Source organism: Durio zibethinus, chromosome 5 (assembly GCF_047325235.1).
Source record: "Durio zibethinus cultivar Kanyao isolate XHJ-2024 chromosome 5, ASM4732523v1, whole genome shotgun sequence".
Lineage (NCBI taxonomy): Eukaryota > Viridiplantae > Streptophyta > Magnoliopsida > Malvales > Malvaceae > Durio > Durio zibethinus.
Genome location: NC_143166.1, coordinates 24270697 through 24342785, shown reverse-complemented (window position 1 = coordinate 24342785; position 72089 = coordinate 24270697). Strand labels below are relative to the sequence as shown.

The following is a 72089-nucleotide window of genomic DNA, read 5'->3' as shown; positions in this document are numbered from 1 at the left end:
CAAATCAATGTCGACCACTTTGGAGGCCTTAATGTATGAAGATATGGAACTTTTTGCTCCGTTTTTTAGGGTTCTTGTCAATGTCAGAGGGGTACTTGCATTATCAGAGGGAGTAGACTTTATGTTCTTTTGCTGCTCATATTGTTAGTCACTTGCCAGTCATGTTTTATTCATGTTGGTTCGTAAAAGGTAACAGCAAAGGCTTGGAGATGAAAGGTTAAAAAAAAATCCTTTAGCGGTAGAGTAGAAAAATGAAAAGATGTATAGGGGTGAAAAGTCAAAAGAAAATGAATTTTAAGTGTGCATTTTAGTAAAGAAAATTAAGAAGGAAAATAAAAAATTACCATTTTTCATAGTTATTAACAAAAACAAATAACTTCAAATTGCACCATTAAAAAAAGTGATTTTAGTCCTCCATCTCTTGATCTAATGACTAAGGAGACTTTATGAGTACCAAAAAAAAAAAAAAGTTAATGTCCTGATTTGAGTCAAGATCTTCTCTTCTTTTATAACCCTCCCTTAAACAAAAAAAAAGAAAAAGGGTTTAAACAATTACAATTTGCAATGATTGAAAATATCATTGCAAAAAAAAAAAAAAAATCATTACATTAGCAACGATCTTTTATAGTTGTTATATATTTGAATATTTTTATATTTTATACGACGATAATTTTTATTATTGTTAATTTTTATAAAATTGATAAAGATAAAAAAAGCGTTAGAAATCCTATTAAATTTGCAATGACTTTTTATTCTCGTTGCCTTTAATTAACATTTTAGATATTTTATATAATGATAAGAAAGTTGTTATCATATTTTTGCAATATTCATAATGATAAAAAACAATCATTGTGAAATCTTATCATATTTACAATGACTTATAGTAGTCATTGTTTAATTAAATGTTTCTTAATATCTTACACAATGATCAAAATAGTTATTACAAAATTGATATAATATTTATAATGACAAAAAAAGCCATTGCAAAATCTTATTAGATTTGTAACGACTTTTTATAGTGGTCTAATTAAATGTTTTTTAATTTTTTTATGCAACGATCAAAATAATTGTTACAAAATCTATTCAATATTTATAATTATAAAAAAGATCATTACGAAATCTTTATCATCTTTGTAACAATTTTTGTAATCGTTGTTTAATTAATATTTTTAAATTTTTTTATACAACAATCAAATTGGTTCACTACAGAGGTTTAAATTTTTAGTGACGTTTTTTTTAACGTTTAGTGGTTTTATAAATGCCACAAAAAAATTTGTGATGTTTGCGAAAAATGCCACGTAAAGTACCGGCTATATATGCATCACAGTAAATAGCGACGTTTTCAAAAAAATACCTTAATATTAGCGACGTTTATATCTAAAATGTCATCATTTTAGCGGCGTTTCTATCTTTGAAACGCCGCTAAATTAGTGATGTTTTTATGAGAAAAAATATCATTACTTTGATGATATTTGTAACTGAAAATACCACTATTTTAGAGGTGTTTTGAATCTAAAAACACCTTTATATTAGCGGTGTTTGTATCTTTTAGTCGCTGCTAATTCAGTGATGTTTTAATGAGAAAAATGCTGTTGCTTTAGTGGCGTTTGTATAAAAAATATCACTTAACTAGTGGTGTTTGCTGGTAAGAGCGCTGTTACTTATAGTGGAGTTTTATGCTACAAATGCCACTAAATTATTCATTTAGCGAAATTGTCGAACGCAAACGCCACCATTATATAAAAATGTATTATTTTTAATTTTTTTTTAATAAATTTTATTTTTATTAAAGAGCTTAAATTCAGAAACTGAAATTTATATTAACTTTATTCACGTTTAAATATACATCTAATTAATATAAAGTTTAACAATTAGTATAATAACATTCAAATATTTTTAATACATTAACAAAATAAAAAATTAAAATGGATGAAATGGATGATTGCATATATTTTGCTGGCTGCCAATTGATGAAGAAAAATTTTTACCTTGGTCACTATTATGCTCAAGAACCTACTGAATAACACCATACAATTTTTAACACTTCATTGTAAGTTTTTTATATATTTAAAAATTTAAATATTTACTAAATATAATACCTGAGTTGGTGGAGCACCAAAATCATTTCCTGAAAATTATTGTTGCACAAAATTCATAAGATGATCGAATCAATCATGCAACTGCTGAAATTTAGCACGCTCTTACTCTATTCTAGCATGTTCTTCTTCAATTTTGGCACAGTCATGTTCTGTTTTTGCTTTCATTTACTGAAAACGTTGTTGCATAGTTTGCAACTCCCCTATCAATATTGAAATATCTTGCGAAGACTGACTTGATGAGAATGTAAATTGTGGAGAGCTATATCCATAGTAAGCAGATGGTGTTGGATCCAATCCAAGGCCTCGGACCCGTTCATGCCTTTCTTTTCCAGCAACTTCCATGAATATCTAATTTTTTTATTTCTTGCATGTTGAGAGAACTACTTCAATCTTAGCAGCTATTTTTTCTTTCACTTTCTCCTGTGAATTTGTCATATACAACTATCAAGTTTAATGATTAATTGATTATATGTTGTAGACACCCCAATCTGTCTGGGGGTCTACAAGATCAACTCTGACAATTAAAAAATTAAAAAAAATAATAAAAATGAAAAAGGGTGTTTGAGTTTGCATAAAACTGGGTTAGTAGAGTTTGGATTGGATTCAAAAATTGAATCCCAATCACAAGAAAGAATTGGGATTGATCAGAAACTCCTCTGATCAATCCCTATAAATAAACATCGGAAGACACACGGAAGGATACACAGAGAGAAAAGAGAAGCAAAAAAATAGTGTTTAGCAATCTTAGGAATTTTAGAAATTTTTTTCAAAATTTTGGCTCTGTTTTTCTAGAAATTTTTTGGAAACTTTTAGAATCCGATGAATTTTTCGGTGAGAATTCAAGTTTTCTAGCTACTGTTTGACGAAAAACCCGGTTTTCGATGACAAAACCCAAAAACTGACGATATTTTTGGTGACATTCGACGAAAAATGGTGATCAAAAATCGTCCAGAGAGAGAGGCAAAAGAGTAGAAAGAGGAAAAGAAAAAGCGGTCTGAAGAAAAAATTGATTTTTTTAGCTTTTATACTAGTCCAAAAACGACGTCATTTTGAACCAAGAACCCAGGATCTGCGTGTTTCCATTTGGGTGACCCGACCCACAACGCAACCCACTTTTGACCCGCGCCTCAGCAAATCTTTCTAGCCAATCCAAGCTGTTGTCTGTGCCTGAAGTCGAGTCGCATTGAATTCCCAACCGAGCCATTTTGATTTTTTTTTTGGTATTTTTTATTTTATTTATGCGTTTTTTTATTTTTAAGAGTATTTTTGCATGAATAAATTTAAAAAAGAATAAACTATAATATAAAATAAAATTTTCAAAAAAATATATTTTGAGAAAAAGTTGAAAGTATCAATTTTCTTTAAAAATAAAATTTTTAAAATAAAAATTTCCAAAAGCATTTTGAGAAAATTTTGAAAGTATCAATTTTTTTTTAAGTTAAAATTTCATAAAAAAGCATTCTGAGGAAAAGTTGGAAGTACCAATTTTCCTTAAAAATAAAAACTATCAAGAAAAACATTTTTTTAGGAAAAGTTGAAAGTATCAATTTTTCTTAAAATAAAAACCTCTAAATGCTTTAAAGAAAAGTTGAAAGTATAAATTTTCCCTATATAAAAGCAATGATTTGTTTTTTATATAAAGCAAAAAGAAAAATATTTATATCAAAAGTCGAATCATTATTTTTTTCTTTCTTTCTTTAAAAAATTTTTAAATGTTAAATAATCTGATGATGGAGCATGTATAAGGGAAACAGTAGTTTTCTTGCATACTTTAAGGTGAGGGAATTTTCTTAATTTTCTATCAAAAGTATTGGAGTTAATTAAGGATAATTTTCAATAATTAATTACTGGGTAATTTTTAAGGTTTATTGGATAACACGAAATCGAGCTGTACCATATTCCGATAGGCGTTGTGAGGGTGCTATAATCTTTCTCACACGTAACCATACTTTCGGACCTAGTTCTGGTTTCACAGACATTGAATTTACCTTTTAGAGATACCTAAGTCGAACTTAGGAATCCTCTTTAAAAGTGACAGATTCATTTAGGTGGCCAATCGCACCTAAACAAAAAAAGATTAGTGGTGACTCCTTAAGTCAATGTCTAGCAATAGATCCCCAGATCTAGACGTTATGACAGTTTGGTGACTCTTTTTAATTCGAGAGTCAGGCCAGCAAATAAATTTGTGTTATCTAAAAGCTTAATAAAATTGAATTTTTTTTTGTAAAGACTTTTATGCATTCATTTTGTTTATTCGTTTGATAATTATGTCATTCATATGCATGTGCATGACATTAGTTCTATACTTGAACTCTATCCCTTTAGGAGAGAGTAAAGTACCTATGCTTTAATGCCTCTACAGTGGTTAGCGAAATACTCCCACTCAAATTGAATCTTTTTTGCTTATAACCTGTAATGGGTAAGGATTGAGGTGCCTTACTAGTCTGTGATGGACAATGATGTAAGGAGCAATTTGAGAACCTTTAGACTTTAGCCTTGAACCACATACAGTGAACCTTAGAAGTGTCTAACCCTAAAATAGAGCCCTTCCTACCTAATGATAGATATACCTCGAAACTAGAACACAAAAAGGAACAAGTTGTGATTATCTAACCATTTTGATTGTTTGACTTTGTGCATTTGCATTATCATATCATGAATCATTTTTATTATTATATGTAACATTGTGCATCTGCATAATTTTCATATTAGATTTCATCTATGAAAATATACATTTCATTCATGCATCAACATATCATACATAAAGCATAGCATAGCATTTCTCATCCTAATTGTGGTGCTTAAGGTTCAAGTATAGCTCCACCAAGCAACCTCACTCACCAATACAATACAAGGGCTTGAGCCAGACAGATGGAATAAGAAAATTTCAATTTTCTTAAGAAGATAGAGAAAACCCAAGAAAAGCTTGAAGGGGAATTAAACAGAATTCTAGAGGCCTTGAATAAGTTAAATAAAGGGACGACAGTAAAGAAGAATGCTAGTCAACAAGATCATTTCTTACAAGAAAAGGATGACCCATTGTACCCTTTTAGTTTTGGGCCACATCAAGCCCAACCTGCATAAGGTCTATCACACAGTAGTTTACCTATCCTGTAAGGTACACATACCCTAGAATGCCATCAACTTCAAATCCCAAACAGTTTCAGAGTTATGTAAATCCTATCTTTACAGAAAAGATAGTAGAACCAGTTTAGATCCCTGATTTAGATGATCCAAAAGAGAATGAAAAGGTAAAATCAAAAGAGGGTAAGTCACTGAGGGATTCGAAAGCTGACCAAAAGATTAGTATGCTGGAAGAGAGGCTGCGAGTGGTAGAAAGAGTTAGTTTTTATGGTTCAGTGGATGCAGTTGGGCTCTGTTTAGTCTCGGATATTATTATTCCTCTAAAGTTTAAAGTGCCAGAGTTTGAAAAATATGATGGTACAAAATATCCAAAGACCTATATTACCATGTACTGTCAAAAAATGATTGTCCATACTAATAATGAGAAGCTATCAATACATGTGTTTCAAGATAGCCTTACAGGCTCTGCTACTAGATGGTATGTCTAGTTGGATAGGATTCACATTCATTCTTGGAGTGATATGGCCCATGCCTTTATTAGTCAGTATTGGTATATTATAAACTTAACCCCTGATCGCCTTTCTTTACAGAATATAGAGAAGAAAGTAGCTGAATCATTCAAAGAATATGTCAAGAGATAAAGAGATATAGCCTCTCAAGCGTAGCCTCTATTAATTGAGAAAGAGACTATAGTATTGTTCGTCAGTAATTTGAAATCTCTCTATTATGAAAAAATAATAAGGAATGCCATGAAGAATTTTATCGACATGATAATCTCAGGCGAAATCATTGAGAATGCTATTAAAAATGGCAAGTTGAATGGAGGAGAAACTAAAAAAGTGTCAGAAAAGAAAGATCAAGCTCAAGCTATGAGCTTTGATAGACAGTTCAGAGAATATCAACCCTATCCACCACAAGGTTATGCCCCATTCTATCTTGTTGTAAATAATATTTTACCTCACCATTACCAACTATATTCACAACTAGCTTACTTACCAACTTATCAATCAGCCTTTCAAGTACCTGCATATGATTCTAGTCATATCACTATAATAGTTTCAAAGCTTAACAACCAAACGAGTGGTTCAAGAAGATCTTATGATAACTAATAAAGGGCACATATTAACCCTATCCTCATGACTTATATTGAGTTATTCCCAGAACTGGTCAAGAACAATTTGGTATCTCCAGTTATGTTAGAACCATTAAAGCCACCTTATCCAAAATGGTATGATGCTAATGCGACGTGCAATTATCATAATGGGAATGTGGGTTATTCTATTGAAACTTGCCCTACTTTTAAACATAAAGTGCAAAGTTTGATCCAGAAGAGCTTAGTGAGTTTCGATGAATTAGGGGGGCAAGATGTCAATAAAAGTCCATCTGATTGTTCAAGGGCATGATTTTATAGAAGGATGTCAAAGCTGGTTGAAAGCTACGTGTCATTTTAAGATTTCTTTTAAAGTAATGTTAGGATTTCTTTTATGCAATATGATTTCATTTGTTATCATTTTAATAAAAGGCAAGGATAATGCATTTCATTACATTTTCTCTTTCATTCAATCACTGTTCCATTCTTTGTCACCTTTCATAACTTTTTATTCCCATTTTTGAACTCCAAGCGATGAATGTTTAGATAATAGCGCTAACAATAATTTTGAGATTTAATTTTGAGAACTCATTCATATTGATTTAAGGTGATTATTTAAAAAAAATTACTGATAGATATGAGATGGATATATCTTAAAGATGCAATCTTTTATGAAAATCCATGAGCTTGTTTTTGTTTAATAGATGATCTTCAAAGAAAGCATTCACATTTGAGATGAAAAATGGCCATCTTTCTTTTACCATTTAAAAAACTATTCATTGCTACCCCTTTAAGCCTATTATGATTTCTTTTTCTAAAGAACCTTGACCAAGGATCACCCTTTACACTGGGAGGCATCTTTTTGAAAAAAAAAAGGTAAAAAAAAGAATCGTAAAAGGTCTTAAATATAGAAAGAAAAGAAAAAAAAAAAAGCAAAAAGAGAAAAAATGAATGCCACAAATAAGTAGGGCAAAGTAACGAGAATCTTTTTGTGAGGAATGAGATGGAAAAAAAAAGTAGTGAAATGATGTAAAGTGGGGCAAAATGCCAAGCTGCATCAAGTGATGATCCTTTAGTTTTAAACACTTTAAACACATATTTTGAGCCTATTTTATCTATTTCTTTCATGACCTCTTACCATGGCTTACGTTACAACCTTTAAAAATCCATTTGGATCAAATGTAAGTGCTCTAATTGAACAATCATATGTTGGGTTAAGGCATGCTGGTGATGGAATAATGGAATCAGGCTATATTGCTCTAGAGATTAATGTGTGAAAGATATCAACAATGGGTCAAAGATGAGAGAAAAAAAAAAGAGAAAAAATAAAATAAAAAAGGAAAATGGGGATAAAAAAAGAGAAAAAATAGAAGAAGAAAGAAAAAGAAAAAGAAAGATGAAAAATGAAAGAAAAGAAAAAGAGAAAAAAAATGAAAGAAGAAAAAGAAATACTCAAATTGAAAACCCGAAAGGGTGATTTGGGTAGAGAAATCTCTAAGTTGAGAGTTGGATAAATAGGTCACATGGATGAAAGGTCAAAAACATCTGAAGATCTCTCAAAGCTAGGGTAAAGTTTAATAAGCTCAAAATGATTTCGATAGTAAATGGAATGAGTTTTTGAAAAAGAATCCTGGATTAATGTTCAGACTTGTTTGATTATTCATTGTTTGGATCTACCCCTCATCCCAATGACATGCATCCAACTTGTTTCTTTTCTCCATTTGTTTTTATACCAAACTCATCTTCACTTATTGCTTTTCTCTCAATTCATTCAATGATCTTTTATTCTCGCATCTCCAGAATGAATAAAAAAAATGTATGATTGCATTATCTTTGTCATGAATTGAGATGGTGATGAATGAATGATAATGTGCATAAAAGATTCTTGCATTCCTTTGAAAAAAATCCATGATGATAAGGAAAAAATGATGAAGAGATGGTGAAAACTTAAGAAAATGACACATAGGATGGCCAAATGTGGATCAAGGGATGAAATTTATTTTGTTAGTGCTGACGAGCCTATGAATTGAGTCATGAAAAAATATAGATCAAAAGCCTATTAGCTATGATTAAATGAGGGAAATAAGATGGATTGATGGACAGAAACTTGTTATGAAATTGCTAATGCTAGAAACCTCTGAATTGTGATTAAATGATGAAGGAGAAAAATTGTTTTGGAATGGTTAGTGCTGAAAGGCTTGTGAATTGCGAGCAAATATCAATTGACAAACTTGTTCTAAAGTGCTAAAGAGCTATAAAAGGAAAATGAGAAATGATGGAGTCTTGAAAACCATATTACCATAATTAATTAGAGTTTCATGACATTTATCTACATTACATGCATTATGTTTGCATCATCATTTGAACAGTACATGCACATGATTCGATGAATATTTAAAGTTTTGTTTAGACATGTATCATCCAGCAAACATGGAAATTATGATTTAGGATATGACATCTACATTATTATGTGAATCCAGATTATTGCACTTACATCCTTGATCATGATATATAAAATTTTGAGTCATCTAAAGATGAAATTATGAATCTTTTAATAAGAATCCTGATTTTTTAAAATGAGAATCTTTAAGAAATCTTCAAATGAGAATCTTTGAGTTTCAAATGAGAATATTTAAATCTTAAATAAGAATCTTTAAGACATCTTTAAATGAGAATCTTTGAGTATTAAATAAGAATCTTTAGGACATTTTCAAATGAGAATCTTTAAGTTTCAAATGAGAATCTTTGAGTCTTAAATGAAAATCTTTAAGACATTTTCAAATGAGAATCTTTGAGTCTTAAATGAAAATCTTTAAGACATTTTCAAATGAGAATCTTTGAGTCTTAAGTGAGAATCTTTAAGACATTTTCAAATGAGAATATTTGAGTTTCAAATGAAAATCTTTAAGTTTCAAATGAGAATTTTTGAGTCTTAAATGAGAATATTTAAGACATTTTCAAATGAGAATCTTTAAGTTTCAAATGAAAATCTTTACGACATTTTCAAATGAGAATCTTTAAGACATTTTTTAGTTTCAAATGAGAATATTTGAATTTCAAATGAGAATCTTTAAGGTGTGAAACCCAAAATTTATCGAATGTGAATTTTTGAATTCAAATGAAAACCTTTGAATTCCAAATGAGAATCTCTGAGATGTAAAACCCTAAAGTTTGTTGGGTATGAATCTTCGAACTAATGAAAAGTTTTGAACTTTTGGATGTAAATCTCTAAAATTCAAACGAAAAGCTTTGAACTCAACTTTTGGATGTGAATTTTTAAATTTTTTAGTGAGAACCTTTGAACTTAGATGTGAAACTCTAAGATTTCTTGGATGTGAATCTCCAAAATTCAAACAAAAAGCTTTGAACTCAACTTTTAGATGCGAATTTCTAAATTTTTTAGTGAGAACCTTTGAACTTAGATGTTAAATTCTAAGATTTCTTGAATGTGAACCTTTTGAATTCAAAGGAAAAGCTTTAAACTTTTAGATGTGAATCTCTAAAGTTCAAATGAGAATGTTTAAATGTTGAATGCGAGTCTTGCAAGTTGCAAATGAGAATTTTGAAATCTTATAGATCTGGATTCTTGCACATCTGAAATTTTATGAATCAAATTTTTGAGAAACTGAAATTTTGAGAATCAAATTTCAGTGAATCCTTGCGAAGCTAAAAAATTCTTGCAAATCTGAACCTTTGACTTTTGAACTCAAATTGTGAATCTTGGAGTTCCCATTACAAATTCCATCAAACATGATCTATAACTCCTCTAGATATGATTATCAAGGAGCTTTGTTTATTTTTTTCAAAAGTTGTTGAGCTTCTATTTAAAGGAGCTTTATTTATATTTCCAAAGTTGTGGTGCCTTTGTTTAAAGAAGCATTTTACTTTTCCAAAGTTGTGGTGCCTCTGTTTAGAGGAGTATTTTATTTTTTTCAAAGTCATTGAGCCTATATTTAGAGGAGCTTTGTTATTTTTTTTTAAAAAAAAATATGTCAAATTGATTAGGTTGTCTACGTCTTTGCACAATTCCTGTTTCACAAAAAATGTGCAAAGAAGGGCAGCTGTAGACACCTCAATCTGTCTGGGGTCTACAAGATAAACTCTAATAATTAAAAAATTAAAAAAAATAATAAAAATGAAAAAACATAAAAAGGTGTTTGAGTTTGCATAAAACTGGGCTGGTAGAGTTTTGATTGGATTCAAAGATTGAATACCAATCACAAGAAGGAATTAGGGTTGATCAAAAAATTTTTTGATCAATCCCTATAAATAAAAGCTGAAAGATACACAGAAGGACACATGAAGAGAAAAGAGAAGTAAAAAAATAGTGTTTAGCAATCTTAGGAATTTTAGAAAATTTTTTTCAAATTTTTGGCTTTGTTTTTCTAAAAATTTTTAAAAAATTTCCAGAATCTATGAATTTTCCAGTGAAAATTCAAGTTTTTCGGTGACTATCCGACGAAAAACCTAGTTTTTAGTGACCTAGAAATCAACGATATTTCTGGCGACGTTCGACAAAAAATGGTCACCAAAAATCACCTAGAAAGAGAGGTAGAATAGTAAAAAAAGGAAGAGAAGAAGCGGTTTGAAGAAAAAGCTGATTTTTTAGCTTTTATACTAGTCCAAAAATGACGTCGTTTTGAGTCAAGAACCCAAGATCCGTGCATTTCCATTTGGGTGACCCGACCCGCAGTGCAACTCATTTTTGACCCGAGTTTGACTCGTGCCTTAGCCAATCTTTCCCATCGAGCCGAGCTACCAAGCCACATCATCCAAGTCGTTGTTTGTGCCTAAAGCCGAGTTGCGTCGAATTCCCAGCCGAGCCGTTTTGATTTTTTTTTGGGATTTTTTATTTTATTTATTTTATTCCTGTGTTGTTTATTTTTAAGAGTATTTTTGTATGAATAAATTTAAAATAAAATAAAATAAAATATAAAATAAAATTTTTTAAAAAATATATTTTGAGAAAAAGTTGAAAGTATAAATTTTTCTTAAAAATAAAAATTTCCAAAAGCATTTTGAGAAAAATTTGAAAGTATCAATTTTCCTTGAAATTAAAATTTCAGAGAAAAGCATTTTGATGAAAAGTTAGAAGTACCAATTTTCCTTAAAAATAAAAATTATCAAGAAAAATATTTTTTTAGGAAAAGTTGAAAGTATTAATTTTCCTTAAAATCAAAACCTCTAAATGCTTTAAAGAAAAGTTGAAAGTATCAATTTTCCTTGTATAAAAGCAATGAGTTTTTTTTATATATATAAAACAAAAAGAAAAAGATTTATATCAAAAGTCAAATCATTATTTTTTTTCTTTCTTTCGTTAGAAAATTTTTAAATGTTAAATAATCCGACGTTGGAGCCTCTGCAAGAGAAACATTAGTTTTCTTGCATACTCTTGAGGTGAGGAAATTTTCTTAATTTTTTGCCAAAAGTATTGGAGTTAATTAAGGATAATTTTCAAGAATTAATTACTTGATAATTTTTAAGGCTTATTGGATAACACAAAATCGAGCTGATACCATCTTTCAATAAGCGTTATAAGGGTGCTATTGTAATGGGTCGAGACTTAAGCTCTGACCCTGCGCGGCTCCGGGACTCGGACATTCACCCTTCCGGCATCCCAAATCAGCCTTCCTGTCATGGTTCACACATTTGTGAGATATTGTCCGCTCTGGCCCCCCTAGCCTCACAGTTTTGTCCTACAAAGGGCGCATCACAAGAAAGAGGTGGTGTGAACCCTTTTATACCCCAGTGACCCTCATATTATGTTCAATGTGAGATTCATGACTCTTTCTTAGGTCTGTGACATTCTCCCTCACCCTACCTCGTGACGCTCTCATCACGGAGGCTGGCCACCCTGCCTACCTCCCTAGAGGTGCTCGACGTGGATCGAACGGTATAGGGCTGGCTCTGATACCACTTGTCACGGGTCGTGACTTAAGCTCCAAACCCACGTGGCTTTGGGACCTGAGCATCCACTTATCCGATGTCCCAGATTAGCCTAACCGCCACAGTTCACACCCTTGTGAGGTATTATCCGCTCTGGCCCCCCTAGCCTCACGGTTTTATCCTACAAAAGGCGTCTCACAAGAAAAAGGTGGTGTGAATCCTTTTATACTTCAGTGACCCTCCTATTATGTTCGATGTGGGATTCAGGACTCTTTCTTAGGTCCGTGACACTATAACCTTTCTCAGATGTAATCGTACTTTTGAACCTATTTATGGTTTCGTAGACATTGAATTTACCTTTTAGAGATACATAAGTCGAACTTAGGAATCCTCTTTAAAAGGGACAGATTCAGTTAGGTGACCAATCCCACCTAAACAAAAAAAGATTGGTGGCGACTCCTTAAGTCAATATCTAGTGATAAATCCTCAAATCTAGACGTTATGATATATGTTAAAAAGAGTAAATATCTACTTTCTGTTAAAATAGATGATACAAATTACCATAATTTTTTGTATTTCAATATTCATGTAAGATTCATCTTTTTTTATGTGTGTTATGTGAAAAAGTTCCACACGTCCAATTGTACCGCCCATCCTATCTCATTCTCTTATACAAAAAAATATGTTATTTGATATGATACATATCAACCGTAACTTGTTCATGCAAGTCAAGCCTATCAATCAAGTATTAAAATTTTGAATAATTTTAATCTCATGTATTTATATTTTGGCCCTATAACAACACAATAGTTTTAAACATACACAAATAATAAAATCATTTTAGGCTTTCACACATATAGATCATGGAAACTAAATTTAATTATTTTTTCTCGTTTTAATATCAAGGATTGAAGCCATTCAATATGTTGAAAGCCATCAAAAAGTTTAATTTGTATATTTGCCTTTTATATGCAAAAATATTCCCAAACAAACATAAACGATAGTTTTTTCTACAATATCAACTGTAGAAACCAAGTTGAATCAATCTGACAAGTTTAATATCAAGTATTAAAGCTATCCAAACTGTTAAAATACAATAATAACAACAAATATGTATTAAAGGCGTAAATGTACGTAAATAATAACTTTTGATACATATCATCTTAGTCAATTAAGTTCAAAACTTTTGATAAGTTTAATATCATGTATTGAAACTATCAAAACTATTAAAATAGAACAATAACTGTTAATTTGCATATTTACCTTTTAATAGTAGAAAAAGTTCATTCATTAGAATACGGTTATTATCATAAACTTATGATTTTTTTTTACTTTCTTGCAAAACTTTTTGATCCACTCGTGTGGCTATATTTATGTTGCTTTCTGCTACCAATCCCAATCTGTTCTCTTTTCTATCATAAAAAATAATTGCGTATATGATAGAAATACAAATATTACCAACTTAAACCATAAAACACTTTCATCATTTCTACTATACAAAGTTATAAACTAGTACCTCCCCTATTCTTGAGAACCAAAATTTAACTAGTTGTTCATATTACCACATAATCACATTACAGGATAGATTTTCCATCATCGCCTCTACATTAGTATTTTGATTGAAATGCTTATTCTTCAAACTATGCTTATAATCTTTCCATTTATTTCCCAATGACTTAAGTACAAATAAAGTTGGTATTTCAAGTATAAATCTTAATTGTAATATTACAATAAGAAAAGTTAGAATAAGTAAACAACATGTAAAATAAAAAAAAAAATTATATCTAATTAATTATACTAATACCTCAATAAAGTTTAATGCATTGGCCTTAACTTCTTAGAACTTTATGCCATGTTTCATAATGAATAGGCAATTTCATTCCATTACAAGGTAGCATGCCTAGAAATCCAGCCAATATTTGAACCTCTTTACCAATTGGTTGCCTATCAGAGTTTGCAAACACTACAATACGCTGGTTAAGAGTTAGTGCAAACAATTCCTTTGCAGTTGTTTGACCTCTGGTCCTCGTTGACCATTGTTATCAACTGCAACAAATATAAAATATATTTGTAAATTTGCAATACTTTTATCATTATACTCAAATTCTAAAATTGGAATATATCATACCTGCATTCAAATTTAAAGCATAATCAATTGACGGGGTACTATATAAACTTGGACCTCTCGTATTGCCAGATCTAATATCAGTTGAAAGGTGAGAAGTGACAGAGTTAGATCCGACAGTACATTCATTTCTCTTTAAAGGATTCAGTCCATAGCCAACATCTACGGGTGCCGCAAATAGTTCTGAACTAATATCTCTAATATGTTTTCCTTTCAACCTCTTCTTTCGCAATGTAGCTTACCTACATCATAAAAGCGAATATAAAAAAAATATTAGTTTAGAACATATATAAAGACATCAACAATTTAAGAAATCAAAACCTACGATAGATAAAAAGCATATCGATTTAATTAAATCAAAAGATAATGTATGATTTAGAATACAATAATTATACAATAGCGAATGTCACATTATTTACATACTATCATTACTACATTATGTCTTAAACACTAGAATTACAAATTATGGATGCACCATTTCATGGTTCGTAAATATCTTCAATAACATCTTGGCAAACCCATTGAGTGTAGGTACTAGAGATATTTTCATCTAAGTTTTGTTTAGCAAAAGGATAACATTCAGTTTCATGTTCAACATCATTTTTGGTATCTAACCCTATATCAAATAAGTCTCTAGGTGTGTTTCAAAGAACAACAAACCAACCCAATTCTTTGGGATCTTCAAAGTAAATGACTTGTTTGACTTGAGATTAAAATACATAAGGTTCATCGATGAGTTGTTGTCCAGTGTGAATTAATCGAGAAAAATTCATAAGTGTTAATCCATATTGATCTTTCTTAATACCTCTCGCACTATTCACATCAGCCTAATCACACCGAAATAAGATAACTTTTCACTTGCCATAATAATCAAACTCAATGATGTCATTAATCATGCCATAATAGTGAACATTTCCCTCTAAAGGATTTGTATCCCTAGCACTAGCATAGCTAGTAGTTGATGAAGTCACAACAACTCTTGAATTTTGTGTACTTCTAAATCTCTCACAGGATTTAATGTAAATTCTAAATCCATTGATGATAAAACCTTTGTATCGTTTCACAATCCGGTTCGAACTATGTGAAAGACACTTCACCTCTTCACTAATAAGCCTTCCACTCTAAACCTATAAAAGTGGAATAAATATATATATGTTATTAATGTTATTTATACTATAAGCATTCTATGTAGATTCTCATAATGGGAAGTATGGCATTACTTACAGTTGCTCCTAACCATTCATGAAAGTTTTCAGCAAACAACTTATCAAGCTCTGAGGGTTTAATCGTCGATAATGTGCAGGATCTCCCAAATTATTTCTATACTCACTATAAAGCATCATGATAAAGTATTAACAATAAAAAAAAAGATAATAAATTATGCTTAATGTAATGAATAATTTCCTTGCTATAAAACTTACGTGTGAAACGATTCAATTGAGTCATGATGAAAAAGAACATATCGATGTACTTGTGCCCAATATTTATCATCTAACTCCATCAATTCAGCTTTGCCTATAGGTTGTCCAAAACTTTGAAAAAGATAATTATAGGTAGAGTCTGTATACTGCATAGCAACATTTCTCGATGGTTTATTAAATCTCGTTTCAACATCTTTCAAATAATGAGAACAAAATGTCATACACTCTTCTGCTAAATATCATTCAGCAATAAAACCTTCCGGATAGCATTTGTTATGACAATAAGACTTTAATCTCCTCAAAAACCTATAGCATAAAACATTAGTCATATGTTATTTTAAGTTTAGTGGCTTGATCATCAATAAAAATGTAATCAATCTATTAACAAATAATACCTTTCAATAGGATACATCCATCGATAAAAATCAGCCCACTCATTTTTGCTTCATATGGAAGGTGGATAACCAAATGCATCATAATAGTGAAGAAGTTTGGAAAAAGATCTTCTCTAAATGGCATAAAGTAATCGCAGCTCGATCTTGAAGTTTGTCAAGCTTTTCCATATTCATACATTTTTTACATAGAGATTTAAATATGTTACTTAATTCGATTACCAAAAAAGTGACTTGCTTTGACATTGATGAACTTAAAGCAATTGAAAGTAAGTCTTGCATCAAAATGTGATAACATGTGACTTCAATGAAGAAAGTTTTCACTCCTTCAGATTCACACATCTTGATATATTTGACGCATAGCCATCCGAAACTTTGATATTTTTTAAAACCTTACAAAACACATCTCTTTTAGCTTTAGAAATCCCAAAACAAGCAGTAGACAATTGATATTTGCCATTAGGAAGCAACGTTGGATGAAGGTCTAGGCAAATCCCCATATCAACCAGGTCAAGCCGACTTTTTAAGTCATCATTGGATCTTCTATTCATATTGAGAATTGTCTCGATAAAATTTTTGTAAACATTCTTCTTTATGTGCATCAAATCAAGGTTATGGCATAATAAATTATATTCCCAATAAGGCAACTCAAAAAATATACTTTTTTTCTATAACTCAGACTCATTTGGGTCATCTGGTTCATCATCCTCTTCATCACTTTGAATATCAAGATCACCAACTTCTGTATGACTATCACCAACTTGCATAATACGAGGGCAAACACCTTTAAAGATGTCTCTCACTCTTTTCCTTGATGGAGTCATTTTTTCATAAGTGAAATTGATATCTTTTAACTTTGACAAGATATTAGACACACTAATGGGTAAAGGTGATCTCCTCAACTCTTCAGTTCCATCAAAGAGATATTTTTAAAATATAAATCCATGATTATCATCTAACCATCGATGATGTCCCATATAATAGAACTTCCTACCACTAGGTAACCACGTCGAACATGTCTGTGTAGCACAATATGGATGAGCATAATGACCTTTTGTATTCTAACCAGATAAATTCGCATAAGCAAGAAAATCGTTGATAGTCTATAATAAAGCAGCACATATATTAAAGTTTTTTTCTTTTGAAACATCATAGGTCTTAACTCCTTCTCATAATTGCTTTAACCCTTTAATAAGAGGTTATAAGTAGATGTCTATATCATTACCCAGACTTTTTTCCTTGAAAATCATCATAGAAAATATAAATGACTGTTGTTTCATAGCAATCCATGTTGGTAAATTGTAAGGAATTAATTCAACTAGCTAAGTACTATAAGAAGTACTCATCATTTTGAATGGGTTGAATCTATCAGATGCTAGTCCAAATATAACATTTTGAGGATCAGATGCAAAGTATGGAAACCTAAAATGAAATGATTCACATGCCAAAGAATCTGTTGGATGTCGTAATGATCCATCATCCATCTGCTTCTCATGATACCACCTTATTGAATCTATAGTTTTAGAAGACATGAAGAGTCGTTAAAGTCTTGGTATTAATGAAAAATAATGTAAAACCTTAACAGGCTTCTTTTTGACACATACCTCATCATCATCATCATTAAACCTTTCGTCGAGGTTTTTGTCCACCCAATGAGGAATACCACACAAATGATAAGATTTTTTATTTTTTTTATCCCCCCAATACAACATGCAATCATTGAGACCTAAATCCTTGATCATCTTCTTTGATTCCTTACAAGATTCAGAGATTTTTACAAAAAGAAATATTTCTTTCATAAATTGTAATAATAAAGTCAGAGAGTTTTTCATCCATCCACATAAGCATTTCAATGAAAAAGATGAACACAGAAAGACAACCTTGAATGCTTCGATCCCTCAAAAAGTTCTTCATTCATCTCCTTAAGCAACCAATAAAACTTTGATACTTTTTCTCTAGGTTGTTGGTCACATACACCTATCCCAGGTTCACCAAATTCATGCATTTCAACATTGGACTGATTAAATCCTTCATTTTGGGGAGAAAGATTACGAAAATGTTGGTTATAAATGTTAAAAGCATCTCACAACATGCCTTTAATGTCATCTACTATAAAAGGATCATGTTGCTGTTTGGAAGCCTTTGAAGTTGAATAAACTCTAGTGGAAGACCTTGAGGGTACAAACTCTCCATGAAAATACCAATTAACATATCCCGATAGAAATCCAATACAAATTAAATGTTCAAAAACAACTTGACGCATTTACCACTCAATATTAGCACACTTCACACATGGGCATAATATCATATTATCTTCACTTGTATTCTCAAATGAAAAATTAAGAAAATTTTTCACTCCATCTCTGTACTCTTGACTTAATCTTGACTTTTGCATCCAACTCTTATCCATTTAGTACTTGCTACATTATCAGACCAAATGTATATAAATAATTTATATGAAAACAAACATGTACAACACTTACGTTTACCATGTTTTAAACAAAAGATAATAACAAAATCAGTACTTACACAAAATGAGAACTCCTTATTATAAAGTAATTTATCAGCTACCAGAGCCCTTGAATGTTAAAACTTTACTACTAACATAGATAATACCCAATAGTATTTGTAGTTGGGGTTGACATAAGGTGAAATAAGGTGGGTTTTGGCGAAAATTGTTTACACCAAAAAGAAAATCACGAATTGCAAAAGCTGAAGGAATAGTCAAATGAAGTAAAAGCTAAAGTAAATAAGTAATGAATAGTCAAACTAGGGTTCTAAAAGACAATGGTCGAATACTAAAAACTGAAGGAAAAGGAAAGTAAATTGTACTTGGTATAAAAAGAGAAATAGTATAATAATGAAGATGAAGCTTGAAGTTGGTGATTAGATGCGCTAAGTTTGAGAAGATTTTTATTGGACAGGATTATGGAAGATATTTACTAAGAAAAATGCCTACAATAATTCCCTCATAAATATTTTTTGAATATATTCTAGACACCTTCAACAGCATCGTAGTAGAATTATTTAGGACTATTAAAGGCGTTTAAACCATAAAAAATGCGTCAATACTTTATATAAAATTTTGTGTATTTATGGAAAGCAATTTTTACATAATACGCCTTCAATAACTTTCTCATATCAATGAAGGAGATTTTCTACAAAAAAACTCCTTCACCGTTTGGGTATATTAAAGGCGTCTTCTATTGAAAATGCTTGTAATATTACACAACCTATACTTTAAGAAGTTGTGGACATCAAATTTGTCCGATAAAAAAAAATAATATTATTAAATACAAAATACAAAAAAATACCAAAATACAAGATAAAAAAAAAAAACAAACAAAAAAAATGAGGGATGGCCATACCTTACTACTCATCCCTCACCTTACCTACCACCCATTCTCTGATCACTTATCCCGCTGCCTAGCCTTACCATTGTCGGATGTTGCCAAAAAAATAAAAGAGGCATGGGGCTCGTGCTTGCACCCCCATGCCTAGCCCTGTGCCACTCCCTCAAGCACAGGGCACTGTCGGAGCTCAATAAATAGAGCTCCTAGCCAAACCTTGGAAGGAATGAGGAAAACAAAATAAAATAGGGAACCCTGTGAAAAAAAAATTAGATTCTGCCAAAAAAAACACACAAAAAAACTCAATCCTCCCCCCAGGGAGGAACCTAGCGCCGAGAGCCCATACACAAAGAAAAAAAAACAAAGTCGGTTTCAACAAAAAATAAAAAGCCAAAATACCTAAAAAAAATCATTTCACCGAAAGTTCAAGAGTAGATCTAGGGAATTGAAGATTCTTTTTTATGAAAAGAATGTCGGATCTATGTTCAAGAGGTCGAGAGGAGTTTGTGGGTGTTTTATGGAATTTTTTGACACCACGACGACGATCGGAGCTCACCACCGACAAAGATCATGGCCGCCGTCACGACGGACGGCCACCGGCCTCAGGTCAACCTAAAAAAAGAGGGTTGAAAGAGAGTTTTTTTTTTTTTTTGGAGAGGGGAGAATGATCGAAAAAAAATTATTTTTGCTTTTATATAAGCTATCAATAGCCAAAATGACGCCGTTTCAATAAACACCAAAAACGACATTGTTTTGAACCCTAAGGATCTACGCGTCAACCTGTGACCCGATCCAGGGTTCGCGCACCCAACTTGCGACCCGCTTCTTTCATCAGTTTCTGACCGGTCCGTCTGAACCGAAATTGAATCGCCCAGATCGATCCGAATCGATATCGAATTGCTAAACCAACCAAACTATGCCTAGATCGAGTCGAACCACACCCAAATCGTCGAGCTGATCGAATTCACATTGACCGGACCATTGACCAATCCAATTCAGGTAAAAAAAAATTTTTTATTTATTTTTTATTTTTTATATATTATTTTATTAATATTTATGCATATTAAAATATTTATATTTGTTAGATTAAATGATGAAATATTTTTTTATAATTTTGTTAATTTTTAAAATGAACTTTAAAAATTAAAAAAACTTAATAATAAAAAATAAAAAATAAATAAATTTTTGTCCGACGATGAGATTCAAAGGTATTGCGAGTAGTGATACTTACGAAATCTCTATATGAGAAGATTTTTTTAAATATTACCAGTGTATTGGAGTATTTATAAAAAATTTTCTTTTTTTCTTATAAAATAATAATAATAAAATTAACTAATAAATTAAAAATACGTAATAAAAAATGAGAAAAAAGGAAATTTTGTCTGATGATGGGATTCCAAAAGTATTATGAGTAGAGATGCTTTAAGAAATCCTTAGGTGAGAAGATTTTTTCTTAAATATTATCAGTGCATTGAAATATTTATAGAAAATCTTCAATACAATAAAAATTCCTCTATTCTTCATTTCTTTTAAATAAGAATAATAATAATAATTAATAAAATAAAAAAATAAAATATGTGCATCATGTTATTATTTGCATTGCATGCATGATATAATTTTTACGAAAAGTAAATTTGAACCTTCGAGGATGAGATTCTTAGGTATTCCGAAAAGCGATGCCTAAAAAATCTCTAGGTGAGAAAGAGTTCTTCTAATATTACCAACATACTAGAGTATTTTGAGAATTATTTCAATAAAAAAGGTTCTAATTTATTTTTCTCGAATAAAATTTGAATAATAATTTTTTTAAAATAAAACCAAACAAACCAATTTCCAAAAAAAATCAAGAAAATTATTTTTCCAAACACCGAGAATGAGACTATTTTTAATCAAAATCAAAGGATAACACGTAGTTAAGTGGTACCATTTTTAAATGGGCATCTTGGGGGTTTTAATCCTTCCCCACGCATAACCGACTCCTGAACCCAGACTGTTTCGCAGATTGTGAAATTATCTTTTTAATAAATTTTAATTAATTTTAAAATCTTATTAGAAGGATAAATTTTAATAAGTGGCCAATCGCACTTAGCCAAAAAAGATTAGTGGCGACTCCATTTTTCGTTCTTTTATTTTCGTTTCCAAATTCGTCAAGCAGCTCCAAAACTATTACAACAACTTGGCGACTCCGTTGGGGATTGCTTTTTATTTTCAAGAGTCAGGCCAAATTAACTACTTGTTATCCTTAAATTTTGATTTAAACAGTCTTAATCAATTTCTTAGATTTTTATTTTTCATTTTCAATAAAAAAGGTAAAAAAAACAAATAAAAAATAAAAAGCAAAAAAATTCACATACATTTCTTTCACTATGCCTCTTATGTTTTATTTTTTTGTATATATTACTCTCAATAAATTAAGATATATTTGCACACATGGCACGATATATCTCATGCATGAGCTCTATACCCCAACCCCATTCTTTATAGGAGGAAGTAAAGTACCAATACCCTCGTAAGGTGATAACTTTCGCAATGGCAAGCGAAATACTTCCATTCGAATTGAACCATTTTTGTTCGTAGCCTGTAATGGGTGAAGATAGGGGTGCCTTACTAGTCCAACATGGATGGCAGTGAGAAACAATTTGAGAACCTTTAAACACTGTCAATCCAAACCCAGTATATAATAAGCCTAGGAAACCAGCCTTATATAGAGCCTCATCCACCTTCTTATAGGAAATACTTAAGAATAAAAGTTATGTATAATACAAAACAAAACAAACAAAAAATCTCAAAACACTAAAAAATAAAAAATATTTTTGCTTAAATCACATCCTCACACTCACTCAATTTTGTTTCTTTTTCTTTTTCTTTTTTGCATTAATCATATCATAGAGTTCTACATCAAGATATTTGCTCTAGGATATATTTCTCCCAAGAAGTTTTCATGGATCCCATAGAACTACAGATTTGCTCATCCTCAGTTAGTGTGCCATGTGAGCTATATAATAAAGTACATGTTTAGTCGAAAGAAGTTCAACAAAAGAATGGAGATTGTTTGCCTACCGGTTATGTGTCTGAATTACCTGAAAAAGTGCATTTAGATCTCACACAAAATAATTTAAAAGAGTTAGCTGCTGTCTGGGGTCAGTTAAGTGAAGAAAAAAAAAGCTTTTATAAAAAGTATGATAGATTGCATCCCTCATTTTAGTAGTGATCGATGAATAGCTGATCAAGGCAACTATACAGTTTTGGGATCCATCATATAGATGCTTCATTTTTAATCAGAAAGATTTGGTGCTAACTATTGAAGAGTATTCAATTTTGCTTGGAATAAAACTATAATGTCCAGATAAAGTACTTACCCAAAAGCCAAAATCAAGTTATCACAAAAAGTTAGCCAAGTTTATAGGGGTTAAAGTAGAAACCATTGATTCCTTCATGAAGTCTAAAGGTGAACATCTCGGCATTCATTGGGACTTTCTTCGAAACTTCATTCAAGAGCATTTAAATGATGATCAAGGTATGGCTATGTTTGCTCTAGCATTGTATGGCATGGTAATCTCTCTGAAGATTTTGGGTTACATTGAGATAAATATGGTAGATTTTTTTGAGCAAATTGAAACCTAAACGATTAATCTCACTCCAGCAGTCCTAGTTGAAACCATCAAGTCATTGAATTTCTATCGACGAAATGAAAAATGACGATTTATAGGATGTGCATCTCTATTATATGTATGGGTTAGAAGTCATTTCAAGTGCGAGAAGAGTGCATTTTCAAAGTCATATCTATAAAATAAAGCATCAATTGAAGAGTTTTGCAAAAGTCAATGGCCAACATTGAAAACTAAAGAAGAGTGGGTCATTTTCTTATGAAGGCTTACCGGGGATGAAATTGAATGGATGGCACCTTGGATGCCTCAAGTGCCTTTATTGTATTGTGAAAGAAATGAGCCGTGGATACCGTTGTTAGGATTATGGGGTATTGTAAGTTACATTTTATTGATGGTACTTAGGTAATTTGGTGTAAAGCAATTTGTTCCTGCCACTCATGGTTTGGCCTAAATAGAATTCATTTACGAGGAATCGAATCCACCAAAAACCTCAAAGTAATTGATTCAAGCATGGAAGAAAACACGAAGAAGGAGATTAGGGCCTCTCATCGATAAAGTCACTTTTGATTACCAGATTTGGAAAGCAAGACAACCTAGAGACATGATACTCTCTCCCGATGATAGCTCATATCAATTGGTTAATATTTCGGAAGAGGTGCAATTATCATAAGTTGAGCTTATCAAGAAAGAATTAGAAGCTAAAAAAAAGGAAATAAGAAGAGAAAATTTGAGACTTCGTGAAAAAGTAAGACAATTGAAATATGAAACAGAGATATAAAGGAGTAGATTAGAAAAAGTCATAAAAGGACGGGATCTGGCCAATAGTGATTTGAAAGATCTACACCAAGAAAATAAGAGGTTACGAGTTTAATTCAAAATTGAAAAAGTCACCAAGTCTTACCTTAGTCGACAACGTGAAATGGATGAGCTCTGAGAGGAAATGAACTAATGGAAGGGCAAAGCTCAAGAAAAGCAAGAAGAGACCACCAGAATTTCTCAAAAATGTTGGAAGGGATTATACTCTACAACCTCAGCAAGATTGGTAAAATGCCAAAATGAAAAGGAAAGGTTGAAAGTCATGCTCGCAAAAGAGAGAAGAAAGTACTTCGAAGTACTAAATGAAAAAAAATCACTTCACCAAGTGATCCAGGGTTAGAGATACAACTACAAGACCATAAGAGCCATATTTTAGCAATAATAGATAAGTGGCATAGAAGGGAAAAAGATTGGATCTTCACATGTGATTCAAAAAGGGATGCTCACATGAGATGGAAGGTAGAAAGCTTAGGGAGGTAACAATACATAAAGCACTTGACTAATCAAGTTTGCAAGGCAGTGAAGAAAGCATGGAAGATGGTTGAAAAGGTAAAAGCATTAAAAAGAGAAGTCAATCCCATAGGAGAATGTGGACAATGCCTAGTGAACTTTCTAGACGAGGTAAATGACCATTATGAACAAGTCAAATGCTTTTATGGATATAACTTTAGGATGGTAAATCCCATATAATAAAAGTTATATGGAATCAATAAAAATTTCTAATGTTGAAATTCATCCAAGAGTAAATATCTCCCACTTACATTCATGCATCATGTACATCATTTTTCATAAAATAAGTAAAAAATAAAATTTTCAACACATAACGTTCTAATTTTTTTCTTTCTTTTTTAAAATAAAAGAAAATTTATGTAATAAAGGTTCAAAAATAGCTCACTCATCAAAAATTTTGATCCAACCTACTCATCATTCATACAAAACCAGAACTCAGACAAGAATTATAAAGCAAGAATATGCCAGTCAATTTGAGAGAATAGAAAAGTTTAAGAAGAACTAAGAGGAGATCTCAGTACAATAATGGATATGCTCGAACAACTTGACAAGAGAAAAGCACTAGAAGAAAATCCTAGCTTTCAAGAGCAATCATCAGATATGGTAAATCATGTCTACCCTTTAGGGTTTGAATCACGATCGACCCAACCTTCTTAAGGAACTAGAGTGCCAATTTCTACTCTCGATGGATATCCCAATCCTTATCCAAGAATGACATCCACACTTGTTCCAGGATAATTTTAAAATTTTGTTAATTCCGTTATGATGGAAAAACCACTTGAGCCAATCTTAGTTCCTGATTTGGAAGATCCTAAGGAAAAAGAAAAGCTAGGGATACTGACACCTGAGAAAGTGGAAGATATCAATGCCTGAAAGAAGATGAAGTTATTGGAAGAAAGGCTTAGGGCTGTAGAGAGAATGAATTTTTATAGCTCCACAGATACAGCTGACTTTTGTTTAGTTTTAGATGTGGTCATTCCATCAAAATTTAAAGTCCCTAAATTTGAAAAAAATAATGGCACGAAATGTCCAATGACTCATATCACCATGTATTGACGTAAGATGACAACACATACTTATGACGAGAAGTTATTGATACACATATTTCAAGATAACCTTACGGGATCTATAGCTAGATGGTATGTCCAACTAGACAGCACTTGTATTTATTCCTGGCAAGAGCTCACAAAGGTATTTCTTACACAATATCAACATGTCAGAGATTTAGCTCAAGATCGTCTATCTTTACAAGGTATGGAAAAGAAAGCAACTGTGAGCTTCAAAGAATATGCACAAAGATGGAGAGACATGGCTGCATAAGTTCAACCTCCTCTAACTGAGAAAAAAATAACTGTTTTATTTGTGAACACCTTGAAAGTACCATACTATGAGAGATTGATAGGTAATGCAACCAAAAACTTTATAGATATGGTGATATTAGGTGAAATCATTAAAAATGCCATAAAAAATGGTAAACTTGATACATGAAAGATAAGTGGAGCAAGAAAAGGTGTAGCTCCTAAAAAGAAAAAGAATGAAGCTCAAGCAGTGAACTATGTAGGGTAATAATTCAAAGGTTTCACACATGATCTTACACCAGTCTACCAAGCCCATTACCCTTCCATAAATAATATTACATCCACTTCTTATCCATACCAGTCATACCAGCCATTACCACACCCAGCTTATCCACCTTGTTTTTAGCCATCCTTTTAGACACCTACCTACGATCGTCCTACTACACTTACTAGACTAGAATGGAGACCTAATCCTAATAATGTTTTGAGAGCCCCAAGAACTACCTAAGAAAAAACCATGCTCGACCCCATACCCATGACATACATAGATCTATACCTTCAATTTATCGAGAAATATTTATTAGCCCCTATTATTGTTGAGCCTTTGAAACCTCTATTTTCTAAACGGTATGATCCCAATGCATATTGTGATTATCACTATAAGAATCTAGGTCATTCTACTGAGAATTATACTGCTTTAAAGCGCAAAGTGTAGGGGTTAATCAATGAAAGGGTGTTACACTTTGATACCAGCCAACAAAGAACTCCAAATGTTAATGAAAACCCTCTGTCAAATCACACTAAACCATCAATAAATGCTTTGATTGATAGGCAAGCAAGTTATGTGAAAAAAGAGGTAGAAGAAGTTAAAACTTCGATGGTTAAAGTATTTGAAGCATTGGTCAAAGCTGACATATTAAAACTAGTAGAGCTTCAAAATCACTCTGAAACAATTAAATCAATTGAAAGATGTAACTTTCACAAAGGTGCTTTGGGGCATTCTATCAAGAATTGTCACCAATTCCGTCAAGAGGTGCAAAAGTTGATGGATATAGGTCGGATAGAGTTTTACGAAAAAAAAAGAGTTGATGAAAGCTGAAGTGTCTACCATTGATTCAAAGAATAAATTTATACGTAGACCAATAACAATTTATTATGATGAAAAGTCAACATCGAGGCCAAAAAAACCCATCTCCCGACCAATAGCGATAATTAAAGTTTCTAGCTCTTTTTTATATCAAAATGATAAAGCAATCTATGAAAGTACGATTAGGATGTTATAGTCAACCCAGATACTACGAACATAATGGGCATAGGAGGCATGACTCGAAGTGAGAGGTGTTATACCCCAGAGGCTTTAAAAAAAGCTAGAAAAGAGAAAGCCAAGGTAGAAGAAGAAAAAAAAAGTCAGAGTGGTCTTGATGCAGCCCCAAAAAAGAATGTCAGAAGCCAGTCTCTGAGAGTGAAGCGTGTGAATTTCTAAAGTTAATAAAACATAACAAGTATAGCGTGGTAGAACAGCTTAACAAAATGTCAACTAGAATTTTGCTATTGTTATTATTGCTCAGCTCAGAGTCACATCATAACGCTTTGCTAAAGGTGCTAAATTAAGCATATGTATCTCACAATGCTTCTGTCAAATATGTGAAATAGCTTGTTAGTAATATGATAATTTCAAATTATATCTCTTTTAGTGATGAAGAGATTTCTCCTGAAGGTTGAGAAAGTACCAAGGCTCTTCACATTACTGTGAAATATAAAGGCCATATAATGGCTAAGGTTTTGATTGATAATGGCTCATCTATTAATGTTATGCTTGTGACTACTCTGGCAAAACTCCCTATTGATGGATCTTATATGAAACCTAGTCATATGATAGTGAGAGCCTTTGATGAAACCCGAAGAGAAGTGCTAAGGGACATAAAAATGCCATTACAGATTGGCCCATGCACTTTCAACATGAAATTTCAAGTTATGGACATCTTTTCTTCATACAGTTGTTTATTAGGTAGGTCGTAGATCCATATGGCAGGTGCTTTTCGATATTCATTACATCAAAAAGTTAAATTCATTGTTGAAGGAAAGCTAACATGTGTGATAGGAGAATAAGATTTATTGATAACTCAACCGATAAATACTCCTTATGTGAAATTAACAGATAAAGCTCTGGAATGCTTTTATAGATCTTTCGAGATTGTCAATGCAACATATATAGCTGGAAGATCTAAATTGTATTCACCACACTTATTTACGATAACTAAAATGGTAGTCAAACAGCTTACCAAGATGGGATGGTGACCTGAAGTCGGACTTGAGAAGAACTTGCAAGGAATCATGAAGCCATCGGTCATATATAAAAAGAAAGAAAGATTTAGCTTAAGATATAAGTCAACAAAAAGGGACAGAATAAAAATAGTGAATGAGAAAAGAGATAAGAGGATAGCTAATCTTAAAGGATATGAGCTAGAGTCAGAGCCTATAGTCATTCTATACCTCTATGATTCTTTTCACTCGAAAAGATATATTTATCCAAATTTACTGAAAGCCTTAAGTGCAGGATTCATGGAAAAATTTTCAGAGCTGGCCATTCAAATGGTGGATGATGAAGAAAAGAAGAGTCGAAGTGAAGAGCTGTTCATGTACCCTTGTCTTCTATATTTTGAGCTAGATAATTGGAAAGTTATAAAGGTGCATGTTATCTTTAAAACTTTAAAAAAGTAATGTACTATGAAACTTTAAATCCCTAATTACTTTCTATAAGTATTAGAAGATCTTTTGTGATGTATTTATGTTTGTCGTTTTAATAAAAAACTTAGAAGATGCATCCGTATTTCTTCTATTATTTTCATCTTCATTTTGCTTTCCATCATTTTCTTGCCATTCTATTTTTGTGTGCCAATATTCTCTTTATCTTACCCTTTGCAGCGTCCCAAACAATGAACACAAAGATAATCATGACAATAATCTCAGATTTGATTTCAAAAAACTTAATTCATGTTGATGAAATTGATAATAAAGAATATTTAGATAACTACACATTGCCTCTTAATTTGTTAAAATTAATAGAACATGAAGATAAACCAATTGAACCCCACAAAAAAATTATCGAATTAGTGAATTTGGGAGATGGTGAAAACAGAAAAGAGGTTAAAGTTGGTATATCTCTTTTACCAGCTGAAAGATAGAAACTAGAAGAGCTGCTCCAAAAATATGTAGATATGTTCGTGTGGACTTACCAGAATATGCCAAGACTCAGCACTGATATTGTAGAGCACAAGTTGCCTTTAAAACCAGGATGTAAGCCGATGCAGCAAAAGCTAAGGCGCATGAAACCAAATATGCTATTGAAAATTAAAGAGGAAGTAAAAAGGCAATTTGATGCTGGATTTTCGGAGGTGGCAAAATATCCTGAATGGGTAGCCAACATAGTGCTAGATCCTAAGAAGGATGAAAAAGTGAGAATGGATGTCGATTATCAAGATCTGAATAGGGCAAGCCCTAAGGATAACTTTCCTCTACCTCACATCGATACTCTAATGGATAATACTGCTAGGCATTCTACATTTTTCTTTATGGATGGCTTCTCAGGCTATAATCAGATTAAGATGGCTTGAGATGATATGGAGAAAACTACATTTATGACCATGTGAGGGACATTTTGTTACAAAGTCATGCCTTTTGGGTTGAAAAATCTAGTGTCACTTATCGAAGAGCAATGGTGACTCTCTTTCTTGACATGATGCATAAAGAAATAAAGGTATATGTGGATGATATGATTGTGAAATCATGTGAAAGAGAAGATCATGTAGTCAATCTCAAAAAATTATTTGACAGGTTAAGAAGATTTCAGCTGAAGTTAAATCTTGCTAAATGTATATTTGGTGCCAAATCAGGAAAACTATTGGGCTTTATGGTTAGTGAAAGAGGAATCGAAGTGGACCCGAATAAGGTACAAGCCATCCAAAACTTATCTCTTCTTCGTACCTTAAAAAAAGTGTGAGGTTTCCTAGAGAGACTGAACTATATTGCTCGTTTCATCTATCAACTCACCTACAAGTGTGATCTTATTTTTAAGCTTCTTAGAAAATATGACCCAGGAGAATGGAATGATGAATGCCAAGAAGCTTTTGATAAAATCAAAGAATACTTATCAAATCTGCCCATATTGGTACCACCTGTTCCAAGAAAGCCTTTGATCTTATACTTAACGGTACATGAAAATTCTATGAGATGTGTGCTGGGGCAAAGAGATGAAATTGACAGGAAAGAACGAGCAATATACTACTTGAGTAAAAAATTCATTGATTATGAGTCTAAGTATTCACCATTAGAGAAGATATGTTGTGCATTAGCCTAGACAACTCGAAGGCTTAGATAATACATTCTTTATCACACTACTTGGCTTATAGCAAAGCTGGATCCTATTAAGTATATCTTTAAAAAGCCCCCATTGACAGGAAGAATAACGCAGTGGTAAGTTATGCTTTCAGAATATGATATCATTTACGTGACTTAAAAAGTTATAAAAGAAAGTGTCGTAGCTGAGTTTCTTGCTATCGTGCTGCTGAAAATTATGAACCAATGAACCCAGAGTTCCCTGATGAAGATGTGATGGCCATTGAAGAAAATGAACCTGTTGAAGAGTCTTGAAGGATGTATTTTAATGGAGTTGCTAATGCTTTAGGTCATGGTATTGGGATAATTTTAATATCTCATGATGGGCATTATTATCCCATTACAGCCAGGTTAAATTTTAATTGTACAAATAATATGGCTGAGTATGAGGCCTGTGTTATGGCTCTGTAAGCAGCAATTGAAAAGAAAATCAAAGTATTAGATGTGTTTGGAGATTCAGCTCTAGTCATCTATCAGTTACGAAGAGAATAGAAAACCAGAGATTCTAAGTTGATACGGTACCATAAGTACATCTCTCAGTTAGTCAAACAATTCAAAAAAGTTTAATTTGAGCATTTGCCTAGAGAGGAAAACCAAATTACTGATGCACTAGTTACTTTAGCTGCAATGATTAAAATAGATGCAAATACTGAAATCCAACTCATCAAGCTAGATGTGAAGGATGAACCAACACATTATTCAGGTGTTGAAGAAGAAGTTGATAGGAAGCCATGGTATCATGACATTATGTAATACATTAAAAGCTAGCAATACCAAGAACATATAACAGAAAAGGATAAGAGAACTATTAGAAGGTTGGCTATGAGTTTCTTTCTTGATGGAGACATTTTCTATAAAAAGGGTCAAAATCAAGTACTCTTAAAATGTGTGAATGCAGCTGAAACAAAGAAGATTATTGAAGAAGTGCATGATGGAGTTTGTGAGGCACATACAAATGGTCCTATGATGGCTAGACAAATTATGAAGGCTGGATACTATTAGTTGATAATGGAGAAAGACTGTACTGATTATGCTACAAAATGCCATAAATGTCAGATCTATGCTGACAAGATTCATATTCCTCTAATAGCATTACATGTTTTGGCTCTTCCATGGCCATTCTCTATGTGAGGTATGGATGTCATCGATCCATCACTCTAAAAGCTTCAAATGGACATAGATGCATTTTTGTGATGATTGATTACTTCATAAAATGGGTAGAAGCTACATCATACGCTAGTGTGACCTAATCTGTGGTATGCAAATTCATAAAAAGAGAGATAATATGTAGATATGGGCTTCCAAAGATAATTATTTCTGATAATGCTAAAAATTTGAACTATAAAATGATGAATAAAGTTTGCACTCAGTTCAAGATTGGTCACCGTAATTCGACACCATATCGTTCAAAGATGAAAGGGGCAGTAAAGGTTACAAACAAGAATATCAAAAGAATCTCAGAGAAAATGACTGATACTTACAAAGATTGGCATGAGAAGTTACCTTTTTCTTTGCATGCTTATAAAACATCAGTCTGAACATCTACTGAGGTCACCCCGTTCTCTTTGGTATATGGAATGGAAGCTATGCTATCGATCGAAGTAAAAATTTCCTCGCTGAGAGTCTTGATGAAGGTAGAATTAGAGGAAGCAGAATGGGTTCAAAATCGTTACGAGTAGTTGAACCTCATTGAAGAGAAAAGACTTACAACACTTTGTCATGGTCAATTATATCAAAAGAATATGGTGAGAGCATATGACAAGAAAATTCATCCTTGTTGCTTTAGGGAAAGAGATTTAATGCTGAAATAGATCCTTCCAAATCAACATGATAATCGAAAAAAATGGACACTAAATTGGAAAGGCCCATATGTGGTGAAAAAGGTCTTTTCTGGTAGGGCATTGATTTTGGCAGAGATGGATGGAAGTGATTTACCTACTCTAATAAACTCAGATGCTGTGAAAAAATATTTTGCTTGAAAGAAAAAAGAGAAAAAAAAAATAAAAAATAAAAAATAATGACTCATTTAAGCTGAAAACCTAAAAAATGTAGCTTAGATGCGAAGAAAAAGCATCATTCCACAAAACAGGGGCAAGTGTAGTTTGATGAACTCTGAAGTATCAAGGAAGTCATCTAATTTAGTTTTAGAAAAAGAATCTGAGAATATTTTGTTCATCTTATAATCATTATTTGGGCACCTTTGTTTCAACTCAAATACTTTGCCATGCACTTGTTACTAATCTAATAAAATATGCTATCTTTTCTTTGAAAATAACACTTATCCATTCCTTTATTCTCATTTTTTGTCTGCCATATGAATAGGAGAAATGTGTGATTGCATTTTATTGGTCTTGGACTTAAAATAATGAAAAGAAAAACAAGCTTGAAAGATCTTAGTATTACTTTTTAAAAGTGGACAAAGGCAAATGAAAAAATAAGAGAAAAGGATGAGAAGACATTGATGTTGTAAAGTATTTGTAGGAAAGAATTCAATGGTCAGATGTTAAGATTGATCATATGGCAATTGTTAAGAATTTTGATAAAAAAAAAAGCCAAAAGTGAGAGATTTCGAAAACCTTTTTACCGCAATGATTAATTTTGATTGCATTACATGCATTGCATTTAAAGCACTAAGTACATGCATCCATGAATAATGAGGACATAGACTTTTCATTTCCTAATAAAAAAAAAGATTTCAAAAGAGAGAAATTTACTTGTTCAAAGATTAGAACTCAAGTTTAAGAAAAGATGAGATTTTTAAAGTTGCTGAGCCTCTACTGAGAAAAGCTTTTTAAAGATTTTAAAGTTGTTGAGCCCTTATTGAGAGAAGCTTTTCCAATATAAGATTTTTAAAGTTATTGACCCTCTGCTGAGAGGAGCTTTTTCAAGATTTTAAAGTTGTTGAGTCTCTACTGAGATGAGCTTTTTCAAGATGGATTTTTAAAGTTATTGAGCCTCTACTGAGAGGAGCTTTTCCAAGATGAGATTTTTAAAGTTGTTAAGCCTCTGCTGAGATGAGGTTTTCCAAAATGAGATTTTAAAGTTGTTGAGCCTCTGCTGAGAGGAGCTTTTTCAATATGGATTTTTAAAGTTGTTGAGCCTCTACTGAAAAGAGCTTTTTTTTTAGATTTTAAATTTTTAAAAGTTGTCGAGCCTTCAGTGAGAGGAGCATTTTCGATTTGATGAGAAAAACTTTCTGAGCAGTTTATGTTAAAAAAAAAAAAGAAGAGGAAAAGAAAAGAAAAAAAATATCTTTTTGGATTTCGGATAAAATTGTTATCTTTGTCTTTGCCCTATTCTTGATTCTTAATAATGTGCAAAGAGAGGCAGCTATGGACATCAAAATTGTCTGGCAAAAAATAATAATATTATTATTATTATTAAATATAAAATACAAAAAAATACCAAAAGACAAGATACCAAAAAAAAAAAACAAACAAAACAGAAAAAAATAGAGGATGGCAGTAGTGCCTTCCCCGGTACCACTGCCACCATACCTTACTACCCATCCCTCACCTTACCCTACCACCCATACTCTGATCACTTATCCCGTTGCCTAGCCCTACCACTGTCGAATGTTGCCAAAAAAATAAAAGAGGCATTGGGCTCGTGTTTGCACCCTTATGCCTAGCCCTGTGCCACTCTCTCAGGCATAAGGCACTGCCAGAGCTCTATAAATAGAGCTTTTAGCCAAACCCTACAAAGAAAGAGGAAAACATAATAAAAGAGGGAACCTTGTGAAAAAAACTAGATTTTACCAAAAAAAAACTCAATCCTCCCCTAAGGAGAAACCCAGTGCCGAGAGCCCCTGCACAAAGAAAAAAAAAAGTCAGTCAGTTTCAACGAAAAATAAAAATGCAAGAATACCAAAAAAAAATCATTTCACTAAAACTTCAAGAGTAGATCTAGGGAATTAGAGATTCTTTTTGGTGAAAAAAAGGTCGGATCTATGTTCAGGAGGTCAAGAAGAGTTTGTGGGTGTTTTTTAAAATTTTTCAATACCGACGACGGTGGTCAAAGCTCACCGCCGACGAGGATCATGGCCATCGTAGCGACGGACGGCCATTGGCCCCATGTCAGCCTTAAAAAAAAAAAGGTTGAATGATAGAGTTTTTTTTTTTTTTTTGGAGAGGGGAGAATGATCGAAAAAAAAATTTTTTTTTTGCTTTTATATAAGCTATCAATAGCCAAAATGACGTCGTTTCAATAAACGCCTAAAACGACGTCATTTTGAACCCTAAAGATCCATGCATCAATCCCGTGACACGATCCGGGGTTCACGTACCTGACCCGTGACCCGCTTCCTTCATCAGTCTCTAATCGATCCGCCTGAACCAGAACCGAACCACCTAGATCGATCCGAACCGATATCGAACCACTGAACCAATCAGACCACACCTAGATCAAGCTGAACCGTCGAACTGCACCTAAACTGTCAAGCCGATCAGATCCACGTTGATCGAACTGTTGACCGATCCGGTTCAAGTAAAAAAAAATTTTTTTAATTTTTTTTAATTTTTTATATATTATTTAATTAATATTTATGCATATTAAAATATTTATATTTGTTAGATTAAATGATGAAATATTTTTTTATAATTTTGTTAATTTAAAAATGAACTTTAAAAATAAAAAATAAACTTAATAATAAAAAATAAGAAAAAATAAAGAATTTTTGTCCGACAATAAGATTCAAAGGTACTCTGAGTAGTGATACCTACGAAATCTCTAGGTGAGAAGATTTTTTAAAATACTACAGTGTATTGGAGTATTTATAAAAAATTTTCAATACAATAAAAATTTTCTTTTTTTCTTATAAAATAATAATAATAAAATTAACTAATAAATTAAAATTTGGTAATAAAAAATGAGAAAAAAGGAAATTTTGTCCGATGATGAGATTCCAAAAGTATTTCGAGTAGAGATGCTTTAAGAAATCCTTAGGTGAGAAGATTTTTTCTTAAATATTACCAGTGTATTGGAATATTTATAAAAAATATTCAATACAATAAAAATTCCTCTGTTCTTTATTTCTTTTAAATAAGAATAATAATAAAAATTAATTAAATTTCTAAAAATAAAAAAAATGTATGCATCATGTTATTATTTTCATTGCATGCATGATATAATTTTTATGAAAAGTAAATTCGAACTTCCGAGGATGAGATTCTTAGGTAATCTGAGAAACAATGCCTAAGCTCTGGGTGAGAAAGAGTTCTTCTAATATTACCAGCGTAATGGAGTATTTTGAGAATTATTTCAATAAAAAAGGTTCTAATTTATTTTTCTCGAATAAAATTTGAATAATAAATTTTTTAAAATAAAACCAAACAAACCAATTTCCAAAAAAAATCAAGAAAATTATTTTTTCAAACACCAAGAATGAGACTATTTTTAATCAAAATCAAAGGATAACATGTAGTTAAGTGGTACCATTTTTAAACAGGCGTCGTAGGGGTGCTAATCCTTCTTCATGCGTAATCGACTCCCGAACTCAGACTATTTCGCAGACCGTGAAATTATCTTTTTAATACATTTTAATTAATTTTAAAATCTTATTATAAGGATAAATTTTAATAGGTGGCCAATCGCACCTAGCCAAAAAAGATTGGAGGCGACTCTATTTTTCATTCTTTTATTTTCATTTTCAAATTCATCGGATGGCTCCAAAATCGTTATGATAGGGGTTATTAAATGTTAAAATTCCAGAAAAATACCTTGACTAATTCGTTTCATATTTTGAAGCAATTTACTGAAAGCGTGTTCCAGTGCAAAACACCTTCATTATTTCAATGCTCAAAATTTATGACGAATAGTGAATGCGTTTATTGTAGAAAAACGCCATTACTAAATGCTTATATTTTATTTTAGGTACTAACACATTGAATAATTTCCAAGTGCTTTTATTTTAAGTCTTCTACTGAAAAATGGTAATTGAAGGCGTATATTCAAGAGAAACACCTTTAAGCATCCCTTTTAGTAATTATTAATGGCATCTTCTATAATAAAATGCCTTCAATACACCACGATGGTTATAGAAGGCGTTTATTCAAAAAAGTATCTTCAATATACCTTTAAACTTAGTAATCCATTATGAAACGCATTTGTTAATAACAGACACCTTCAATATTTTCTCTATAAAAACTTTGGGCATTATTAAAGGTGTCTTCACGGTAAAATGCCTTCAATATACTGCGCCACAAATTTTAACACAATTATTGAAAGCGTATATTCAAGAAAAATGCCTTTAATAATTCCTATTAGATTTTGTAGATAATTAGTGAAGGCGTTTGTAGATAACAACGCCTTCAATAATTTTCTTAAAAAAAATTTTTGGGTTATTAAAGGTGTCTTTTATTATAAAACACCTTCAATATACCACGGTGGTTATAGAAGGCATTTATTCAAAAAAGCACCTTCAATATAGCTTTAAACTTAGTAATCCATTACTGAAGGCATTTGTTAATAACAGACGCCTTCAATATTTTCCCTTTAAAAATTTTAAGAATTATTAAAAGCGTCTTCTACTATAAAATACCTTCAATATACCGTCATACAAATTTTAACACGGTTATTAAAGGCAGATATTCAAGAAAAATACCTTTAATAATTCCTATTAGATTTGTAGATAATTAGTGCAGGCATTTGCAGATAATAACGCCTTTAATAATTTCCATAAAAAAAAATTTGGGATTATTAAAGGCGTCTTTTATTATAAAATACCTTCAATATACCACGATAGTTATAGAAGGTTTTTATTAGAAAAATCACTTTCATATACCTTTAAACTTAGTAATCTATTACTGAAGGCGTTTGTTAATAACAAACGCCTTCAATATTTTTCGTCAAAAAATTTTGAGAATTATTAAAAGTGTCTTCTATTATAAAATGCCTTTAATATATAGCCATATAAATTTTAAGACGGTTATTAAAGCCATATATTCAAGAAAAATGCCTTTAATAACTCATATTAGATTTTGTAGATAATTAATGAAGGTGTTTGCATATAACAACGCCTTCAATAATTTTAAAAAAAAAATTTGAGATTATTAAAGACATCTTTTATTATGACATGCCTTTAATAATTTATTATAAACCGTTGAAATCCATCATCATTAAAGGTGATTTTCTACTCAAAACGCCTTTTAGAATTTTTATGAATTATAAAAAGCATTTTTTTTTCTAAATTAAATGCGTTTTTTTTGTAAAAAATGCCTTCAATAATCTCCAATAAAATTTTTAAGAGATTATTGAAGGCGTTGTTCCATAGAAATGCCTTTAATAATTAATTTTATATTCATTTCCCTGCCTTGAATATTGAAATTCGTAGACTACTGGTACACAGAATGATTAAAAGCTGCGTTATTCAACCAAACCCTTAGACATATTTCTATCAGACCATTGGTTTCTTTATCCCTATCGTCACCACCGACCTTCAACAAATCAATGTTGTGCACCTCTATTTTTATCGATAAGTCTTTTTTTTTTTTAGTTTACTGTATTATTTACAATATTCGATAGAGATTTTTTATTTTTTGGTTCCTTAATATTGACATATGCATTTATATATTTTCATTAACATCACCATAAGCATAGTCATCCAACATTCTATTCATATTGCAAGTATGTTATTTCTATGTAGTACGCATTAAACATTATGGTTTGCTGAACCTTGTTGTCTGATATTGTAATGCCGAATGGTATTGTATGATATTGGGGGTCTAAATCATATATATGTTGAATGGTTTGCTTAACCTTGTTATCTGATATTGTTTTGCTGAATGGATTTGTATGAAATTGAGGGGCTGAATCATATGCTGAATGATGTTTCTAAGTGATTTGTTGAAGGGTGTGTCTGAACACATTGCTGAATGGTGTGCTGACTGGTGTTTCTGTACGTTGTATGGTAGTGGTTGTATTAAATTACATACAGTATTTAATTTAGATGGTCATATTGTGTAATTCGTATAATTATATCAAGATTACAGGTATTATGGACTCTGAACAACATCATTCTCCTTTTAATGAATATGCACAAGACAGACGTGTAGGCTAAAAAAGAAAGGGAAGGGGCCCAAATATATAAATCAAAATGACTGACACAAAAATTCATGTTAACTTCAATCAAAGTGGATAGCCTGTGTCTGAAGGAGTTGCCAATATGGCTACTCATATTAGAGCCATCGTTCGTCGTAGGATTTCAATTACATACACCAATTGGCGATGAGTTCCTGATGATCTAAATGATAATATATGGTAGTCGATTATGGTATATTTATTCAACTGTTTCATAAAATTTGTTAAATGATCATTTAATTGAAATTCAATGTGTTCATACTAATTGTGTTAACTTATTTAGGAACGGTTCGACGTCTTCCTAATTGATTGTAAACAGATTGTGTTGCAATCTATTGGAAAAGCATTCAAAGACTTTAAAAGTAGATTGACAATCCAATATATTTTACCGTTGGCTAGTGAAGGTGATGTATTGACTGTTCCACCTGCAGCATATGCAGATGTCATAAGTGTTGAAGATTGGATAATTTTTATTCAATATCGACTTTTAGAAGATTTCTTAGTACACAAACACATTTTCATTAAAAATTATTTATAAGTTTTTATGCAATATAGCCTTTGATCTTCATAAGTGATTGACGTAATTTCTTGATTTTGTAGAAAATCAAAGAACAATAATGGGACATTCGAGCCAAACAACAATATCACCATCGAACAGCAAGAAAGGGATATGCAAATGTGAAGTATGAGCTTGTATGTATTTCCACACTTGTTTTATACTCATTAATGAATATTTATGAACATTCATTTCATACATTTTGATTCTTTTATTACGATAATTTAATAGGAATTAACGAGCTTTAGCACAGAAGTTTTCAGATGGGATGTCTAGAAACAAGGACATTTACGAAAGGATGGATCCTTCGCAAATGAAGCAACCGAAAAAATAGTAAAAAAGATTGTATGTATAACTACTTTTTTTATATAATATATGATTGGTATTGTCGTTGTATGCATGAGTGTATACTAGCTTTTATAGATTTGTTGTTACAACCTAATTTATTATTGTCTTTCAAGATGATTATGCTGGCAAAATCAAATCTGGTGAATTGGCAACCTAGTATGGTGAATATCCTTTGTCTTTAGCATTAAGCATTAAAGAAAGGCCTGGTTAAGTTCGTGGGGTTAGTAAATTTTTCTTAGCATCAACGTTTTTTAGTAAATAACCAAAAACCCCATGAATGAGAAATGCACAATATGAAGCAATAATTGAGCAACAACAGTAACAAATTAATGACCAAAAGCAACGCTTCAATGACCAACAACAAACACTCGCTACTTTGAAGTCCATGTTGGCAGCAATGTAGCAGGTTATGCCAGTAGACCAGCCTGATAGCTTCATTCCCATATGAGAACCTTTCGTTGGAAGTAAGGAAGCGATCCCATCCTCCACTACCACCCAAGAAGTATGATATTGTTTATAATTTGAATATTAATTTGTTTATTATATTGATTGATTTGGTTTTAATACTTATATTTCATTAAATATTGTAGCAGGATGTTCAGACTCACAGTATAACCCTTGCTCAGGCTTCCATGGATGAGTTATCCAAATATTCGCTGGAACATTTATCCAGAGGAAACTTCATAACGGAATGGTTATTTGATAAACCATCATTTTTTTTCATTGGTGTGGAGGAGGTTAAAGAATTTTGTGAACTGGATGAATTATCAGCTGTTGATATCATTGCTTATATGAGGTTAGCTTATAAATGCAAATATGCACATTCAATATGTAGTAATCTATGTTAGGGTGTAATACTAACTAGTAGTGTTGATTGTTATTGTATAGCTTCCTATATAGAGAGCTCAAGGGGAGACTGTTGACTAACAGATTTAGATTCATTGACCCCAACTTCATTAGTGAGTAGAGTGGCACAGTTACTTATCGTGCTAATCATGTGATCCTATGCATGAAAAGACCAGCTAATTATTATTTGCTCCCCTATAATGCACAGTATGCTATATTCCAACTTTAATTACTCTAACCTTACCCAAATTTGATCAGATGCGTAATTTGAGTATATCATTATTATTATTTTGCAGTCGTCATTGGGTACTTATTGTGATTGACACAAAATCTTTAATGCCATACTTACTTAATTCAGTTAATCCAACGGTGATGCCTAATCCCGATATTCAAACTTTTATAAAGAGGTACACTTTATTATATTATATATCTTCTGTTTCTTCATAAGTAATTTTATTTATGTATTAAGTAATTTTTTTCTTTTCAATTTAAGAAAATATCTGCATTCAATAAGAAGATAAAAAAATCAAAATACGTGTCATTATCGGTAAATGTAAAATCTATTCTTTTTATGCTGAGTTTATGCAGATAAATATTTTTTAAACCCACTCAATTTAATTTTCAAGTACCTCGTCAACCCGGTAATATTGAATGTGGATATTATGTCCTTCGTTTTATGCAAGAGATAGTATTACATGATTTTATGACCACACCATTCATGGTTAGTATAAATTTCATAAACTTGTTATATCTTCAAAAAAAATATAAAGGTACATTATGTTATCATTTCTTAACATTTACTTCTAATTTTTTTTTTTTTTAGTGAGAGGGTAAAGAAAGCTTCATGGAAAAGGAACTGAATGAAGTGCGTAAAGAATAGTGTGATTATGTATTATCATTTATCAATGTTGATTCTTCTTTGGATAAAATACTTTTGGCCAAATGGATTGAGCTTGTAAAATCCATGGTTTTGTAACTTTTCTTTCTCCTTGTATAGTCGAATATGATAAAGTCCAAGTGCAAGTCATTTTTAAGCAAAAAAAAAAAAAAAATGCTTGTCTCAAAATTCTACTTTGGCCGAATGGCTTGGGAGCCAAGTGGGCTTGCATATACTTGAACCTGGACCAATGGTGGGCAATATTCTGCTTATATGGTTGGCCGAATGTGAGTTTTATATAGTTACATACATGGCTTGCATGCAATTGAATCATGTGCTTGAAACACCTAAAGCCATGAAAATAGCATGAAAAGCATAAAAAATATCCAAAATTTTAAATTTTAGCACTATTTTAACATGTAAAAACTGTATATATTTTGGTGCACCATTATTCTTAAAATAAATAAATTTTCTCACCTTTTTTTTAATAGTCGAATACCATCTACATTAACAAAAATAGGTGACATTATTTTTATTGTGATATAAATTGCCTATAGCAATTTTTCATTCAAGGTAAATTACCCAGGGTAGTTGTTTAATGGGTTGTAACCCGCCCATTATGGGTGGTTACTAACACTAATATTTTGAAATTACATAATATTCTTAAATATTCGATAAAAACTAAAACTTGACTTTCCAACATTGTAAAAAAAAAAAAAGTAGATAAGTTAAATATAACCATGTATTTATTATGCCAATATATATATTTCAATATTTTACTCGTACAATTTTTTTAATGCTAATAATGTTATATATAACAAAAATTATAATCATTTGTTTATCTGTACATAGCATGAATTTAAAATTAGTTATGTTAATAAAAAATATTTTTCTTTCTCTTGATTCTTTCTTTATCTCTCCTTTTCCTTTTATTTTTCATTTAAATTTTGAATAAATTTTTTTTTTTAAGTTTTAGAATTTTTATTTAAATGTTATTGAAAAATAAATGATGCGATTATTATTAGACATTTATGTCACATGTCAGATTTTATTGAATATTAATATCATATTAACAAGTTGATTAATGATGTTAAACTAAAATATTAAAATATTTGATAAAATAAAATTTTAAATTTCAAAAAAAAATTATTTATAATTTTATTTTTAAGTATCATATTAAGAAAAAATATATATATCATGAATTATTTTTATATTTAACTCTAAAATTATGATGAAAGTCCCTCGTCCAATTACAATATGACACATCAACAGCAAAACTGTTCCTTGGAGACCCGCGGTTTTTACCAAATCCAGCAAGCACTCCAAGCTAGCTTCTAGTCTCATGGTTTGGTTCAATTATAAAACAGTGATTAGTTTTAGATTTACTAATCTTTCTTTAAAATCAAGTCACAACTGTTGATAACAACGAATTGGGTGGGGATAGTTTTATTTTTTTATTTAAAATTTTTTATTTGATTTTGATTTAATTTATTATCGGACTATTATTCTTATATTTAACTTAATTTAACATATATATATATAACTCATATTTAACTCTCATTCGATTTAAAAATAATTTAATAATTTAAATTTAATATATTATTTATAAAATATTATTTATAATATAAATTAATTTTTAATTATATAATTATAATATTTTTAAATTAATATATTAAATAATAATTTTATTAATATTTATATATAAATATAAAATTAAATAAATAATAAAAAAATATATTTTATATATTTATTGGGATGAATGGAGATAAAATATCTTAAAACTCACCTCTAACCAATCTCCTTTGTTTTTAAAATACACATCTCACCTTTAATCTGAATTTAATAAACTATTTTTATCAAATTAATATAAATTAAAATTTCTTAAATATAAATTATTTTATCGACTTCTCATCTTTGCTTAGCTTTTTAATTTGGGAAGTTTTTTTGGCATTCTTTTTTTTTCTTTTACTGCAGTGAGAAAATTAAAAAAAAAAAAAAAAAGTGATTCTCAATTTGCTACGTATCTCTTTAGTCCAAGTGACCTTGTCTCTATTTGTTTTTTTTTTTTTTTTTTTTCCTAGTCTCCTACATTTTGAATCTCAAATTGGATGTAATCTTCATTTTTTTAGCTTTAATTTCTTTATTTTTTATCTTTAATTTCTTGGGTTTATTAACTTATTTTTTGAAAAAAATTTTCCTTTTGTTGATTTCCTACAAAAACATTTTACATAACAAAATTTTTTTAAAAAAAGCAGAATCAGTTTTCGCTATTTTTCCATTCTGACCCTTTGTTTTTTCCTTTTATTTTTACTTTTCGAGTAGTGGAATGTTGGACTCAAGTTAGTCAAAGTTTTGTCTTAAGAGAGCATTGATTCAAGACTCTTCTCCGTACCTTAATTTTCTTCTTAAATTTTACGGTTCTTATTTTTTTTCTTTGATTTTCAGCCGAGAACTGATAGAAACTTATCAAATCAAGCAGCCATGGAAATAGACGACAAGTTTTTAAACATAATTGTTCTCATAGTAGCCACTCTAATAGTGGCCAAGCTTACATCTTTCTTACCTCATAATTCCTAGATTTAATTTAAGAAGTGAGTTATTGAGATTTACTTTGAATTTTAAAATTTTACATTGAAAGTTAAATAAAATTATAAAAATTTAAATCTCATATCGGAGGTTTGATAAAGGTATAAAAAATTTTATTTTTATAAATAAAATATTTTAGTTTTGATTTGATAATCTCAGATAATTAGATATCAAGATAATAGCTAAGTAAGTAAAGTATTAAAATGATGTAATTAAATTTTTTATTAAGTTTCGAGTAACGAATTTTTGATGATTTTTCTCATTTTAAAAATATCATATTTATAAATATTTATTTGTTAGTGAATTACATTTGAAATAAATTATTTTGAGTTGAGTCAAAATATATATATTTACGTATTCTTATTTTAGTTTTAAGTTTATTATTTTATGTGTGAATGTTATATGTGCGTATTAACTTTCAAACAAATGATATTAGAGTTATAATGATCCCGAGTGCCACCAGTAATCAAAACCTGGCCAGTAATTGGTGGGCTCCTTTGAATCGTGAAAGGGCCCATCATGATGCTCCGGGAGGAGTACCCAAAACTTGGCAGTGTTTTCACGTTGAACTTGTTTAACAAGAAGATAACTTTCTTGATTGGGCCTGAGGTTTCAGCGCACCTCTCTAAGGCAAGAGCAGTTCTGGTTCTTTACGGAGGCCCTTAGAGTTAATGAACTTAAGGTTTTTGTGGATCAGATGGTTACAGTTGCTGCGGTGAGTGATACTGTTAGAAATTTGGTTTATGTTCTTATTCGATAGTTTTGGTGTATCTGATAAAGGGAAAATGAAGTTTTGACTAACATGGCGTTGTTTTCCCGTAAATTGAAGTTTGGTGGATAATAAATGAACCCAGTTGAATAAAAGTACTTTCTTATTTCATTTTGGATTATGTAAACTTGAGATGGTCAGGAGACATCATAGATTTTAGAGTATCCGAAGTTTGAAGTATAATCTGCACACGCTAACAAACTTGTTCTGGATATTGATGTTGCTTTCTTTAAAATCAATTCGAGCATTATATTTCAAGTTGTTATGGTTCCTGCAAAAAATATATGTTCACCTTCCTTTTTCCTTTATAAGTGAAAACGAATGTGTGTTGGTGGCTTTTTATTAATTGATGATTGCCTGTGAATAACCCACTCAAGTTTACTCCTTGGACTGCACTGATGAATAAAAATGAATAAAAGATAATAAACACTAGGTATATTTGGTTTGGGAGGTCAGATGACATGTTAGTGAAGAGAAAGTTTTGTGACTTTTGTACTGAATTCAAGGTTTCTTGTATGGTTCAGTGTTAGTGTGTTGCATACTTTCACAATGTTGTAACTCCATAGTTGTGATTCTGTTCTCTAATCATTTTGGAATTGGACTACTTCTCAAAGTAGGGGGATAGCGGTGAGGGGGACATCAAGTACGAGCTGGAGCATCTGATCATCTTGACTGCTTGTAGGTGTCTTTTGGGTAGAGAAGTATGTGGTAAGCTTTTTGATGATGTGTCTGCACTCTTCCATGATCTTGACAATGGCATGCTCCCTATCAGTGTTATCTTCCCTTACCTGCCTATCCCTCCTCATCGACGTCGTGACCAAGCTCGAAAGAAGCTTGCATAAATCTTGGGAAATATCATAGCTTACCGTAGAAGTGCTGGCAAGTCAGAGAACGACATGTTGCAATGTTTCATTGAATCTAAGTACAAAGATGGTCGCCCGACTGCTGAGGCTGAAGTAACCCGCTTGCTCATCGCTGCTCTCTTTGCTGGGCAGCATACTAGTTCCATCACCTCTACTTGGACTGGTGCCTATCTCCCTCGTCACAAGGAGTTCCTATCTGCTGTGCTCAAGGGGCAGAAACAACTAATGCAAAAGCATGGAAGCAAGGTTGATTACGATAACTTATCTGAGATGGACACCTTGTATCGGTGCATTAAGGAAGCCTTGAGACTTCATCCCCCATTGATTATGCTTCTACGCTGCTCACACAGTGATTTTAGTGTAAAAACCCGAGATGGGAAAGAGTATGACATCCCAAAAAGTCACATTGTTGCAACATCACCAGCATTTGCAAACAGGCTTCCTTACATTTACAAGGATCCAGACTCTTATGATCCTGATAGATTCTCTGCGGGGAGGGAAGAAGACAAAGCAACAGGGCAACAGGGGCTGTCTCATATATTTCCTTTGGAGGGGACAGGCATGGTTGCCCTGGCGAACCGTTTGCTTACCTTCAGATAAAAGGTATATGGAGCCATTTGTTGAGGAACTTTGAATTGGAGCTTGTGTCAACTTTTCCTGAGATTTACTGGAATGCTATGGTAGTTGGTGTGAAAGGAAAGGTGACGGTTCGTTACAAGCGGCTACAACTTTCAGTTAATTAACTATATAATTTTGTGGGTAAGTAGAAGTTTTAATTTATTTTCTTCGTAATGTTGTTGGCAGTGATTTAAATTGTGGTAGCAGTCACGTTTTTTATCGTGTTACATCTGTCACGGTTACAAATATAACAGAAACCTTCACGGTCATTGTGATTATCGGGATAGTGAATTTTTTTAAATTTTGCTCAACTTGCTATAAAATATAATAATTTTAATTATTAATCATAAAACCTCTTATTTTATGATTTTTAAAGTAATTTATATCATATCTTGTGTTTTATTTATTTAAAAAAAAATTTTATAGTAAAATATTCATATTTAAAAAATTATTTATATGATAATTAAAAAATAACAAGAGATAAATAAACATGTGAAAAATAAATAATCATAACAAATGATATATTTAATTATTTAATTACCATACTTATCAAATTATTACTAAATTATATTATGTATAAATAAATAATAAGTGATTAGACATTCATAAATTAAGTAAGAGCATTATTATTTATGAGTCAAGAGAATTACATTTTATAAACTTACAGTAAATCAAACTTAGTAGCCTCCATGTTGTGGGCAATTTTCAACAATAATAACCTCAAGTCTACTTCCTTTACTTCTTAACAATAATCCATTCACCTTGCATTCAATAATTTTTTTCCTCCAAACTTTCATCCTCATCCTCATCTCTCAATTCTCTTTTTATTTGGTGTGTGCTATCTGCTTGCTTCCCTCAATCTCAAGTCTCACTCTCATCTTTTGTCTTTCATTTCAAGTCTCAATAACTCCTGTCTCCTTCTACCAATGTATCATAGTCCAATCTAATTCAAAACATACAAAATCATGGCAAATTTGAAAATTCAAAAAAAAAGAGTAATTTGAGTATTGAATTAATTGATTACCTTAAACTACATATACTTGATTTTGATTAAAGTTGAATTTGAAAGAATTGATATTTTTGAAAGTTTTAAGTTTTGTGGGTTTTTTTTTTTTTTTGAATTTGTAAATTTGATGTTTATTTTCTTTCTTGCTGTTTTTATTTTAAGTTTTTAAATAGAATCAAATGATTTTTTTTTTTAATGAAAATAGGAATAGCGGTAATAGCAGGCAATAGCGACTCGCTATTACCGCTATTCACCGTTACACAATAATTTTCGACTGTGATTCGTTTGTTATAGATGAAATTCAAATTTTTTTTCATTTTTCCTCTAATAACAATGACGGATAGTGGTGCGATCGTAAAATAACAGCTGCTACACTGCTATCTTATCGCTATTTGAATATTTGGTTGTTGGTTTTGTTGTTCTGTTTTGAAACATTGGTTTGTGATAACTAGAGCAATCTCTGGATTCTATTTTCTAATGGCCATCGTCTATTGCTATAATATTTATGATTAGTTCACGATCAAAGTTTGATTTAGGTGTTCTGTACTTGCGTCGGATTCCTTTCCGAAGCATTGAAGTTGTTATCTTGAAGTCAATCAGAAAGCACTAAATGCTTCTGTTTTATTTTGACTAGATTAGGCAGCCAAATAAACGACACTATCCTAGGTCGGGCAGGATAGCAACATGATCAGCAGGATACGTTGTGTAAACTATCATTATCGCTATTACATGCACTTGAGACTGGTGTGCTTTGAACCTTATTAGAATTTATTTTTGGTCCACAGGGCAAGGGATGGTGACAGTGGGTTCGAATTCCCACCTTACACGTCTTTCTAGACAAACAATTTAAAACAAACCTTATCAAAATTTAAGTTGGCCAAATAACCGTCATAGGGGGCTATCTTAATTGCTTACTGCACCCATAATTACATAGCCACCAATCTCCCAAGCTTGTCTCAACTTTTAACTGCTGGTTTTGTTCAGCGGGATCTCTTCTTACCAGTCAAGAATATGAACTCTTCAAGTTCTTCCTTGTAGTGGTTGAGATTTCAAAAACAAAAGCGGGTAAGACAGCAAGTTATAGGACCTGAATACCGGTTAAAGCAAATTATCTGAATCAACTAAATACCATTGCAGTGAAACTGAAATACAAGCAAGCACTGGAAAAGTTTTAAACCAATGTTAATGGCAGAGTACCCATAAATGAACACAATTATGACATCTGGGTCAATAATGCATGGGTGCAAACTGAGTCAAGTCAATTGGCCTTCATCCTTGGCCTGCTTCGTACTGCACAGGGTGACACGAGTTCAAAGAAGCTTGCCCTTTCGTCTATAATGATGGAGATTATAATTGTAGGCATGAAGTAATATTTTCACGTGAGAGCTAAGACTCTGCAACAAAACAAATTATAGGAATAACAAACTTCTACGAAGTCTGTAGAGAAAACCAGAGCTTTTATGAGTATGAGCAAAAGCAACAATACAAACCCACTTTCATATACACGAATGTTACAAAACTTGTGACACTGAAATGAGGTTTTGGAATAACAAAATTTGGACAGAATGGCCAACCAGATCTTTCTTAAGACCATCATAATTTAGTTGGTAAGATAAAGAAATGCCAAAAACCAATTAGCAGAGTTATACTTTATTTCATGGCCTCCCTGCTTTCATGAAAGATATCCTTCACATTCCTGTCCCAATGTTTTCCAATATTTTCACCTATGGCTGACTTCAGCTTCCAGTGTTGACAGTATCAAGAAAACCTCTCTGGGACAAAAAGGTTACTCATGATTCATTGTCATGACGATGGACCTATTACCAGCTCAATAGTATAAAATATACACAATTTCCAACCTCTATATTTTCCCTCTCTAATTGTTGAGACATGATGACCTTAGAGCAGAAATCAATTTGGAATGATTTTGAGGAGCTCAATATCAAAAAGTAGAGTCTTATCTATAAGCCCTTGGTTCCTGAGCACAAAATCCAATGCTCGTTGACCCTGTGGAAGACACAAAAAAACTGCATCATTTGAACAAAAGAAACAACACAAGGTGCACCAAAAAGACTTGAATTTTACCGAGAAGGTTGTTGGTCTGGGGCCACTTTTGTTGAAATCATTTTCAGGATATCCCAGTTCTGGTGGAACTATGATCCTGCATCACTGTGAAGTAAACTGTGAAATTTGTATACAGTATGGTCACAGAAAAGAAATTGTTTAATCCTGGTTTTCTTTTTATGATCAAGGGAAAAAGTGTCGAGCATCTGGCATCAAGAGGTTCCTGAAGTTTTATAGCTTGGACTGCACGAAATTATTAGCTCAGACTGAGTAGAAAAAGTTGAATGCACTTGAAAGCATTGAGCAAGAATCCATCTTTTACCGTATGCTTTTCTCTTGGTTATCAGAGGATTTAATTGACACACTTAATGTTGGTAGCCAAAAGAGATTATGGAGAAGAGTATGCAATGTGTGAATAGTGCAAAAAAAGGTTATATGCGTTAGAAAAGCAGAACAAGCACCTTCTAACGCCACCTAGAGCCATTCCTGAAACAGCTTCCTCAAACGCTGGAATTACCTGAATAAATGGTAAAAAGAAAAACTCATTCAAAGGTAACATTTTGATATGTATATACAAAACCTTCCTCAATATCCATCTAAATTTCAATATGTAGTTGCCAGGAAAATTATACATATCTTTGACAGTGACTTATAAATTAAAAAAAGAAAGGGAGAAAAAATAACTACTTGAGAGACCAAAGACAAGCATAAAACCTAAAAAAATATTTGTAAACACCTATTTTCGTTCGGGATATGCGACCAATTGCTAGATTGTAAATTTTATTCGAATCTTTGGGCCCCGAATGAATTTATTTCAATTTATGACCCAAAGTGTGGTTCTTTTTGTTTGGGCTTTAGGCCCAATAATTGTTATTAGACTTTTTGGCCTGATAAACATTCTGTTATCTCTTTTATTTTATTTTTTATTTTGTTCGATTTTTTAATAAACAAAAAAAATGTTTCAATAATAAAAAATAGAAAGAAGACCAAATTGGCTGGGATTCTTGTATGCGTGATTTCAAATCAAATTTTTTTGAATCCCGCACGCATGAATTGGGCAAACAATGTTTGATTTTTTTTTTATTTGCACAAAAAATGAGAAACTTGAATCAAAATTGAAAGGCCATAACAAAATCCTGGGATTCAAGCTTTAATTGAATCAGTAAATCCTTAAAATTTTGTTAAAAAATGACCTATAAATCAAGCACAAATTCACAACAGAAAAAGGGGAGGGGCTAAAAAATTCATTCACAAATACGATTTCTGTTACTTTTGTTTTCTGGAATTCCTTGTGAATTTTGAGATTGTGAGGATTGAGTTAGGTTTAAGGAAGGTTTTCGAAGGCTTTCATAGGAAAATGAGAGTTTGATTAGCGTCTTTGGGCTATTTTCTAAAGTTTTCAGATCTTGTTGAAGTTTTCGGTGAAGATACCTAGTTTTTGGTGCATTTTTCTAGAAATTGGTGCAAATCCATCCAGTGTTCATAGGGTAGAGAGAAAGTAAAAAGATAAAAGTTTTAAAAAGAGATTGGTTTTGCCATTGTAAGAGAGAAGAAAGGAATTTTGGAGTTTTTATTTCCACATAAAACGACGCCACTTTACCCTAAAAAAAAAAAAACAAGGTCCGTGTGTTTTGCCGCAACTTGTCCCTAACTGCTCCGCATGACCCATCAACCCTTGCTTCACCTAAGCCGATGGAGTTGTTGAGCCGAGTCTTTGAGCCGCATCACAGTGGTCCTTCTTCCGTGCCTAGAGCCAAGCCGTACGCACCAACCACCACCTTTGCTGAGTCTAGATACTCTTATTTTATTTTATTAATTATTTTCCTTATTTATCTATTCATCCATTATTTTTAAAAAATATATTTTATAAAAAATATAATATTTAAATAAAAACCTTATCAATAGATTGAAAGCTAATTTTTAAATAGGATTTTATCCACATATTGGAGAACTCTACAATTTTATGTGTTTTCAAAAAAACGATACTTAAATAAAAGCCTTACTAACAAATTGGAAGACCAATACTTTTAAAAAATAAGACTTTACCAACATATTGGAAAGCTTTATGATTTTCAGAAAAAAATCAAGTTTTAAAAAAATTAAAAAAATAATAATAAAATAAGATTTCTTGTTTTATTTTTTTATAAAATCCTATCAATAAATTGGAGAATAATTTTTAAGCAAAAGTCTTACCAACAAATTGGAGGACTTTTTTTTTCTATAAACCTTGTTTATAGATATTTATTTTAAAAGCAAAATTAAATGAATCTGATGATGAAACATTTTCAAAGTGAGACAAATAATCTCCTTGAATACTTTTGAGATGAGAAAATATTCTTAAATTATTACCAACATATTTGAAGAATTTAAGAAAAATTTCTAATATTAAATTATTTGATAAATTTTAGACATGTTTTAAAGCTTGGATAACTTAAAATGACATTGCTATCACCTTCTGGATGGGTGCTGTAAGGGTGCTATAATCTCATTTACGTATAATCGTACTCTTAAACTTAAATTTTGGTTTTGTGGATCAAAATATATTATTTAGAGATACCTAAGTCAATCTTGGGACTTCTTTTTAAATAAGACAAATTCTGCCACGTGGCCAATCACATTTTAACAAAAAATATTGGTGACGACTTCTTAAAGTTTATGTTTAGAGGTAGGTTTACGGATCTATACGTTATGATAATTTGACAACTCCGCAAAAGAGATTGAGAGTCAAGCCAGTAAATGATTTCTTATTATCCAAGCCTAACCTAATAAATTTAAGATTTTTTTCTTGCCCGTATTTTATTTATTTATTCATTTTATATATTTGTCATTCATTTGCATTTGCAAAACATGAGCTCTACACTTGAGTTTTATCCCTTAAGGGGGAGTAAAGTATCTATTCTTTCGTGAGATTTCATGTCTCTGTATGGGCTAGCGAAAAACTCCTACAAAAATTGAACATTTTCCACTTGTAGCCTATAATGGACGAGGATTGAAGTACCTCACTACTCTATCATAGATAGTGATGTAAGGAACAATAAAAGAACCTTTAGAAATAACTTAAACTACATATAGTTAACCTTACGAGCTTAAACCACAAGTAGGGCCATATTCCCTTAACCCTTTAGAGTTTACCTGAAGTAGTACCATGATGTTGTATTTATTTTGTTGATATGTTGTTTTTGTATATTGATTAACTATTTTCTTTGTTTTTCTTTTTTTTGCGCATTCATAAAACATTCATACAGATTGCATTACATACTTGCTCTAAGTGTATTTTCAACAAAGAATCTCATGGAATGCACTGAACATCTAGTTTGTGCCTCCTCTATGTTCTTCAAGTGTGAGCCACCTAATGATGTAAAAGTGGAATCAGAGAAGAGCAACAAAAAGAAAGGTGATTGCTTACTACCAAATTATGTTTCTACTTTGCCTAAAGAAGTTCATTTGCTCTTCAAACAAATGATTTGAAAAACCTGTCTGATATATGGAAAGGTATGAGTCAGTCTAGAGAATCGCCATTTTGTACGAAGTATGATCATATTGCACATCTCCTTTCAGTGGTAGTTAAATATTCCCTCATTAGAGTCACTATGCAATTTCAAGATCCTTCATATAGATGCTTTATCTTCAATAAGGTTACACCAATTATAGAAGAGTACTCTACACTTATAGGTTTGCATCTCGAGTCACCAAATAGGATATATGTCAGAAGGTAAAAAATAACATTTCGTAAGAAACTAGCAAATGTCATAGGAGTAAAAAAAAAAGAGATAAAAGTACAAGTTCAAGAAAAAAATGACTATATTTGTCTGCCTTAGGAATTTTTCTGTGACTTTATCACAAAACATTTAAATTATGATTAGGGCTAGATATGTTTGCTTTGGCTATATATGGCATGGTGATATTTCCCAAGATCTTGGGTCATATTGAAATAAAAGTGATTGATTTCTTTTGCATGTGGAAAAAAATTGTAATCTCTCTCTTGCAATTTTGGCTGAAACGATTAGATCTTTGAACCATTGTTGTCAAAAGGGTAAAACCCATTTCGTGGGTTGTTTACCATTGTTACACTCGTCGATGAAAAGTCACTTTGAGTGTAAGAAGAATGCATTTTCCAAATTGTACTTTCATAATCAAGCTTCGATTAAAGAGTTTTGTGAGAGTGAATGGCCAAAGCCCAAACCTAAGAAGGAATAGATGGTCTTGCTACAAGGCCTTACTTGTATTCAGGGAAAATGGTTAGCTCCATGGATGAATCGTGAACTGATGTTGTACTAGTGTAGGGATGAGACTGGAGTTTCACTTTTAAATTTATGGGGAGCAACAAGTTACGCATCACTTATAGTTCGAAGGCAGTTTAGGGTAGAGCAATTCGTCCCTGTGACACACAAACTCACTCAAGCATATTTTTTATATAGTGAGCAAAAAATGCTACAAAAGGTGGATAATATAATCAAGGTATGGAAAAAGACCAAAAGAGTGAGTCTTAGGTCATTTACTGATAAAGTCACTTATGGGTATTTGGTATGGAGAGCCAAAAGGGTCAAAGGGGTTATGTTTACACTCAAAGATCATTGCCAACCAATGAATCAAGGGTTGGATAAGATACCTTCAAAGTTGAAATTTGAAGCTAAAAAAGATAAGATGAAGTAAGAGATACTAAGGTTTTAAGAAAAAAAATAGCAATGGAAAGACAAGGCAGAAAAGCTAGAAGCTTGAGTCGACAAAATCTCCAGGAACATGATACGATAGTTAAGGATTTGGCTTAACTTCATCAACGACATAAAAAATTAAAAGCTGAAAGCAAAGCCCACAAGGTTGTTAGGGAACGTGACAAAGCCCTTAAGAAGTAGATGGAGTTATATCAAGAGCATAAAATATTGTGCATCCAAGTGAAAGCCAAGAAAATAAGCATTACTGATTTGACTTGTGATAATGAAAAATTGAAAAATGAATGTTCCCAAATCTAGGATGATCATGTTGAGGCCCAATAAGAAAATCAAATGTTTAAAAGATATGCTCAGACATTGAAACAAAAGTTGAACGAACAAGGGGATCACATCATGGCACTCACGAATGAGCATATAGAGTGATCTTACCATGTATGGTTTGGCAAAAAAGGTCTAAGAAAGCAAAGGTATATAAAGCATCTTGCAACTCAAATAAGCAAGACAGTGATCAAAGCAAGAGAGATCGTTAAAGAAGTTGAGGCATTGAAAACAATGATTATACCATCAGGAAAAATACAGACAGTACCTGTTGAACTTTATTGAAGAAGCCAAGGATCAATATCAGCAAATTAAGCATTTTTATAAATAGAGAATAATAGACTCAGTGTAAAACAGACTTTAGTGAAATAAATGAAAATTTATTTTTGCTTAAATGTCCTTAAAGGGGCAAATAATTTTTTTTTCATGCATTGTATTCATCCATTCATTCATAATCATTGAACATGTTAGTTCATAATAAGACCACTAATTTGAAGTTGTTGTACACAAGGTTGAAGGATAGCTAAACATCAATACAACACCCGGGCTCGAGTTAGAAGAATAGAGTAAGAAAATACAAGCCACGTTGAGAAATTGGAAAGAGCTCAGGAAGAAATTAAATGAGAATTGAGCATAATTCTTAAGGCTTTAAGAAAGTTAAATAAGGGAAAATCAATAAAAGAAGATGCGTCACAAGAAGTTATAGATCCACTATATTCTCTAGGTTATGGCCTACACTAAGACCAATCCACTCAAAGTTTCCCGTCACAACGATGTACATGCATAAGTTATAATTATTCGAGAATGCCACATGAACCCAGCCAAGGAAATGTTTAGAGGTACATTAATCCTATTTTCACTGAAAAGACAGTTGAGCCGATCCAAATCCTCAATTTGGATGAATCAAAGGAAAAATTAAAGTTAAAGGTGGCTGAGTCCTTAAAAGACCCTAAAACTAATCATGTAATTAATATACTTGAAGAGAGACTATAAGTCGTAGAAGGGATAGATTTTTATGATTTTATGGATGTCGTTGGACTTTGTCTAGTAACAGATGTGGTGATACCCCAAACGTTTAAAGTACCAGAGTTTGAAAAGTATGACGACACCAAGTGCCTCATCACACACTACAGTGTACTATCATAAAATAACAGCTTATGCTAGTAATGAGAAATTACTCATGCATGTGTTCCAAGATAATTTAATTGGGTTTGCTGCAAGATAGTATGTCCAATTGGACAAGAATCGCACATGATCTTAGAAAAATTTAACTCGATCCTTTATCAATCAATATCACAATATTAACGATATGGCTCCTGATCGCCTTTCATTATAAAGTCTGGAGAAAAAGGTGACTGGGTCCTTTAAGGAGTACGCTCAGAGATGGCAAGATATAGATGATCAAATCCAGCCACCCTTGACTGAAAAGAAAACAACGATTTTGTTTATAAACATTTTGAAGTCGCCCTATTATGAGAAAATGATAGGAAATGCTACTAAAAATTTCACTGACATGGTAATCTTGGACGAGATCATTGAAAATACAATCAAGAATGACAAACTTGAGGGAGGAGAGCCCTCCACTACTAAAAGAATGCCCAATAAAAAAGAAAATGAAACTCAAGTTGTGAGTTTTGAGGGTAGCAACTCAAAAGCCCTTTACCCTCAACCTATCTATCCCGTATATTATCCTACTATAAACCGTGCTTAAGTTTTCCTATACCAACCAGCTCCATGACTTTCTTATCCACTCGCCTATCAACCAACATTCAGACCACCATACAACCCTAACACCTTGACCACTGTAAAACCTTCTGCTCGTCTAGCCAACCCAAAAAATGATACACGAGAACCACGAAATAATCAAGAGAAACCTACTTTTGATCATATTCCTATGAGCTATACAGAGTTGTACCAAAAACTTTACAAAAATCATTTGGTTCCCTCCGTCCCTACAAAACCACTTGAACCTTCTTGTCCCAAGTGATATGATTCCACTACCAACTACGACTATCATTATAGAATAGTTTGCCATTCCATCGAAAATTGTACCTCTTTGAAACACAAGGTGCAAAATCTAATCAAAGAAAGGTTGATCAATTTCGATATTAGTGAAAAAGTAACACCCAATGTCAGTGGTAACCCATTGCCCAATCATAGAGTAAATGCACTAAATAAGGATAAAACACGCATGAAGAGAAGAGTGAATGAGGTCAAAATGCCATTCAGTCAGTTGTATGATGCTTTATACGAGGCAAAGATTGCACAACCAGTGGACCTACGCACTTATCATAGAAGATGTGTCCTAAATAAAAAATGCAAGTATCACAGTAGGGCTCTAAGTCACTTTATTGAAACATGCAAACAATTTTATGATGAGGTGCAGAAGCTAATAGATTCTTACCATATCAAATTGTACGAGAAAGCAAAAGCTTCAAAAAATGCTGAAGTGGCTATGACTAATAAGCCAAAATGGGTGCCAAAGCCGATAACCATACATTATGGTAAAAAGTTGAAATCAGTCATGGACAAACTTATTCCTAGACCAGTAACTTTAAAAGTCCCAAACCCATTCCCTTACAAGGATGAGAGGGCTATACTATGGAGATATAGCATTGAAGTGACGGTCTAAGGGCAAGAAGATACCATGCCTAAGCCAAACATCATCAACATATCAAATGTAGGTGGCATAACCATAAGCGAAAGATGTTATACTCTAGAGATGCTAGAAAAAGCAAAGAAAAAGAAAACAATAGTGATGGAGAAACAAGTTGAGCTAGAACTAATTTCAGAAAAAGATAACCCAAAACCTATGTCTAAAATAGAAGCTTGTGAGTTCTTAAAGTTGGTAAAACATAGTGAGTACTTTATGATTTAGTAGTTGAACAAGATGCCGATCAAGATTTTTTTGTTATCATTGCTATTAAATTCAGAACCACCCCACAATGTCTTGTTGAGGTTGCTAAATCAAGCTTATGTGGCACATAATGTATTTGTGAAATATGTGAACCATCTGATGAAAAATTTGGTGGTGCCACACTACATAACCTTCAGTGATGATGAGATTTCACTCAAGGAAGAAAAAAGTACAAAAGCTTTGCATATCACCATTAAGTGTAAGAGTCATACTATAGTGAAGGTCCTTATTGACAACGATTAGACTATTAATGTTATGCCCATGTCTACTTTGGCAAGACTACGCATTGATATGTCTTACATAAAAAACAATCATATGGTGGTTCGAGCATTTGATGGAACTAAGCATAAGGTATTGAGAGATATTGAAATGCCTATGCAAATCAGACCTTGTTTCTTCAATGTAAAATTCTAGGTCATAGGCATTTTCTCATCTTACAACTGTTTGCTAGATAGACCATAGATCCACATGGCAGGTGTTGTACCATCTTTCTTACATCAAAAAGTTAAATTCAATGTGGAGGATCAATTGGTGATCATGGTTGAAAAATAAGAGTTGCTAGTAACTCAACCTATGAATGCTCTATATATAGCAGCAAAAAAAAAATCATTTGAGTGTTCTTATCGATCCTTCGAGCTTGTCAATACTGTAGGCTCGAGGTCTAAATTATACCAACCAGATTTTTGTAAGATCGTGGTCAATTGGATGTTAATAAAGGTTGGTAACCTAAAGTTAGGCTAGGCAAAAATCTATAGGGGATAAAGAAACCACCAATGATAGTAAATAACAGCGAAAAATTAGGCCTAGGGTATGAAGTTGAAGAATGGGAGATAAAAAGGACGTAAGACAATAAAAGGGGCAAAAAAATGATGAAAAACATGCCAATGGTTGTCCCGCACCTACATGAAATATTTAGGCTAGGAGGATATATGTATCCATGGACAAAAGAATAAGTCAAAGAGGAACTAAAATGGATGAAACTTTCATCGAGCTGTCTATCTAAAGGATAGGTGAAAAAACCCAAGAGGAAGAGGTTTTGGTCCGTCCATTTCCACTAGACTTTGATTGAAAAACTAGAGTGTAATCCATATGCCTATTGTCCTTGATATCTTTTCAATATAATTATAACTCCCAATTGCTTATGCCCAAAAGCATTGGAATGGTCTTTTATATATGGGCCTCTTATTATCCATTATCTTAATAAAAAATAAAAGTATGCATTTTATTCATTTCTTCTATTCAATCTACAGTTTCCTTCCAATCAAAGCATTTCGCTAATACTTCTCATTTCATTTAATTTCAGGTCTTCAAATGAATATAAAGATAATCATGATAACAATTGAGGATTTAATTTTGAAAATTCAATTAATGCTAATGAACTCGACACTAAAAGGACTCTCAAGAATATACTTTACCTCTAGATCTAATGAGATTGATTGAACAGGAGAATAAATCTATTGACCCTCATCAAGAAATTACTGAAATGATTAATTTAGGGGATGACGAGAACAAAAATGAGGTCAAGGTCGACACCTCACTTCCAATGGCTAATAGACAATAGTTAGAAGATTTACTTTGAGAATTTATAGATGTATTTGCCTGATCTTATCAAGATATGCCTAGGCTTCGCACCAAGATAGTGACACATAGGCTACCCTTGAAGCGTGAATGTAGACTAGTTCAACAAAACCTAAGAAGAATGAATCCTAAAATGCTATTGAAGATTTTTAAAAAGGTAAAAAATTAGTTTGATGCAAACTTTCTACAAGTGGTCAAATATCACGAGTAGGTGGCTAACATAGTACATATTTCTAAAAAAGATGAAAAGATACGAATGTGCATGGATTATCATGATCTGAACAGGGCTAGCCCAAAAGATAATTTTTCTCTGCCCTATATTGATACATTGGTAGATAATACGGCTTGACATTCGATTTTTTCTTTTATGGATAGATTCTCCAATTATAATTAGATAAAAATGACTTGAGATGACATGAAAAAGATTATCTTTATAACTATGTGAAGTACCTTTTGTTATAAAGTTATGCTCTTTGGATTGAAAATACTAAGGCAACTTATCAAAAAGTTATGGTGAAACTTTTTCATGATATGATTTACAAAGAGATTAAGGTGCATGTGGATAACATGATCAAAAAATCTCGAAAAGGAAAAAACCATGCAGCTAATCTCATAAAATTGTTTAAGAGATTGAAAAGATTTCAGTTTAAGTTAAATCCGTCTAAATACACATTTGGAGCCAAGTTAGGGAAATTATTGGGTTTCATGATTAGTGAAAGGGAAATTGAAATTGACCCAAACAAGATATGAGCCATTCAGAACCTATCTCCGTCAAGTACGCCAAAAAAAGTCTAAGGCTTTTTGGGCAGATTGGACTATATTTCTCGATTCATCTCTCAACTTACCTTCAAATGCGATCCCATCTTCAAGCTCTTCCGAAAAAATAATCTGGGTGAACAGATTAAAAAATGCCAAAAAACTTTTAATAAGACTAAGCAATACCTATCAAATCTTCCAATGCTAATATCCCCTATTCAAGGGAGACCGTTAATTTTGTATTTGATTGTACATAAGAAGTTGATGGCATGTGGGCTGGAGCAGCATGATGAATTTGGTAAAAAAGAAAGGGCTATTTACTACTTAAACAAGAAATTTACGGAGTAAGTATTCATCATTAGAAAAAATATATTACGTTTTAACTTAGACAGCTAAAAGACTCAAGCAATACATGCTTTACCATACCACTTAGCTTATAGCCAAATTGGACTCAATCAAGTACATCTTTGAAAAACCATCATTGTCAGATAAGATTGCAAGACGGCAAGTAATGCTCTCGAAATATGATATTGTATACATAAGCTAAAAGGCAATAAAAGGAAGTGTCATTGTAGAATTCCTTGCAAACCATGCTATTAAAAGCTATGACCCAATGAAACTTGATTTTTCAGATGAAGAATTAATGACAATCTCAAAAGTAGAGGAGGAAGATGATGATGACAAATCATGGAGAATGTACTACAATGGGGTTGCTAATGCCTTAGGGCATTGAATTGGGGTAATTTTGATATCTCTTGAAAGGCACTATTATCCCATTTCAGCAAGATTAAACTTCAATTACACTAATAATGTAACTGAATATAAAGCCTATCTTATAGGTTTACAAGCTACTTTGGATAAAAAAAATTTAAGTTATCTAAGGTGTTTGAGGATCTGGCTTTGGTTATTTATCAACTAAAAAGAGAATTGGAGACACGGGATTCGAAGCTTATCTCATACCATAAGTATATCTCATAATTGTGCAAGCAATTTGGGGAAGTCCAATTTGAACATTTGCCTCATAAAGAAAACTAGATTGTAAATGCCTTAGTTACTTTGGTCACAATGATTCGGATTCATAACAATATTGAGATTTAGCCCATTAAGTTAGAGGTTAGGGACATACTGATACATTGCACCAATGTGAAGGAAGAAAAATATGGAAAGCCTTGGTATTATGACATCTTGCAATACTAAAAGAATCAATAATACCCAGATCAGGCAATAAAAAATGATAAGAGAGTTCTGAAAAGATTAGTCATGAGTTTTTTCTTAAACGAATATGTTATTTATAAGAGAAGCAGAGATCAAATGTTATTACATTATGTAAATGCATCTAAGGCAAAGAAGATTATTGAGGATGTTGATGGGATATGTAGAGCACATGCAAATAGACACATGATGATAAGACAAATTATGAGAACTAGATATTATTGGTTAACAATAAAAAGTGATTGCATTGATTATGGTAAAAAATTATCACAAATGCCATATTTATGCTGATAAGATCCATGCTTCGCCTACTACTTTACATGTTTTGGCATTATCTTAACCATTTTCTATGTAAGACATAGATGTCATTGGTCCCATTATCCCAAAAGCATCGAACGAAAATAAATTATCTTTGTAATGATTGATTACTTCACTAAATGGGTCAAAACAGCTTCTTCTGCAAATATGACACGGTCGATGGTCTGCAAGTTTATCAGGAAAAAAAATCTGAAAATATAAACTCTAAAAAAAGATCATCTCAGATAATGTTAAAAATTTAAATAATCAGATGATGCAAGAAATATATGCTCAATTCAAAATTAAACAATATAATTCAAGACCATATCGCCTGAAGATGAACGGAACAATAAAAATTCCTAATAAAAACACAATTTGTAGAAAATTACTAAGACATATATAGATTGGCATGAAAAATTGCCTTTTGCTTTGCATGCTCATCGAATATCAGTACGCACCTTACCAAGCCAACTCTATTTCCCATAGTTTATAAGATAAAGGTTGTATTGCCAGTGAAAGTAAAAATCTTGTCTTTGAGAATCTTAAGAGAAATGGGATTAGAAAAAGCTGAATGGATTTAATAGCACTATAAGTAACTAAAATTCATTGAAAAGAAGAGACTAGCAGTGCTAAGTCATGGCCAACTATACCAGAAAAAGATTATAAGAGCTTATGACAAAAAAGTTCGACCTCGTCAATTTTAAGAAAAATAGTTGGTGTTGAAAAGAATTCTCTTGAGTCAGTATGATAACAGAAAAAAGTATACTCAAAATCGAAAAAGGTTGTATCTTATAAAAAGGATATTTTTTAAAGAAATATTAATCTTAACAGAGATGGATGGAGATGATCTCTCCAATCTCATAAATTTTGATGTTATGAAGAAGTACTTTACATAAAAAAAAAGAAAAAAAATAGAGTTCAAACCGAAAACCCAAGAGGGTGATTTGAACTAAATGAAGGTTTATCTAAGTTGAAAACTTATAAAGGCGACTTGAATAATGGGGATATAGCATCATTTGAGAAAACCAAAATTGGTATATTTTGAAAGGCTCTAAAATGCTGCACACATCATGTGGTTGAGTTTTTTAAGAAATCTAAGATATGTTGTCATGATTATTTGATTGTTTATCTTAGAGTATTGTTATTCCAAATAGCAATCTCTGTATGCCTTTATCTTGTCCCATTGCCATCATTTGTAATCTGTTTCTTCTCCAAATAAATGATATTCATTTCATTCTATTCATGTCTCACTTTCAATCCTTGCATTTTCATTTTAAATGCTTTGCCAAGAATAAAAAGAATGCATACTTTGCATCTTATATTTTGAAATTGGGATAATAATTAATAATTAAACAATGTCATGAGAGATTGTATATTACTTTGGGAGAGTTGAAAGAAACAAAAGCAAAAGATAAAATCTTCAAAGTTTGGTAAATACATTGGTTTTGAAAGTTCCTCTAAAAGACGAAGGTGAGTGCGTATTTTGAATTGATTTGATTTTGTTCCCCTCACTGGAAATATAAAACATTTGGAATGCAAAAGAAAAAGTCTTGAGAACCTTAGTACCATAATCAGAATTTCATTTAGTGGCATCGATGCATTGGTATTAGTTGGCATTTGCATAGGGCTTGTTTTTTGAACACTCAGTGACATTGTTACATTTGCATCATTTGTATTATCATCTATTATGTACAAAATTTTGACTTTGAGAAAAATTTTTGAACCTGTGATTTTGAAAGCATTTTTTGCATTTTTTAAGACCTCTAAATATGATCTGTAGAACTTCGAGGAATGTTTTCGTCTTCGACCTTAGCTTGGTCCAAGTTACTTTACTTTTTTTACTAACGATTCAATCTCGATTACTCATTTTTTACATTGGCTCAATCTAGGTCATTTAGTTTTTCGACTTGCTGTTCAATCTCGATCACTTGTTTTCGACCTTGGCTCGATCTAGGCTATTTTAATTTTTTGACTTACGATTCAATCCTGATCTCTTATTTTTTACCTTAGCTCGATCTAGGTCATTTAATTTTTTGACTTGCGATTCAGTCTTGGTCACTCATTTTTTATTTCAGCTCAATCCAAATCATTTTATTTTTTTGACTTGTAGTTCGATCTCGATCAATCATGTTCGACTTTGGTTAAGTCCAGGTCATTTTATTTTTCAGACCTGCGGTTTAATCTCGATTGCTCATTTTCGACCTTGGCTAAGTCTAGGTCATTTACTTTTTAGACCAACAGTTCGGTCCTGGTCACTCATTTTTTACCTTGACTTGGATTGGATCATTTTTTTTTTTACTTGCGGTCCAATCCTTATCATTCATCCTTAGTCTTATTTCAATCCAGATCATTTAATTTTCTAACTTGCAACTCATATTCGGTCATCTTCATTTTTTTTTTTGGCACACCTCGATTACTTTTGCCTTTGACTCAGTTTAGTCACTTTCACATTCTAATTTGACTTCAGTTTTCAAGCCTAGACATAATGGTTGTCTATGTCTTTGTATTGTTTCACAAGGATGCGCAAAAAAACAATAACTATAGATATTGGTTTTCATCCGGGGCATGTGACCAATTGCTCAATTGTGAATTTTATTGGAATATTTAGGCCCTGGGTAAATTTATTTCAGTTCATAGCCCAAAGTGTGGTTTTTTTTGTTTGGGCTTTAGGCCAAATAATTATTATTAGGCTTTTTGGCCCAATAAACATTATGTTATCTTTTTTATTTTATTTTTTATTTTGTTTGATTTTTTAATAAACAAAAACAAAAAGATGTTTCAATAATAAAAAATGGAAACAATACCAAATTAGCTAGGATTCCCATACAAGCGATTTCAAATCAAATTTTTTGGAATTTTGTATGCATGAATTGGGCAAACAAGGTTTGGTTCTTTTTTATTTGAACAAAAAAGGGAAACTAGAATCAAAATTGAAAGGCCATAATAAAATTGTAGGATTCAAGCCTTAATTGAGTCGGTAAATCCCTAAAATTTTGTTAAAAAATGCCCTATAAATCAAGCACAAATTCACAACAAAAAAGGAAAAGGGGCTAAAAAATTCATTCACAAATACGATTTCTGTTACTTTTGTTTTTTGGAATTCCTTGCGGATTTTGGGATTTTGAGGTTTAAGTTAGGTTTAAGAAAGGTTTTTGAAGGCTTTCAGAGGAAAAGGAGAGTTTGTTTAGTGTCTTTGGACTGTTTTCTGGAGTTTCCAAATCTTGTTGAACTTTCTAGTGGAGTTACCCAATTTTCGACATACTTTTCCAAAAGTCGGTGGAAATCCATTCGGTGTTCATAGGGTAAAGAGACAGGAAAAAAATAAAAATTTTAGAAAAAGATTGGTTTTGGTGTTCTAAAAGAAAAGAAAGGAATGTTGGGGTTTTTATTTCTACATAAAATGGCATCATTTTGAATTAAGGAAAAAAACAAGATCTACGTGTTTTGCTGCGACCCGACCCAACTTGAACCGCTTCGCATGACCTGTCGACTTACACTTCACCTGAGCCAAGAGAGTTGTTAAGCTGAGTCCTTGAGCCACGTCGCAACTATTCTTCTTCCGTGCTTGGAGCCGAGTCATGTGTGCCAACCACCACTTTAACCAAGTTTGAATACTCTTATTTTATTTAATTATTTTCCTTATTTATCTAATCATCCATTATTTTAAAAATATATATTTTTATAAAAAATATAATATTTAAATAAAAGCCTTACCAATAGAGTGAAAGGCAATTTTTAAATATGGTTTTACCAACATATTAGAGAACCTTATAATTTTATGTGTTTTAAAAAAAATAGTAATTAAATAAAAGCCTTACTAACAGGTTGGAGGGCCAATACTTTTAAAAAATAAGGTTTTATCAACATATTGGAAAGCTTTTTAATTTTCAGAAAAAAAATCAAATTCTAAAAAAATAAAATAATAAAATAAGATTTTTGTTTTATTTTTGCACAAAATTATACCAAAAGATTAGAGGATAATTTTTAACAAAAAATCTTACCAATAAATTGAAGGATATTTTTTACTATAAACGCTATTTATAAATATTTATTTCTAGAAGCAAGATTAAATGAATCCGACGATAGAGTATCTTCAAAACGTGACAAATAGTCTTTTTGAATACTCATGAGGTAAAAAAATATTTTTAAATTATTATCAAAATATTATAGTAATTTAAGGGAAATTTTCAATATTAAATTATTTGGTAATTTTAGACATATTTTAAGGCTTAGATAACTTGAAATCAAATTGATACCATTTTCTAGATGGATGTTGTGAAAGTGTTACAACCTTTCTCATATATAACCGTACTCCTAGACCTAAATTTTGGTTTCATAGACTAAAATCTACTATTTAGAGATACCTAAATCAATCTTAGGACTTCTATTTAAATGTGACAGGTTCTGTTAGGTGGCCAATCACATCTTAACAAAAAATATTAGTGGCCACTCCTTAAAGTTTCTATCTATCGGTAGGTTCACGGATTTATTAGTTATGACAATATTGTATAACTATAAATTTTGGTGTTAGATAACAAAAGCTAAAACAAGGTGAATTAGAACTGTCTTTTACATTACTAAGTTGTAAGGAGAACTATTCAATTTATTTAAGCAAAAAGCAACTACTCACTTCTTGGGATCCAAGTCTAAATTTGAAAAAGTCTTTGTCATCTCCCTGCATATTTTAAACCAGATACAATCAATAATCAACTAACATACAATGAAATCTAGTATTAAGATGAGAGCATCATGTACCACAAAGGAACCGCCTTTGGTCTTGTTTCGAGCTTCAAATATGCGGCCATAATATCCAATAGTGTAGCCATCCCAATCAACCTACAGTATATAGTTTGTAGCTCATAAACTGCTTGAACTAGCTTGGACAAAATAATAAAAACAATAATAGTTGTGCACTAAATTTGCAGCTATTAAATTTATTTTCATGTTAAATTATTAAAAAATGTTCCTTTCAATGCGCCTATCTCCAGACCTAATAACTTTTGAAGACAACCCATTTCATTGTTTTATTACTTCTCTTAAGACTTTATGACATAATAGCATAAAGGAATGTAGGCTGTATGTGAGGATCTATTTATGTTCTACTAGCATAATATCATGCTATTTTTGCCCAATGCTTCTCAGAGCTTCCATCTTTACATTATCCAAAGGTTCATCCCAGTATATGAAACTAGCTGAACAACAACTAAAATTACAAAGAGTTGCCCATATTTTAAACGAAAGCAACAAATTTTATTCAGTCTGAAATGATAATTGTTTCAACTTGATGCTGATTGTGCGCAAAATTTTGCTGACATAAACAATTATTGTTAACATGATATAAAATACATTTAAAAATTGTTGCTTACCACAACCGTCTCTCCCATCTTCGGTGTAGGGCCATCCCCCACCCGCAAGTCCTACATTCTCATCGAAATTTTTGATAAGAACACACACCAATTAAACTTAATTTTGAACAGGTAACAGTGGATTTTGTTTTCCTAACAAGTGACCTTGTACTGAAGACCTGATTCTGTTTGTGTGTAGTCTGGAAACCGCATTTTGGTCTTCCCATAATCCTTGCCCCTAAGTGCTGGCACTGTTTTTCCCAATTCCAACAATTTATGTTTAGCTTAGCAATGAAGTAAGTATATTTTATGACTTCAATATAGTAAAAAAGAAGAAAAGTGAAACTCAAATGGATTTGAAACTGCGAATTCCTAATTGAAAAAGAAAATTACTGTCGGCGAATCCAGATGAGGCAGCCGTTGCCATCCCAATTTCTTCCAGGGAAGAATCCCAGAGAGCTCCAGCTACTAACCCAACCGATGGTATTATAATTACTTTTCTTCGCTCAATCAGCTGAGATTGTTGCTGCTGCTGGTGTTGCACTGAAAGAGATATCATAGGTCCATACCGTCTCTGAAATGAAATAACCAACTAGTAGTACGTACATTTTACTTGACGATATGGAGATTAGATAGAAACTATGACGAAATTGGCAGAGGAGAGGGCGTACCCTGGTTGAAGCTCTTCCAGCGGATAAGATAAGGGATTGCGGCAGAGATCCAGCTGCAGAAATTGACGCCATTAAACTAAAGTTTTTTAGTTCCGTGACGGAGGGATGAAAGACGGTGTTACTTGAGAGAGAATATGTCCCTTCGACTACGCGGTAAGATAACGGCCTCACCTTTTTTGTTCTACGCCTCTTCCTATTCCTGACCCACATTGTATTTGTCCTTTGGACCAATCCATCTACGTTAGGGTAAATTATACCGTTAGTGTGATATTGTCGTGTTTTTTAACTGATTATTAAAGTTTTTAATTTAATTGTTAAATTTTAAATATATTTTTTTTTAATCCTTAACCTTTAGGATGCGATAACTTTATGTTAGTAAAATTTAATTTTCAAAATTTATAATATCATATAATGTGTAAATGATATAACATCGTCACATGATAATTAAAAGATTAATAATTGAATGATAAATAATTATTTTTTAAAATTTAATGATTAAATAATAAATTTTAATAATTAAATATTATTTTAAAAGTACAACATAATTGAGTAATCAATTATACAATTTTTTATATAAAAAAAAAAAGAATGATATATTTTACCCTCAACATTGATTTCTTTTCAAAAAATTCAGTTTTTTTTCCTTCAAAAATATTTTAAACCTGATTTTAGAATGAGCAGAATCTGCTCCGGCCACGAAGAAACAACACAGATCTAAGGGCAGGCCTTCAAGGTTTTCTTTCTGAATAAGCATTTAACTTTTGACCATCAATTATAAAAGTCGACCGAAATGTTACAAGTATTTTGACAAGGATCATAATCACAAATATCCTGGAAGATTTCCTCTTGCTCTAGGACCAGTCTCCACAACCATAAGAGTTCATCTGCTACTTCATGATCAACAGAGGGAATGAAATTTTCATTAAACAAATACTAACCCCTTTACGATACATATTAAACGTCTCACAAAACGCTCACCATTTAACTTTACAGCAGGAGACAAGAGTCGCTTGTTTTATTGAGTTGCAGTGACAACAAAACAGGGATACCACAAAGGCTTTACAAGCTAAACAATTTAAGAGAGTTTGCCTTCTCTTGTAGGGTATCAAGAAGGCTGTCGAAGCTCTTCTTGAAAGCCTCCACTCCCTCATCTTCGAGCTGTGAGGCGACGTAGCCCCAGTCAATCCCCAACTTCTCAAGTGCACTATAAATGCCTTCAGCTTCAGACACGTTTGTGTCAATTGTCCTTGAAACTGTGCCATGATTTATGAAGACTCGGAGAGCTTGGTCAGGCATGGTTGAAACCTGCAATAGCACAAATAACCAAAAAGATAATGGTATTATTCATCAACTCAAGTTGAAAATCATGTCTTTATTGAAAACTATATTTAACAAGAAGATAGCTCATTGTTTCAGGTCCAATAAGAGGAGCAACATATAGAGTGTCAGGGTAGGCAGGGTTCTTGACACTAGTTGAGGCCCACAGCAACCTTTTGTTTCTTGGCACCCTTCTTCACTAAAGCCTCCCATCTTGGACCAAAGAATTTCTTCTGGTAAAGCTGATATGCCAGAGCTGCTTGAGCGACCGCAGCCTAAAACATAGCAAGCATGCCATGATGTAAGCAAATTCTTACATGTAATTCAGTTAATATTCAAAATGTACCAAAATGTATATTGCAGTTTAATTATCTTTCCTCGGAGATCAAGGGCTTCTGGTGTTCCAATCTTTTCAAGCATTTTGTCAATGAGGGTGTCTACCCAACTAACAAAGAAGGAAGCTACACTTGTAACCCTAAAGAGATCACTCTGCCCAGAAGCCTCAAGGCCATCCAAGTAAGCATCAATAATAGCTTCATATCTAGCAAGTGAAAATATGAGCTGTACATACACATAAGAAAAGAAAATGAAGTTTAGAACATAAAAGAAACAAGTATCATCCAGATGTACATGAAAGATATGTACACAATATTCTAAAACTTCAGTAAAATAAGCCCATAATTGCAATGGCCTAAACAGTCAAATGCCAGAAATCTCATGATTGGAAAGCTTTGTTGATTGGGTGAAAATGGTTCTTGACTTATAACCAATGGCCCATCCAAAGCATTAATTATTAGGATTGGTATAATAGGAGATGCTCATGAGAACATTTGTGAAACAGATGAGTGTAGCACAACACTAAATATTCCTCCTTAAGTTAAGCCAGGAAACTAGAAATAACATACAGTGACATTCACGCTTATGCCTTTCGCAATAACTTCCTTGATCGAAGGAATGCATGGTGCTGTTGCAGGGATCTTAATGTACACATTGGGACGATCAACCACTTTATGAAGATATTTGGCTGCCTCAATGGTCCCTTCAGTATCATCAGCAAGTTTGGGAAAAACCTTCACAGAAATATAACCATCATGTCTATCTGTTTGATCATAGATTGGCTCAAAAAGTTTGCAAGCATCCTGAATGCCCTTTACCACTAACTCCCAATATGCACTTTCAATATCTTTTCCTGACTATACAAGTTCCCTGAAAATTCCAGTATTTTTAAAGATAAAGATACAAGAATTAAAAAGATCAGAAATTCATTTCTCAAACACCAAGAGATTATGATAACTGGCCAACTCAGGTTAGATGAGCATGCCTTGGTTTTTCTCTAGTTTCTATTTTCATTTTTCTTTTGGGCTGAGGTAATGTGTTTAGGGTGTATGATGACATGAAAAGCTAAGCCTCATTGTAATTGCCTACTATGCATGAATTAATATTCTTATGCTACTCATCATAACACTTAAATTATGGGTCGCCAAAGAATACCTAAATTGATCATTGTAAGCATTTGACGACGATATAGCTTTCTTGAAAATCCGCAATCACATATTTTCAAAAATGTTACAGTGGATCAAAACAGACAATTACCACAAACTAAAACAACAGAGAAAAACAAAAACATAGCATGTATTTACCGCTGGGTTACTAGTTACACCTCTAACCCCATTTGTAATCAGTGGCAACAAATCGGTCACTGGCCTACAGAGGTTGTCATACCATGGACTCTGCCCTTCTTTTTCGTAGAAATCATGCAAAATAGTCCTCTTTACTGAACTACCGTTTCCATCAACAAGAGAACATCTGAAACTGCAATAATAAAACATGGTTGGAATTAAAGAAGCCTAAAAAGATCAATAGGTAGGGGATGTTGATGATAATAATGAATCAAAGCAAATAATTTCCACATCAAATCAAGAAATGGAATCAAAATATCTACATGCCTCAACAAAAACTTCCAAAAAAAAAGAAAGAAAAACGTTTAAGACCTAAAAGGCCAATCAACATCAAAGCAAGCAAGCACTGTTTACATCAGGCAACAAAGAAAAACGAAAAAAAAAATCGAAAATCAATTTGAGAAAGGGCATTGATGTAAAGCAAAATACTTACACCAAGGAGCCCTCGAAAGGGAAGTTCTTTATCAAGGACAAGCTAGAAGATGAAACCAGCTTAGAGTTAAAACCAGCCGTAGCAGGGAACCCAACGAAGGATTTAAACGATGAAGAAGACCTGGGTTTGAAAGATGATGAAAGATAAGCCTGGGTTGGGGTTAGAGAGCTTGGAAATGGTAGCCATAGAGAAAGATCAAAGGATCAGAGATTGAAAAGAGAGGGGGATTGGTGAAGGATACTTTGAAGAAAGGGACATTAGAAAAAAAAAAAAAAGTTTTTTAACTTTACGATAGAAACAATGAAAAAAAAAAAATCGTGTGGCGAGTAGTTTTGCGTTTTCATATATATATATATATATATATCAAAGGATCAGAGATTGAAAAGAGAGGGGGATTGGTGAAGGATACTTTGAAGAAAGGGACATTAGAAAAAAAAAAATCGTGTGGCGAGTAGTTTTGCGTTTTCATATATATATGTGTGTGTGTGTGAATGGGGTTGGAGATTTGGAATTGCAGTGAAGTACGGCACCTTTCAGTTGAACCCAACGAGTAGGCGAAGACAATTGAGTGGCAGGAGAAGGGGCAATCTCGGCTATATGATTATTTTACCTAACCCCATTTTAGTTTTTCGAATGCCAACTCCATTTCACGCTTACGTCAAATTTTTATCTATTTTGTTTCAAAGAAAAAGGAATATTCATCTATTTTAGCTTCATATTTTTAATTTCTAATTTTGCAAATTTTCCTTCTTGCGTTCGAGGGCACTAAAACTGTTAAATAAAAGCCTTTTTCTAATGTTTCACACGTAAAACAATTATTATAATAAATTTAAAATTTAACCAACATATCAAAGTTATTATAATTTTTTCTCAAATTATTATTTTTTTATAAAAAAAAATCTACTACTAGTATTGGTATAAATATTTAATTCGTAATCTAATATTGGCAAAATCTTTTTACTAAAATGCATCCAAAAAATCTTTCTACTAAAGTTTTTTAAAAAAAAAAAATATCGTACCAACATCTTTTAAATGAAAGCTAATTATAAAATTTTTTGAAGTTACACTCATAATCAAATTCATAATCAAGGATTACAATCATATAATTAATTATTATCTCATTAAATAATTAATTAATAAATTATAATTTTTAATTAAATAATCTAATCCGGAGATTTAAATTTAAAGTTTTAAGATTTTAAAATCTTCTTTTTACCATTAAACCAAGGTTTCATTAGCTAATTTAGAATGTTGATACGCTTGTTTTGAATAAATTTAAAGAAAATGGATACTTTAAGTATTATTAAAATTTAAAATTAGGTATTGAAGTTAGAGTATTTGATATTTAAATATGTAGATTTATTTTGATTAAAGATTAATTTAATATTAAATTTATTTTTTAAATTTTTAATTTTTAATTTTGATTTATAAATTTATATTTAAGTTATACATATATATATATATGTATTTTTTATTTTATGAAGCGGCTTCACAATTTAATAAACTTTATTTTATGTTTATATTTTTTATGATGGTAAAACATTTTATAGTGATACATGTAACACAAAAATAATTTTTTTTAATTTCTTGCTCATTTGAAAGAATTATTTATAGAGTATATAAGTCCTGAAGCAAAAGGAGGTTTTTATTTCGCTTGTTTTGAAAGATATCTTTAGATTATTATATTCAAAATATTTTTCACATTTTACTCGATTTTTTTAATTAATACATAAAAAAATACATAATGATAAAAGGGTTAAATATAAAAATAGTTTTTATATTATATATTTTTTATCGATATTTAAAATTCACAAATTAATGATAATATATAACTCTAAAACAGTCATGGAAAAAAATCAATTGAGGCAACAATTTTAACTCCAGTTATTTTTAAATAATAATCTAATATATATATATATATTATATTATAACATATAAGGTTACATTATTAAAACTGTTTATGTGGATGTTTAGGTAAATAATTTCTCTTAATGACGCATAAGATAATATTTATATTATTTTATTTATCAAATAAAAAGTTTTAATAAATTATTTAAATTGAATATGTTGGATAATTATTTAAATTGAAATCAATATCTATCTAATTTATCCAAAATATTCAATTTAAATAATTTATAATTTATCAAATACATAATTAAATCATAATTTATCTTTTCTTTTTAAATTTAATGGCAGTTCCAAATATATATACT

General features: G+C 31.7%; 2 protein-coding genes and 1 pseudogene across 4 annotated transcripts; 1 reads left to right on the top strand and 2 right to left on the bottom strand.

Moving 5' to 3' along the window:
- The first annotated feature begins 43258 nt into the window (after positions 1 to 43258).
- On the top strand, positions 43259 to 45780 carry LOC111282925 (sterol 14-demethylase-like; annotated as a pseudogene).
- A 2234-nt stretch (positions 45781 to 48014) lies between these two features.
- On the bottom strand, positions 48015 to 66626 carry LOC111281457 (FKBP-like peptidyl-prolyl cis-trans isomerase family protein). Of its 3 annotated transcripts, XR_002689124.2 has the most exons (10): positions 66448 to 66626; positions 66170 to 66350; positions 65942 to 66027; positions 65798 to 65848; positions 65187 to 65267; positions 65062 to 65106; positions 49145 to 49200; positions 48705 to 48780; positions 48479 to 48626; positions 48015 to 48391 (listed from the first exon to the last, which is right to left on the bottom strand). XR_002689124.2 is itself a non-coding variant. In XM_022869196.2 (9 exons), the coding sequence occupies exons 1-9, from the start codon at positions 66517 to 66519 to the stop codon at positions 48531 to 48533; spliced, it is 744 nt and encodes a 247-aa protein (XP_022724931.2). In that variant the 5' UTR covers positions 66520 to 66626; the 3' UTR covers positions 48015 to 48530. The 3 variants fall into 3 exon arrangements, 1 of the variants encoding a protein (XP_022724931.2); XM_022869196.2 differs by having other exon boundaries at positions 48015 to 48626; XR_002689126.2 differs by lacking the exon at positions 48015 to 48391 and having other exon boundaries at positions 48562 to 48626; positions 48705 to 48926.
- A 712-nt stretch (positions 66627 to 67338) lies between these two features.
- LOC111282392 (uncharacterized) lies at positions 67339 to 70076 on the bottom strand (the record flags this gene model as incomplete). Its single annotated transcript, XM_089760400.1, has 4 exons — positions 67339 to 68325; positions 68670 to 68834; positions 69405 to 69576; positions 69877 to 70076. Coding segments are annotated over 4 exons (774 nt in total), but the record flags the coding sequence as incomplete, so codon positions are not given.
- Between the last annotated feature and the right edge of the window lie 2013 nt (positions 70077 to 72089).

Bases quoted from the DNA above. Each gene is read 5' to 3' on its own strand.
- LOC111281457 (XM_022869196.2), bottom strand. From the start codon at position 66,519: ATGGCGTCAATTTCTGCAGCTGGATCTCTGCCGCAATCCCTTATCTTA. The intron at 48,781-49,144 runs GTGCTTGTTCTG...ACAGTGATGCAG, and splicing joins GCTCTAGGTGGCGTTAGAAG to GATCATAGTTCCACCAGAAC. The intron at 48,627-48,704 runs GTAAAATTCAAG...TGTCTTCCACAG, and splicing joins CCAGACCAACAACCTTCTCG to GGTCAACGAGCATTGGATTT.